At 42.6% G+C, this 72,089-nt stretch overlaps 1 protein-coding gene across 2 annotated transcripts; it reads left to right on the forward strand.

Moving 5' to 3' along the window:
• Positions 1-22,599: 22,599 nt before the first annotated feature.
• On the forward strand, positions 22,600-53,973 carry bnip2 (BCL2 interacting protein 2). Of its 2 annotated transcripts, XM_060914872.1 has the most exons (11): positions 22,600-23,508; positions 32,263-32,358; positions 34,858-34,931; positions 35,900-36,082; positions 40,514-40,696; positions 43,616-43,718; positions 43,890-44,021; positions 44,503-44,589; positions 44,686-44,784; positions 48,253-48,288; positions 52,369-53,973. In XM_060914872.1, exons 1-11 carry the CDS (start codon positions 23,183-23,185, stop codon positions 52,415-52,417), a joined length of 1,368 nt encoding a protein of 455 aa, XP_060770855.1. In that variant the 5' UTR covers positions 22,600-23,182; the 3' UTR covers positions 52,418-53,973. The 2 variants fall into 2 exon arrangements, with proteins under 2 accessions (XP_060770855.1, XP_060770857.1); XM_060914874.1 differs by lacking the exon at positions 48,253-48,288 and having other exon boundaries at positions 22,602-23,508.
• The last annotated feature ends 18,116 nt before the right edge of the window (positions 53,974-72,089 follow it).

Here is a 72,089-nt window from a genome sequence, read left to right on the forward strand (position 1 = left end):
TTTTGTTAGCAACATTACCGGAAAACAGGCGGCACGGTGGTGTAGTGGTTAGCGCTGTCGCCTCACAGCAAGAAGGTCCTGGGTTCGAGCCCTGGGGTCGGCAAGGGCCTTTCTGTGTGGAGTTTGCATGTTCTCCCCGTGTCCACGTGGGTTTCCTCCGGGTGCTCCGGTTTCCCCCACAGTCCAAAGACATGCAGGTTAGGTTAACTGGTGACTCTAAATTGACCGTAGGTGTGAATGGTTGTCTGTGTCTATGTGTCAGCCCTGTGATGACCTGGCGACTTGTCCAGGGTGTACCCCGCCTTTCGCCCGTAGTCAGCTGGGATAGGCTCCAGCTTGCCTGCGACCCTGTAGAAGGATAAAGCGGCTAGAGATAATGAGATGAGATGAGATTACCGGAAAACAGCTGGACCAATTTTCATGAAACTTTCAGGATAGATGGGCATTGGTCTCAAATAGAACCGCCAACATTTTGAGGGTCATCCGGTCAAGGTCAAAGTCACCAAAAAGGCTAATTTTTTTTGCGACATATTTCTTCATATCATCATATTTACTTCAAACCAATTCCAAAATGTTCATCTTTCAATTCTGCTTCCATTGATGCGCTACATGATGGGGTATCTCTCATAGTTTTTTTTTTTTAACTTTCATTTGTTTGTGTGTCTGTTAACAATCTAGCGTCTAGACAGTTGCATTGATTGACTTCAAGTTTTCAGGGAAGGTGGGCAATGGTCCGTAGATTACCTGATTAAATTTTGGGGTAATCAAGTCAAGCTGAAGATTAAGGTCACCGGAAAGGTCAACCTTTTGGTCAAAATAACATATTTTCCATTATAACTCAAAAAAGGTTGGTGATAGACATATGTTTACTATTATGAGCATATAGGAACTCCCATATGGCCTTTCATTTAGCACCATGATCTTTGAGCTTGAGTGACCTTGAAAGGTCAAACTCAAGGTCACAGATTTTCAGAGGGCAACTTGAAAACAGTTGATGGTAGACAGATCTCATCTCATCTCATTATCTCTAGCCGCTTTATCCTTCTACAGGGTCGCAGGCAAGCTGGAGCCTATCCCAGCTGACTACGGGCGAAAGGCGAGGTACACCCTGGACAAGTCGCCACACATAGACACAGACAACCATTCACACCTACGGTCAATTTAGAGTCACCAGTTAACCTAACCTGCATGTCTTTGGACTGTGGGGGAAACCAGAGCACCCGGAGGAAACCCACGCGGACACGGGGAGAACATGCAAACTCCACACAGAAAGGCCCTCGCCGGCCACGGGACTCGAACCCGGACCTTCTTGCTGTGAGGCGACAGCGCTAACCACTACACCACCGTGCCGCCCCCCCCCCATTATCAACATATAGGTATAAAATAAGTGCTGCCGGGCAAGGTCTGTTTTGCCTGGCAACACTTGTTGCTGCTGTTTTCTCTGAGTGCTACCAACTAAGTTTTGTTGTATAACTTATCTTAATGACATTTTTAATAGTGCATTTATTTGAGTAAGGTGAGGAACCCTCTGGTGAACACTACTAGCACACTTTATTAGCATGATGGTCATGGGAGATTGGTGAGTTTGTTTACTTTTGTTTTAGATTTTGAACTTTTTTCCTTTCCAACTTCATTACACAAACTTATGACACACTTTCCACTAGGAAACAAGATACAGAACTGAGTCTCAAACATCCTGGCTTTGGTTTAAAACAAGCAGATTAGACAGACGAAGACACATGATGGAAACTTACTATGGATGATGGCTAAAATATACAATCCACCTCAAAATAAAGTATAACTTATTAGGGTTTATTAGCAAAGGTTTCTGCAAGCAACACTGCCACCTGCTGTACATCATTGTGCTTCATCTCTGAACGTTAAAATCCAGGTTTTGTCCCAATCTCCACACTTACCCAGGGAAGTGCGCTCATTAACTGATTCTGCGTGTTCTGTTCCTCCTGTGTCCATCTAGGACTTTCGGGAACGAAGCGTCCATACAACCTATTAAATTAGGTGACAGTCTGTTACCTCAGCCAGTGTCCATTAAAAACTTTAACAAGCCCTCATGCACCCGTGAATTCATGACCCTAAAGTTTCCATTAGTCTGCAGGATCCCAACCCTGTCCTGCATGTTTTAGAGTTTTTCCTGCTTCATCCACTTCAGCTCAGGCCTGGTAATTAGTTGACTAGTTAAATCAGGTGTGCTGGGAGCAGGGAAATCACTCAAATGTGCAGGTTCAGACTTTGTCTTGAGTGGGGTGCAGTCAAAATGTATACAGTGGGCATCTTTTACAATCATGCTTGCCAATGAAATATAAGCCTAATATTTGTATCACAGTGAAGAACCACTTCACTGTGGCTGCATGTTTTTATTTATTTAGAAATATATATATTTCTTTTGGGTGGCACGGTGGTGTATTGGCTAGCACTGTAGCCTCACAGTAAGAAGTTCCTGGGTTCAATCCTAGCAGCCAACGATGGTCTTTCTGTGTGGAGTTTGCATGTTCTCCCTGTGTCTGCGTGGGTTTCCTCCGGGTGCTCCGGTTTCCCCCACAGTCCAAAGACATGCAGGTTAGGTTAACTGGTGGCTCTAAATTGACCGTAGGTGTGAATGTGAGTGTGAATGGTTGTCTGTGTCTATGTGTCAGCCCTGCGATGGCTTGGTGACTTGTCCAGGGTGTACCCCGCCTTTCACCCGTAGTCAGCTGGGATAGGCTCCAGCTTGCCTGCGACCCTGTAGGACAGGATAAGCGGCTACAGATAATGGATGGATGGATAAGCAAATACTTAAGAACCTTTGATTGGATAATTACTGCAGTGATTAATGTCTTTCATACCCAACAATTCTTTTAACCCTAGCTGATGCAGTGAGTAGCTTCTCATTTCTTAAACAACCGTGTCAGAAGACGTATCCTATGCTCATGGAAAAGATATTACTGTGTTTCAGAAGGGTCAAATTATTGGCCTGCATCAAGCAAAGAAAACAACTAAGGAGATTGCTGCAATTACTGGAATTGGGTTAAGAACTGTCCAACGCATTATTAAAACCTGGAAGTTCAATAGTCAGCTGTCAACTTCATGGAAGAAATGTGGTTGGAAAAAAATCTTGACTGATCTTGGTCAGAGATCACTTAAATGCTTAGTGAAGTCTCATCTCATCTCATTATCTGTAGCCGCTTTATCCTTCTACAGGGTCGCAGGCAAGCTGGAGCCTATCCCAGCTGACTACGGGCGAAAGGCGGGGTACACCCTGGACAAGTCGCCAGGTCATCACAGGGCTGACACATAGACACAGACAACCATTCACACCTACGGTCAATTTAGAGTCACCAGTTAACCTAACCTGCATGTCTTTGGACTGTGGGGGAAACCGGAGCACCCGGAGGAAACCCACGCGGACACGGGGAGAACATGCAAACTCCACACAGAAAGGCCCTCGCCGGCCCCAGGGCTCGAACCCAGGACCTTCTTGCTGTGAGGCGACAGCGCTGACCACTACACCACCGTGCCGCCCCTGCTTAATGAAGTCAAATTGTAAAATAAATAAATAAATAAAAAATCGACAGTAGAACTCAAGGCTATGTTTAATAGTGAAAGTAAGAACATTTCTACATTCACAATGTGATGTGAACTTACAGGACTGGTACTAAATAGCTGTGTGGCCATAAAAATAAACACTTGTTAGTGAGGCTAATTGGAAGAAAAGGCTTCAATTTGTTGGGGAGCATCAAGATTGGACTCTGGAGCAATGGAAAAAGATCACGTGGTTTGATGAGTCCAGATATACCCTATTCCTGAGTGATGGGTGAGTCAGGGTAAGAAGAGAAGTGCATGAAGCGATGCACCCATCATGCATAGTGGCCACTGTACAAGCCTCTGGAGATAGGGCTATGATCTGGGGTTGCTTCAGTTGGTTAGGTCAAGGCTCAGCAACATTATGGGGCAATAAAATGAAGTCAGCTGACAACCTGAATGTACTGAATGACCAGGTTATGACATCAATGGATTTGTTCTTCCCTGATGGCGCAGTCATAAAATTAGGGCTCAAATAGTGAAAGAGTGGTTCAGGAAGCATGAGGAATCATTTTACACATGAATTGGCAACCACAGAGTTCCAACCTTAATGTCACTGAAAGTCTTTGGGACGTGCTGGAGAAGACTTTACATAGTGGTTGCCTCTCCTGTCATCAAGACATGATGTGAAAAATTAAGCAACTCTGGATGGAATTAAGGGTTGTGGCATTGCAAAGCTTTGTTGAAACAATGCTACATTTACTATGCGCTGTAATCAAAGCTAAAGATGGTCCAATTAAATATTAGAATGTATGACACTGTTTTGGCCTGGCAGTGTATTTGTTTGTTGACTTATGTTTTAGGACAAACTGAACAGGATGCAAGTGGACCCCTGCCTGGTCACCTGGATCTCCAGCTACCTCACTGACAGGCCGCAGTATGTCAGGCTGAAGGACATCACGTCTGACACTGTGATTAGCAGCACCGGAGCACCCCAGGGCACGGTGCTGGCCCCTCTTCTCTTCACCCTGTACACCGCGGACTTCTGCTACAACTCGGAGCTGTGTCACATTCAGAAGTTCGCCGATGACACAGACATCGTTGGGTGTATCAGTGATGACAGAGAGGAGGAGTATAGGAGCCTGGTGAGGGACGTTGCTGTGTGGTGCAACAGGAACCATCTGCAGCTCAACACATCGAAGACCAAGGAGCTGGTCATTGACTTTGGGAGGTCCAGACCAAGGTCACGACCAGTTCTGATCGAAGGAGTCGAGGTGGAGGCTGTGGATTCCTACAAGTACCTCGGGCTGTGGCTGGACAGCAAGCTGGACTGGACTTGCAACACCTATCACTTATACAGGAAGGGACAGAGCAGGCTATACTTCCTTAGGAGGCTGCGGTCCTTTAACATCTGCAGGAAACTCCTGTGGATGTTGTCACGCCCGGCTTTGCCTTGCTGAGAGTGCTCACTCCTTCCCCATATGTTGAACTTGAACTTGTCCGGGGTCCCTCCAGTCCAAAGGGGGAGCTGTCTGGTACTGCAACACCTGGTCTAGACAGCCGTGACAAGTTCAAATACATGGCTCTTCAGTGTTGGCGGTTTGGCTATCGGGGCTTTTGGTTTGGGTAACCCTTGCTTTGCGCCATGGAGGCCCTGCACGGGCCAACCAGCGCTTTATTATTTTCCTTTAAATGTTTCTTATTTCTTATTTCTTAATTATGTTTAAATAAAATATTATTTAACCCGAACAACGGTGTGGACTCCCCTTATGTTGTGCTTATTTTGAGCCAAGTAGGCACGACATATGGGGGCTCGTCCAAACCTTTGATAGTGAATTGGATTGTGGCAGTTTGGTAGTGTAAACTTCCTGTGTTTGTTTGTGGGGAGTTTCACATCATTTGAAAGGTTTGGGGTTAAATATTGTAGCTGTTTTGGTAAACTTCCTCATTTTGATAATACTTTTTGGAATATTGTTTTGGAAATTTGGAGCCTTTTGGCCTATTATTTTTGATTGTTTGGAGTGGCAGGTGTGTTTGTGCTTGTGCTGCGGGGTGGCAGATCGCGGAGCTGCATTTTCCCCAATTAGACCACGCTGCGTTGGGTTTAGGCTGCTGTGGCACTGAAGCCTGGGTGAGGGCACGGCCTGGGAAATCCAGCTGAATTGGCATCTGTCGGGATAGTACGGGTCCGATCAAGGGAGTAACTTTGATTTTGACACTGGTGGGGACACAAAAGTGATCCAAGGCAGAGCTTCTGAAAGGTGGTTTTTTTTTTTCCCCAATTGCAATCATAATTTCATGTCATGCAGATCTTATAGGCTAACAAGGTCAACTGTGGCCTAATGGTTAGGGAGTTGGTCTTTGGATCCCAGGGTTGCAGGCTCAAATCCCACCCTTACCTCTCCATCCATGGCTGAAGTGCCCTTGAGCAAGGCACCTAACCCAACATTGCTAGAATCTGATGGTTTATTACTTTTACACCCCACAATTCCTAATTTGTGTTTAAGCAGTCGTTCCGTCTCTTCCACAGAAATACATGAAAATAAGAATTAAAAACTTTAAGCATTTTTAGCATTAAATATTGTTTTTTTTTTATTCAGTATCTGTATTGTTTGACATTGGAGGGGTGGGGTGTCTCAAAATTCACTGACTGCCTTATTGAGACACTCATAAATAGGTGCTACTGGTGGCATTTTCTATTCTGTAATTAAGCTTAAATTTAGTTAAAATGATATTTGGATATATAATTTAGTGATTGCCTATTATAGCATGATTATGATTACATTAGTATTGCATTTGTAGTATACCCCCATTTTTTGTCTTTTTGTTGCCCCTCCATTTTCCATATTATGTCTTTTTGTTGCCTGTTTCTGTGTTCATAACGTGTGTTATGATTTTTACTGCAGATGTGCTTGTGACTTTTTATGTTCATGCTACAGTTACCAATATTCGTCTGTAGGTGGCAGTAAAGGACCATGGATTTGTTGTATCTGGCCTAGCCTAGTAGTAGTAGAAAGAGGTCTCTGTAAAATGGTGAATGCAGCAGACTCAGCGGCTGTCGCGCTGTTGATTCTGAAATGCAAGTCGCACATCTGCATGGCCATGCAGTAGCCTAGGGCGTAATTTTGGGTAGGGACGCTAGGGACGTGTCCCTACCAATATTCAGCTGCTACTGTGTAATCACGATCAATAAAACCGATGTCCTAACCTGAGCAATGATTATATGGCACACAAAGGGTTAAATGTATGACACTGCTAATAATCCCCCCTCTAACGTAGATATCATTCTCTGATTAGCTACCTGTTTCTCACTAACTTGCATGGTTGGCTATCCCAGCTGTCACTCCATCTGCTGTAAAAGCAGCACACTTCCCACAGCAGTCGTGACTACCCGCCCATCAACCCCCCGTATCTCACACGTACACACCTGACCTACCCCACGCACCCCCCACTCTCCGTCAGCCTACAAATTGAGCTGGACTTCGATGTCCATGCATGCTTGCCCTACGACTCGCATGCTGACTTGAGTATCATGGATGACGGCCCCCCTCCCAAGAAACGAGACATTCGTTCATTCTTCTTCAAAGTCAAGAATGTAAGTGCAGGGTTTCCATCGAGCTTTAAAAACTCAACAAAATCCTTTTGATGTATGGAAACGCTTCATAAAAGTATTGCTGCGGCTCCTTAGGCAGGTTTAGCAACGTGACAGGATGAGCTAGGCTACTGCATAGCTGCAGAGAAAAGGAATGCTGGAGCAATGTAACTTGGTGTTAGATAATATCCTCGATGAATGAATGTTAAATTTATAGACCTAATGGTTTTACAGAATGTAAGTAGTCAGATGTAGGCTACTGCATGGCCATGCAGATGTGCGACTTGCATTTCAGAATCAACAGCGTGACAGCCACTGAGTCTGCTGCGTTCACCGTTTTACAGAGACCTCTTTCTACTACTACTAGGCTAGGCTAGATATAACAAATCCATGGTCCTTTACTGCCACCTACAGACGAATATTGGTAACTGCAGCATGAACATGAAGTCACAAACACATCTGCAGTGAAAATCAAAACACACGTTATGAACACAGAAACAGGCAACAAAAAGACATAATATGGAAAATGGAGGGGCAACAAAAAGACAAAAAAATGGGGGGTATACTACAAATGCAATACTAATGTAATCATAATCATGCTATAATAGGCAATCACTAAATTATATATCCAAATATCATCTCATCTCATTATCTCTAGCCGCTTTATCCTTCTACAGGGTCGCAGGCAAGCTGGAGCCTATCCCAGCTGACTACGGGCGAAAGGCGGGGTACACCCTGGACAAGTCGCCAGGTCATCACAGGGCTGACACATAGACACAGACAACCATTCACACTCACATTCACACCTATGGTCAATTTAGAGTCACCAGTTAACCTAACCTGCATGTCTTTGGACTGTGGGGGAAACCAGAGCACCCGGAGGAAACCCACGCGGACACGGGGAGAACATGCAAACTCCACACAGAAAGGCCCTCGCCGGCCCCGGGGCTCGAACCCAGGACCTTCTTGCTGTGAGGCAACAGCGCTAACCACTACACCACCGTGCCGCCATCCAAATATCATTTTAACTAAATTTGAGCTTAATTACAGAATAGAAAATGCCACCAGTAGCACCTATTTATGAGTGTCTCAATAAGGCAGTCAGTGAATTGAGACCCCCCCCCCAATGTCAAACAATACAGATATTGAATTAAAAAAACAAACAAACAATATTTAATGCTAAAAATGCTTAAAGTTTTTAATTCTTATTTTCATGTATTTCTGTGGAAGAGACAGAACGACTGCTTAAACACAAATTAGGAATTGTCTCATCTCATCTCATCTCATCTCATTATCTGTAGCCGCTTTATCCTACAGGGTAGCAGGCAAGCTGGAGCCTATCCCAGCTGACTACGGGCGAAAGGCGGGGTACACCCTGGACAAGTCGCCAGGTCATCAATTAGGAATTGTGTGGTGTAAAAGTAATAAATCATCAGATTCTAGAAGATCATGTGATATTATGCATCCATGTTTTTGTGGGGAATAAATTATAGTCTATGTAATAATTTTGTCCTTTTTGGCTAGCCCTTTTTGCTGAGGCTACAACCTTACCATGAAACTCTACAGTCATTCTATCCCTAATCTGTTCATACAGTATGTCATGCATCAACATATTTTTGTAAGGTGACAGACAGCAGAGAGGCTGGAGGAGATGAAAGACAGTGCAGAGAATGTAGAGGTAGAGAGGCAGGAAGAGAAAGAGGAGCAAAGGCTGAAGGAGAGGATGGAGGAGGGGAATCCACAGCTGGAGGAGATAGAGGAGGAGATGGAGAAGCGGAAAGAGAGGTTGGAAATTCACAGGTGAGGTTAATGATGGATATGTCAGTCATGAGATTCAGCCCCACTGTGGCAAATGTTTGCTAGTGTGATGTTGATCTGAATAACAATGCTTCACCCATGTGGCTTTAAAATCAGAGCTTCATGTTTGAGTATCAGTAACCAACACATTTACATTTCATTTATGTGTACTTACATGTTACAGTTATATGTTCTTGATGTATGTTAATTGACAGCATGCTGCACTTCTGCAGCCCTTAACATCCTGCATGAGTAAAGCTGAGAACTCTGAAGTTGCCTCCTTGACTTTCATTACATGACATTACATTACATTTAGCTGATGCTTTTATCCAAAGCAACTCACTGTTACTATTTTGGTACAGGGTATTGGTTACAGTCCCTGGAGCAATGTTGGGTTAGGTGCCTTGCTCAAGGGCACTTCAGCCATGGATGGAGACGTAGGGAGAGGTAAGGGTGGGATTTGAACCTGCAACCCTGGAATCCAAAGACCAACTCCCTAACCATTAGGCCACGGCTAAGTTTTCAGGGCCTTACAGTGTTGTTCGACAGGTGTCAGCGACAAACTATTTGATTGCTACACCTGAACATAGGTGTGCTACACAATTGTCATGTGAACTTGCTTAAGCCATACTATGCGTCTGTGCATTCTGCTACTGCTAAGGGTGGGACTGAGTCTGTTGGTTTAGTGGTGTCTGCAGTTAGTAGGTCTCCTGAGGTGGGGGATGATATGAGAGGCCCTGATGACGCTGTATTACATGCCCGGTTGAATAATTCAGAGATGTTGGCTTAGTTGGATACTGTCCTGAGTCATATAGAAGTAAGACAAAGAGAACAGTTGAAAACATTAATTTTAGAGTTCTCTTGTTTGTTTTTAGATATTCCCACATGTACATCGTGGATTGAGCATGATATAGAGGTTGGTGACGCAGAGCCTGTTCGTCAGAGGTTCTACCGTGTTGGTCCAGACAAACGTAAAAGCTTGGATGAAAGTGTCCAGTATCTTCTTGACAATGGTCTTGCTGTTCTGTCATCTTCCAGTTGGTCTTCACCTTGTTTGTTGGTCAAAAAACTTGACCACACGTATAGGTTTTGTACGGATTACAGAAAAGTGAATGCTGTAACAAAGCCAGACTGTTATCTGTTGTCTCGTATAGAGGATTGTGTTGATCAGGTCGGTTCAGCTCGCTATGTGAGTAAATTTGATTTACTTAAAGGATACTATCAGGTACCTCTCACTCCTAGGGCACAGGAGATCTCTGCTTTTATCACGCCAAATGGTTTGTATTCTTACACGCGGATGCCATTTGGGCTGCGTAATGCCCCCTCCAGTTTCCAACGGCTCATGAATCAGGTCGTTGCGGGACTGGAGGGGTGTGCTGTGTATCTTGATGATGTGGTGTGTCATTCTGACACATGGGAAGACCATCTTGTGCCTGTTCGTTTGCTTTTTGAACGGTTTGCCGCTGCCAGTCTTACTGTAAACTTAGCAAAGTGTGAGTTTGCTCAGGCTACAGTGGTGTATCTTGGCAGGATAGTTGGTCAAGGTAAAGTGCGGCTGATAAGAGCCAAAGTCTTGGCCACTGACAAATTTCCATGTCCGGCAACGAAAAAAGAATTAATGCGTTTCTTAGGTATGATAGGATATTACAGAAGTTTCTGCTGTAATTTTTCATCTGTTGTTGCTCCTTTGACAAACTTGTTGAAAGGTTCATCTCAGTTTAATTGGACTCTTGATTGTCAGCAAGCATTTGAGAATGCCAAGTCCCTTTTGACTTCTGCCCCGGTCCTGTCTGCACCTAAGTTGGAGGAGCCGTTCCTGCTGCAGGTAGACGCTAGTCAAGTAGGATCAGGAGTGGTTCTCCTCCAAAAGGATGAGGATGGAGTAGACAGGCCGGTTTGCTATTTTTCTAGAAAATTTAATTGTCACCAGTTTAACTACTCCACCATAGTGAAGGAGGCCCTGGCTTTGGTATGGGTGCTCCAATATTTTGATGTCTATGTTGGTGGTGGGGTGCACCCTGTAGTCGTTTTCTCTGACCACAATCCCCTCACTTTTCTGTCCTCACTGCAGAATACTAACCAGCGCTTGATGCGCTGGGCTCTTTTTCTACAGTCTTACAACTTGTCCATAAGACATATCAAAGGATCTGACAATGTTATAGCTGATGCATTGTCTCGGGCCCCTGAGGATGGTTAAGGCATGTATGGTTTCTTCCCCTGTGTCATATTCTTTCTATTTCCTGTTTTTTCCATTCTTAAATTGCTGTCCAGGCGCCGGGATTTGCTGGATGGAAGGCAGGGATGGGGTGGGGATTTTTTTTTTTTTGGGGGGGGGGGGTGATTGTGGTCCATGTTGTTGAGTGTGTGGGGGTGTGGGTGTGTGTGGGGGGGTATTAAAACTGGTTAAAATAGTAAAAAAAAAAAAGAATTGTTTAAAATAATGTTAATGGTAAAGAACATGTATATATGGTGATAAGTAATGGTAAAAGAAAAGTTGAAAAAAAAGAATGGTAATTGTAATATGAAAAAAAAAATGGTTAAAAGAATGGGTTAGTTTTTGTGTTATTTGGTTTAGTTTTGGATTTTGATTTATTTAGTCAGAAGGTGAACAGAGTCCCTTATATGGGTCTCTGTCTTTTGGGGGGAGTGATGTCACGCCCGGCTTTGCCTTGCTGAGAGTGCTCACTCCTTCCCCATATATTGAACTTGAACTTGTCCGGGGTCCCTCCAGTCCAAATGGGGGAGCTGTCTGGTACTGCAACACCTGGTCTAGACAGCCGTGACAAGTTCAAATACATGGGTCTTCAGTATTGGCAGTCTGGGTATCGGGGCTTTTGGTTTGGGTAACTCTTGCTTTGCGCCATGGGGGCCCTGCATGGGCCAACCAGCGCTTTATTATTTTCCTTTAAATGTTTCTTATTTCTTATTTCTTAATTATGTTTAAATAAAATATTATTTAACCCGAACAATGGTGTGGGCTCCCTTTATGTTGTGCTTATTTTGAGCCAAGTAGGCACGACAATGTTCTATCAGTCTGTGGTCGCCAGTGTCCTGTTTTACACCGTGGGTGTGCGGGGGGGGGGGGGGGGGGGGGGGGGGGGCAGCACATCCAAGAAGGACACATCCAGGCTGGACAAACTGCTCTGGCGGGCCGGCTCTGTGGTTGGCATGAAGCTGGACTCTCTGGTGACGGTGGCAGAGAAGAGGTCTATGGACAAACTATTGAACATCATGGACTATGCCAGTCACCCTCTGCACACCGTCATCAGCAACCAGAGGAGCCTGTTCAGTGACAGAATGCTCCTTCCCAAGTGCAGGACGAACAGACTTAAAAACTCCTTTGCCCCTCACGCCATCAGACTGTACAACTCCTCTCTGGGTTGGGAGGAGGGGTAACAGGAGGACAGAGGACGGGAAGGAGCAGTAGCCTAGCCTAACAATAAGCAATACCGGACAATGTGCAATATAAAGTGCAATATCTCTCCTACCGCCCCCCCTTCTACCCCCCTTTCCCCCCCTTCTCTTCTCCATATCTTATTCTTTTTATATTTGTATATGTAAATACTTAATTTATTTTAATTTATCTAGAAGTTTTCTCTATTTCTTTTCTCTGTTTATCTGTAATGATGCTGCTGGAATCTTAATTTCCCTGAGGGAACCCGCCCAAAGGGATCAATAAAGTTTTATCTAATCTAATCTATGCACTCATTTATTTTGGAAATATAGAGCTAAGCCAGGATATCAAATTCAAATTGTGCCAGGGTCACACGTATTTTGACACTCCTAAAGGATATTACATTTTTTTTTTTAATTTAACATATTCTATTGAGGGGCGGCACAGTGGTGTAGTGGTTAGCGCTGTCGCCTCACAGCAAGAAGGTCCTGGGTTCGAGCCCCGGGGCCGGCGAGGGCCTTTCTGTGTGGAGTTTGCATGTTCTCCCCGTGTCCGCGTGGGTTTCCTCCGGGTGCTCCGGTTTCCCCCACAGTCCAAAGACATGCAGGTTAGGTTAACTGGTGACTCTAAATTGACCGTAGGTGTGAGTGTGAATGGTTGTCTGTGTCTATGTGTCAGCCCTGTGATGACCTGGCGACTTGTCCAGGGTGTACCCCGCCTTTCGCCCATAGTCAGCTGGGATAGGCTCCAGCTTGCCTGCGACCCTGTAGAAGGATAAAGCGGCTAGAGATAATGAGATGAGAATGAGATATTCTATTGAATATCTACCAATAACCTGGCTCTGTAATTAGAGTAGGGGATTTGTAGGAAAAAGAAGTGCTAACAAGAACTATTTAAGTGTATGCACTATTAGGTGATAAAATATTATATCCCCCCATTTCTTTTTGAAAGCTACTAACCAGATGACTATATCAGAGATCAAGGTGGGAGATAATCAAGATGAGAGCCACTGAAGGAGCCTGCCAGAGGTTTACTGCAGTAAGAGGAAAAGAAAAGTAATCAGGATTTAAAATATAAAGTTTAATTTAAAAAAAGGTGCCCTATCTATGCTATTTTAATTATTTTCAGTGGAACCATCATAAAGCTATTTTATGGTAATATTATCAATATGACAAGACTTGAATATGGAAAGACATGAGGCACCATAACACACCTCAGCAACCCCCTGAAACCAACTCTGTGACGCACTAATGGAGCTGGGATTGGCACCAGCACACCTGTAACCCACAATGGATAAATGGCATAGAAAATGAATACATTTACTAACTGACTCAAATCAACAAAAGTATATACCATACACTACCATTCAAAAGTTTGGGGTCACTTTGAAATTTCCTTATTTTTGAAAGAAAAGCACTGTTCTTTTCAATGAAGATCACTTTAAACTAATCAGAAATACACTCTATACATTGCTAATGTGGTAAATGACTATTCTAGCTGCAAATGTCTGGTTTTTGGTGCAATATCTACACAGGTGTATAGAGGCCCATTTCCAGCAACTCTCACTCCAGTGTTCTAATGGTACAATGTGTTTGCTCATTGCCTCAGAAGGCTAATGGATGATTAGAAAACCCTTGTACAATCATGTTAGCACAGCTGAAAACAGTTGAGCTCTTTAGAGAAGCTATAAAACTGACCTTCCTTTGAGCAGATTGAGTTTCTGGAGCATCACATTTGTGGGGTCGATTAAATGCTCAAAATGGCCAGAAAAATGTCTTGACTAGATTTTCTATTCATTTTACAACTTATGGTGGTAAATAAAAGTGTGACTTTTCATGGAAAACACAAAATTGTCTGGGTGACCCCAAACTTTTGAACAGTAGTGTAAACCATATGGTTTTGCAAGTTATCCACAGTGACTCCCAGAACTTTAGTTATGAGGGTATAGTGAAGTGGCATTGAACACAATCAACCTTGAATTCTAACCTATTTATCTTATATTTTCATCAAAAGTACAAAATAATTCTCAGTCAGGGGTTCTTAACCTAGGGTCCATTGGACCCCTAGGGGGTCCATGGATGGGTTTCAGGGGGTCCGTGAGGATCAGATAAAAATTAACATTTATATTCGCTATACCACCCTTGTCCCAATCAATGGTTTCCCATTGAAAAAAATAAAATAAAATGCATCCTGCCACTGCTTGAAAGAAAACGCACCCAGCCACTACTACCAATGCCGACCGCTAGGCGTCTCTTGACTTGCTGTTGGGCCCATGTTTACCATTTAAACATGTGTCATCATTCTCTGCAGGACCGCCATCTTGTGCCACTCCATAAGAGCAAGTAATAATTCTCATTTTCCACGGTTTATCATGGCTTGATTACCTTCTCATATACTGGTGAGGATTAATTGACTACTTGGCAGATATCTTTGGCCAAATGAATGAGGTAAATCTTTCAATTCAAGGCCATGAAGTCACCATTATGGATGCTGCTGAAAGAATGAAAGCTTTTCTGGCCAAGCTGCCACTGTGGAAGAGGAGGTTGGAGGCAGACAACTACACAAACTTTCCAATGTTAGAAGAAGTGCTTGAGCAGGATGGAAGTGAAAGCAACAATGCCCTGTCAGCTTCTCTGCAGGCAGAATTCTGCAGACATTTGGATACTCTGCAGAACTCTTTCAAAGGTTACTTTGGCTCGGGTAACCTTAAAGTTGAAACATGGATACGTAATCCTTTCCTAGCCGACATAGACTGTATCAGTGATGAAGACCTTGCCAAAGATGACCTCATTGACCTGAGGACAAAGGAAATGCTACAAAATGAATTCAACTCGAAGAGTCTTGGAGAATTCTGGTGTGCATTGACCCAAGCCTACCCTCATCTGGTAAAGCGAGCTATGAGTGCTCTGATTCCCTTTGCTACCACATACCTTTTGTGAATCAGGGTTTTCAGCACTTGTTTCTATCAAAACGAAAAGTCAAAATAGATTGGATGTCAAAGATGACATACCTGTCACCTTGTCAAAGACCACTCCACAGTTTCATATTCTTATTCAAGGCAAACAACAACAACCTTCTCATTGAAATAAAGTAGATAACGAGAGAGTAAATGTAGTAGTAGTACTAATACTTTGTGTATGTCATATGAGACAATAAAATCTCAAAAAAAAAGTACATTATATATATTGCATGCAAAGTTGTGTTTATGTGAATATTTCTGGGGAAGGGGGTCCATAGCTTTCATCAGATTCTTAAAGGGGTCCATGACTCAAAAAAGGTTAAGAACCACTGCTCTAAGTCCTCATACAACCCTAATTCCAAAAAAGTTGGGACACTGTGTAAAACATAAATAAAAACAAAATGTGAAGATTTGCAAGTCATGGAAACCCTATATCCATCCATTACCACTTATCCTATGCAGGGTCACAGGCAAGCTGGAGTCTATCTCAGCTGACTATGGGCGAGAGGCAGGGTACACCCTGGACAAGTCACCAGGTTATCGCAGAGCTGACACATAGAGACAAACAACCATTCACACCTCCAGTCAATTTAGCGCCACCAATTAGCCTAACCTGCATGTCTTTGAGCTGTGGGGGAAACTAGAGCAAACCCACGGAGAACACGCAAACTCCATGCAGAAAGGCCCCCATCAGCCACTGGGCTCGAACCATAACCTTCTTACTGTGAGGCAACAGTGCTAACCACTACACCACCATGCAACCCTATATTTCATTGAAAATATTACAAAGACAACATAGCAAATATTGAAACAGAGAAATTTTATTGTGTTTTGAAAAATATGTGCTCATTTTGAATTTGATGTCAGCAACACGATTCAGAACAGTTGGGATAGGAGCAACAAAAGACTGAAAAAGTTGTGTAATGCTAAAAAAAACTAATTTGGTTAATTGGCAACAGGTCAGTAACATGATTGGGTATAAAAATAGCATCCCAGAGAGGCTGAGTCCCTCAGAAGTAAGGATGGGGAGGGTGAAAGACTGCATGAGCAAACAGTGCAACAATTTAAGAATAATGTTCCTCAGTGTAAAATTGCAAAGAACTTAGGGATCACATCATCTATCGTACATAATATCATTAAAAGATTCAGAGAATCTGGAGAAATCTCTGTATGCAAGAGACAAGGCTGAAAACTGACACTGGATGCCTGTGATCTTCAGGCCCTCAGGCGACACTGCATTAAAAGCAGACACGTGTCTGTAGTGGAAATCACTGTATGGGCTCAGGAACACTTCAGAAAACCATCGTCTGTGAAAACAGTTCATTACTGCATCCACAAATGCAAGTTAAATCCAGATATAAACAATATCCAGAAACACTGCCACCTTCTCTGGCCCTGAGCTCTTCTATGATGGAATGAGGTCTCATCTCATTATCTCAAGCCGCTTTATCCTTCTACAGGGTCGCAGGCAAGCTGGAGCCTATCCCAGCTGACTATGGGCGAAAGGCAGGGTACACCCTGGACAAGTCGCCAGGTCATCACAGGGCTGACACATAGACACAGACAACCATTCACACTCACACCTACGGTCAATTTAGAGTCACCAGTTAACCTAACCTGCATGTCTTTGGACTGTGGGGGAAACCGGAGCAAACCCACGCGGACACAGGGAGAACATGCAAACTCCACACAGAAAGGCCCTCGCCGGCCCCGGGGCTTGAACCCAGGACCTTCTTGCTGTGAGGCGACAGTGCTAACCACTACACCACCGTGCCGCCCATGGAATGAGGTGAATTGGAAAATTGTCCCAAGGTCTGATGAATCAAAAAATATAAATTCGTTTAAGAAATCATGGACACCACATCCTCCAGGCTAAAGAGGAGAGGGACCATCCAGCTTGTTATCAGTGCACAGTTCAAAAGCCAGCATCTGTGATGGTATGAAGGTGCATTAGTGCACATGTCATGGGTAGCTTGTACATCTGGGAAGGTATCATTAATGCTGAATGATAAATACACGTTTCAGAGCAATAAGCTGCCATCCAGACAAACTCTTTTTCAGGGAAGGCCTTCCTTCTTTCAGCAAGACAATGCCAAACTGCTTTCTGCACATGTTAAAACTGCATGGCTCCATAGTAAAAGAGTCTGGGTGCTAAACTGGCCTGCCTGCAGTCCAGACTTGTCTCCCATTTAAAACATTTGGTGCATTATGAAGCACAAAATACGACAAAGGAGACCCCGAACTGTTGAGCAACTGAAATTGTATATCAGGCAAGAATGGGACAACATTTCTCTTTCAAAATTACAGCAACTGGTCTCCTCAGTTCCCAAATGTTTACAGAGTGTTGTTAAAAGTAGAGGTGATGCATCACAGTGGTAAACATGCGCCTGTCCCAACTTTTTTGAAACGGGTTGCTGACATCAAATTTAAAATAAACATATATTTAAAAAAAATAAAATAAATTAAATTTCTCAGTTTCAACATTTGATATGTAGTCTTTTTATTATTTTCAATGAAATATAAAGTTTCCATGATTTGGAAATCTTTGCATTCTGTTTTTATTTAGTTTACACAGCAGCCAAACTTTTTTGGAATTGGGGTTGTACATACAGTACAGTCAGTTCCAGATTTATTAGCATTCTTCATAAAGATGGATGGGGGGGGGGGAGGAAAATGTTTTTGTGGTCAGTTTACTCTAAGAACATTTAAAAAGAAAGTCCAAATCTATTATTAACAAAATCATGTGACAGTTATTTGCATTACTTTTAGTAGTTTTGCACATCCTCCCTTTGCCAGCACGACAACATTAGGTTTCATCTTCTAAAGCTTCTTTTACATTTTCACTGTGAGATTAAACTCATTAACCACAAATACGTTCTTCCAAAACCTGTTTACCAAACTCCCAGGGAGTATCACTCTTTCACTCCCCAAAATAGGAAAATTGGTAATTATTATATCCACATGCACTGGATATGAACACTCACATGCTCTGATTGGCTACTCTACTATTAGGCTATCAGCTCATATACTGTGAGTAGAGAAAAACAAAATGGCAGCATGTGTTGCTGAACCCACTGAGGATGAAATAAAAACTCTACTTGAAAACAAAACCCCCAAAAATACAAAAAAGTAACAAAATATGGAATTAAAGTATTTGATGGTAAGAACGTATCTTTTTTATTTTTCAAGAATTATTATTATATCGTTTTTCACAAATTGCTACTGTCATTTCGTCAGTTTGTTTACATTCTAAGCGGAAATGATTTTGTCAGACGGGGTCAGAACACTTCATCCAGTGACCATTTCGTCCGATAGTTGAGACATTTTGTCCAAAGCCTTTTTCATATGCACCATTAATTATTTTATATTTCAGGTATTCATTTGTTAGAAAAAGAAGAATTCTTAATAGAAAAAGAATAATTCTCAATAGAATTTGACCAAAGTGAAAACATTTTTGTAAAGCAAAGGCTCTAAGGTTTAATATGATCCAGACAGCTTCAAAAATGAATAACTCGGCCAACAGAGCTCACAACAAAGCCAAATTTTACAGGCACCTCCCTCTAAGTCTCCCCCTTCGAAAGAGCATGGTCTCAGGTCGGTAGAACTGTGCCTCAGCCTGGGATTCGTGAACGAAGCCCCCATGAGAGCGCTGCTCTGCGCCTAAAGATTTAATATGATCCAGCCGGCTTTAAAAATTAATAACTCGACTAGGGGAGCTCACAGCGAAGCCAAATTTTACAGGCACCTCCCTCTTCAAAAGAGCATGGTCTCAGGTCAGTAGGACCACATCTCGGCCTGGTATTTGCGAATGAAGCCCTCGCAAGAGCGCTGCTCCGTGCCTGAAGATTTAATATGATCCAGCCGGAAGCAGAGACATTCAAGCCAGCAGCCTGCAATGACAAAAGAGTTAACTCATCCCAGGGTCAGCAAGTGGCATGGGCCTACTGTATGTGGTTAGTACGTTCTTTAGTGTCGAAGCGCATGTACTATGGCACTCATTTGCTTTACAATAATGTGTTTTGCTTTGGTCAAATTCCATTGAGAATTCCTCCTTTTTTCCAACAAACAAATACCTGACATATAAAATAATTGATGGTGCGTATGAAAAAGGCTTTGGACAAAATGTCTTAACTATTGGACAAAAAGGCATTGGACGAAATGGCCTGTACTCTGTCAGACGTTTTGTATAAAGTTTTTAATTTATCGCATTTGCAAAAATATATAAATGAATGAATGAATGCTCTGTTTCTCAAAATCCAGTGAATGTGGAGAGAATAAAACAGTTATTCCACTCAATCTCAATACAACTCCATTTCGTGGAGTAATTGTTAAATAGAGAAGTGATATATAGTGAGACTGTATTGTTTGGTTGGGGCAGCATGGTGGTGTAATGGTTAACACTGTTGCCTCACAGCAAGAAGGTCCTGGGTTTGAGCCTAGCAGCTGGCAAGGGCCTTTCTGTGTGGAGTTTGCATGTTCTGTCTGTGTGGGTTTCCTCTGGGTGCTCTGGTTTCCCCCACATGCAGGTTAGGCTAATTCTTCTTTTGGCTGCTCCCGATTAGGGGTCGCCACAGCGGATCTTTCGTCTCCATTGCTCCCTGTCTTCCACATCCTTCTCTACCACTTTCATGTCCTCTCTCACCACATCCATGTATCTCCTCTTTGGCCTTCCTTGTTTTCGTGTGCCTGGCAGCTCCATCCTCAACATTCTCCTTCCAACATGCTCTGCATCTCTTCTCAGGATGTGCCCATACCATCTCAGTCTCATCTCTCTTAGCTTCATTCCCAAGCTCTTCACATGTGCTGTCCTTCTGATGTGCTCATTCCTTATCCTGTCCAACCTCGTCACTCCCATCGCAAACCTTAACATCCTTAACTCTGCCATCTCCAACTTTGCCTCCTGTCTCTTCATTAAGGGTACGGTCTCCAATCCATACACCACAGCTGGTCTCACTACTGTCTTACACATCTTACCTTTCACATTTGCTGGGACTTTCCGATCACAAATGACTTCCGAAATCCTTCTCCAACTGCTCCACCCTGCCTACACTCTCTTTCTCACCTCACTATCGCAGCCCCCATTTTCCTGCACAGTTGACCCCAGGTACTTGAATTCACCAACTTTCTTTACGTCTACTCCTTGCATCTTCACTACACTCTCATCTCCATTCTCACTGATGCACATGTGATAAAATAGCCATAAAAGATCCACCATCTCATTGCTTTTTACCCCAACATGTTCTGGCACCGGGCGGCACGGTGGTGTAGTGGTTAGCGCTGTCGCCTCACAGCAAGAAGGCCTGGGTTCGAGCCCCGTGGCCGGCGAGAGCCTTTCTGTGTGGAGTTTGCATGTTCTCCCCGTGTCCGTGTGGGTTTCCCCCAAAGACATGCAGGTTAGGCTAATGGCCCTTTTCCACTACCCTTTTTCAGCTCACTTCAGCTCGCTTCAGCCCGACACGGCTCGCGTTTCGACTACCAAAAACCAGCACGACTCAGCTCGTTTCAGCCCTGCTTAGCCCCTAAAACTTGCACCGTTTTGGAGTGGGGCTGAAGCGAGCCAAAGCAAGCCGAGTGAGGCTGGGGGCGTGAGCAGACACTCCCCTGTGCACTGATTGGTGAGGAGGCGTGTCATCACATGCCCACACACGCCCCGCGAGCGCGCTGGGATCTGTAAACACCGCAAACCCGGAAGGAGAAGAATTACGAATTGCGAGAATTTCTGAAGCCTTATGCGCCTCGCCTCATCTATACGCTCTTGCCAGTATCTGTTGGCGTTGTCGGTGACAACAAGCCACAGCACCAAGACCAGCAACACTAATGACTCCATGTCCTTCATGTTTATTGTTTACTATTCGGGTCGTGAGACTACCGCTTAAAAGCTCACTGATGTCACTGTTTGCGCTGCTTAACGACATCACCTGACGTCCACCCACTTTCGCTAACTCCACCCAATGTGTCCACCCACTTCCAGCCAGCACGGTTCAGCACGGTTGTAGTCGAAATGCAACTCCAACAGCCCCACTCAGCTCGACTCAGCCCAACTCAGCACGGCACGGCTCAGCCCGACTCAGCCGCGTTTGTAGTGGAAAAGCGGCATAACTGGTGACTCTAAATTGACCGTAGGTGTGAATGTGAGTGTGAATGGTTGTCTGTGTCTATCCCTGCATTCATGTGCTCTGGGAAGATGATATTTTCCAGTTGGGAAGTGGTATTTACCAGTGTGTTGTGTTCACATGCTTTTGTTGTGGTTGACAAATTAAAGATGGTGGACCAGATTCAAGTTAGCAATAGTTAGTTAGCTATCGTTAGCAATAGCGTCTGCTCTGGATAGGTAAAAACAAACCATAACAACGCATTTTTAAAGGAAACGGATTTCTAATGTATTATATTACACTTGTTAATGACGCAACATTGCATAGACACCAAAAACTACCCACTAGTACTAGTAAAAAAAAACTTTAGTAGCGTACAATGCTTAGCATTCAAGTGTCTTGTACCGCTCGCCGCCATGTTGAAAAGGTTAAAGTTCATCTCATCTCGGCAACTCGTGTATCAAAATTTTCTACGAGTTGCCCAGTGGAAAATACCACAAGAGGGGGCGTTCATGTGTGTTTTCCATGTCGGCGTTTGGTATTTACCATAATTCCCATAGCACATGAATGCAGCATCAGTGTCAGCCCTGTGATGACCTGGCGACTTGTCCAGGGTGTACCCCGCCTTTCGCCCGTAGTCAGCTGGGATAGGCTCCAGCTTGCCTGCGACCCTGTAGAACAGGATAAAGCGGCTACAGATAATGAGATGAGATGAGATGTTCTGGCACCCATAACAAACCCCACTTTGCAACCTATTTTCTCTATCCTATATAGACATAGGGTGGCACGGTGGTGTAGTGGTTAGCGCTGTCGCCCCACAGCAAGAAGGTCCTGGGTTCGAGCCCCGGGGCCGGCGAGGGCCTTTCTGCGCGGAGTTTGCATGTTCTCCCCGTGTCCGCGTGGGTTTCCTCCCGGTGCTCCGGTTTCCCCCACAGTCCAAAGACATGCAGGTTAGGTTAACTGGTGACTCTAAATTGAGCGTAGGTGTGAATGTGAGTGTGAATGGTTGTCTGTGTCTATGTGTCAGCCCTGTGATGACCTGGCGACTTGTCCAGGGTGTACCCCGCCTTTCACCCGTAGTCAGCTGGGATAGGCTCCAGCTTGCCTGCGACCCTGTAGAACAGGATAAAGCGGCTAGAGCTAATGAGATGAAATTTATTAAATCAGGCCGTGCTTCTGATGTCCCATGGGATGGATTGTTTGGTCAGCACAGAGACTTTTATTTTGGAATAAACGCTCTGCACACTTCTGTTGTGGCTTCTTGTAGTTTGGTTGTCGAGCTTCAGCTCATCAGTGTCAGTGCGGCTTTTAACCCGTCCAGCAGCGAATAAATGATGCCTTAAAGATAAGAAGCTATTTGTGGAATCTGTTTACTATTTTGACCGCATGGGTCTCGGAGAATTCGCTGTTCAGTGTGTTTTAACTGTCAGTAGTGAACTCGTCTGGCTGATTAGCTAAAGCGGCGTCAACATTCCTACTGCAGGAAGGAAGCGACGGGGAAGGAGCTCAACAAAGCCGGACACCGGGGGGTTTACTAAACAACTGCGTGGGGGTCGTATTATATGATACTTAAATATGTCGGTTGTTTATTCTGTGTAAGTAAATTGTAAATGTTTACTGTTTATATCAGTGTTATGGTTAGTTGTTTAGCTGGTAGGCCGAGCTGAAGAATTCTTTCCACACTGACTCTGATTAGCTCGGCTAGGCTAGGCTAGGCTAAGCTAGCTGGTCACACTGGATTGTTTTGGCCGGGGTGCTGGTGGAGCTTCCTGCACTTCTGCACCTCTTATTCACCGGCTGTTTATTTTTTAACTCGACCGTCCAGCTCGCTCATGGCTACAGATGCGACCGAGAGTGAAGGGAGCTTAAAACAGACTGACACAAATAACAGGGTCGTGAATAAAAGCAGTAGTGAATCAGACACACCCGGAATCAGTGCAACGCTGGAAAACAAGTCAAGTCGCGTCGCTGAACAAGGAAGTGATGAAAACGCAGTGAGTGCGGCTTGCACACCGACAGAGGCCATGACTTCTGTGGGTAATGGTGATCAACCTGTCTTATCCAGTCCGAGAAAAACAGGAGTGCAAGAAGAAAGTTCACAGAAAGAGCAAAGTCAGGAGTCGACACGGACCCACACTGCACTGGAGCATAACGGCAGGTGAGAGTCAGTCCTCTCCTCTCCTCTCCTCTCCTCTCCTCTCCTCACTACACCTTCACCCTGTCTGTACAGGGGGCATTGATAACATCTCATCTCATTATCTCTAGCCGCTTTATCCTGTTCTACAGGGTCGCAGGCAAGCTGGAGCCTATCCCAGCTGACTACGGGCGAAAGGCGGGGTACACCCTGGACAAGTCGCCAGGTCATCACAGGGCTGACACATAGACACACACAACCATTCACACTCACATTCACACCTACGGTCAATTTAGAGTCACCAGTTACCCTAACCTGCATGTCTTTGGACTGTGGGGGAAACCGGAGCACCCGGAGGAAACCCACGCGGACACGGGGAGAACATGCAAACTCCGCACAGAAAGGCCCTCACCGGCCCCGGGGCTCGAACCCGGACCTTCTTGCTGTGAGGCGACAGCGCTAACCACTACACCACCGTGCCACCCTATGTCTATATAGGATAGAGAAAATAGGTTGCAAAGTGGGGTTTGTTATGGGTGCCAGAACATGTTGGGGTAAAAGGCAATGAGATGGTGGGTCATTTATGGCTATTTTATCACATGTGCATCAGTGAGAATGGAGATGAGAGTGTAGTGAAGATGCAAGGAGACCACCTTCGAGCCCCGAACCCGGACCTTCTTGCTGTGAGGCAACAGTGCCAACCACTACACCACCGTGCCGCCTGCATTGATAACATGTTCGCTAGAAGTCCATCACAAACCCTGCACTGGGTCCGGGGGAACGCCATGGCTTCATGGTTAGAGAAGCAGCTTTGGGACCAAAAGGTTGCTGGTTCGATTCCCTGGACCAGCAGGAATGGCTGAAGTGCCCTTGAGCAAGGCACCTAATTGCTCTCCAGGCTGCTCTGGGTATGTCGTACAGTACATCACCCTGGATAAGAGCGTCTGCTAAATGTCATGTAATTTATGTTTTTACTTATGGAGGTCATCACAGTTGTCACTTTTGTGCATTCTCTCATACATGCCATGGGGTCTCAAAGTTGAAAGAAAGTACAACTTTATTCATCACACACTTGTGAAATTTCCTCTCTGCATTTAACCCATCTGAAGCAGTGAACACACACACATACCCAGAGTAGTGGGCAGCCATGCTAACAGCGCCCAGGGAGCAGTTGGGAGTTAGGTGCCTCGCTCAAGGGCACCTCAGCCCAAGGCCGTCCCATTATTAACCTAACCGCATGTCTTTGGAGTGTGGGGGAGACCCACGCAGACACTGGGAGAACATGCAAACTCCACACAGAAAGGCCCTCGCTGGCCGCTGGGTTCGAACCCAGAACCTTCTTGCTGTGATGCAACCGTGCTAACCACTAAAGCCCACCGTACACCTTCCCGATTCGCTTACGATTTTGTCGGGCCGATTAAATCACTCGCGAATCGTAAATGTGTGCGGAGGCACCTCGTAGCCGATTTCATCGGTTCTCGGTTCAGATCAAACTGGTCTTGATATTTTCGGACGCGATCTCGTATGCAACACAATTGGTAGTATGCGCGTCGTTACTACGTTCTCATCGGTTATGATAATTTTAAACAGCCAATTGGAGTGCCAGGATTGATCACACGTGGACTGCAGACCGGGAAGCACAACTTGTGTCACTTTGGGAAGCGTCCACCTGTCTTTATGACATTAGTTCACCTGATTACAGCAAATGGGAAAAGAGGAACGAGGCTATGGCTGTAATCGTGTCAGCTTTGAAAATGCCTGGTAAAGTATTATAGCATTGTCAGTGGTACAGAAATCGCTTGTCCGGAATCCTGGAACAAGCTGAATTTTAAGAATGACTGAACAAATTAAAATCAATTCTTATTATTGATTTGTCTAGTTGGGATTATTATCCCTTTTTGATTCTAATACTCAAAACTTAATACGTGTGTGTGTATATAAAAACACACACATCACCTGATATCTCGAAAATGTGACCATCTATTTGGGCTGAACGTGTACAATGTCTTGCAAATGCGTGCAGGGAATTTTGAACCAGTCAAATTGGGCCCGTATACTCGTAACCGATCGCCCGACACACGAAGCCCCGATGAAATTGGGAAGGTGTGCGCTGGGCTTAAATCACTTGGCACACATTTATTTCATGGACATTGTTTAACTGCGCACATTGTTTGCTTATTAGAGCTGTACAGCTTTCTGTTCATAGCTCGGTACATGAATAAGAAATGCATTTACAAAATTTACAATTGGCCTTCAGTTACTTTTTAGAGTACAACTTTGAAAGATACATTACATGGACATTTTTAGAGAAAAGATGTATCCTAAAGGTAACAAAGACAGTTACCATGCCAGGGGTAGAGGTCTGTCTTGCTTGCTCATGTCAACAGATGTACTAATTTTATACCCATTTTCTGAAAGTATGTGCTCCATGGACCCCTGGCAGTCCCTGGACCCCACAGTACCACTGCTCTAAACTTCCTTATGTTGCTGAACAGTGAAAAGTTTGGTTTCTTATTTATACCACAGTGAAACAGGAAGTTCTTGATGACCACTTGAGCCTCTCAACACGTAGGTGAACTTTTAAAACCAAAACCCAGTACGAGTTGTTTAAACAAGCCAAATTTATTAATGCTCTGTGCAACAATCAGCAGTAAGGATGGAAAAAAATAATACATTCTTTACAATCAAACTTTACATAGATACCTGCATATTTTTATGATGGAAAAATGAGCCTGAAAACATTAAACCTATAGATGTGCAGTATGACACTCTTGTTAGGAGCATGTAAATAATAGAGCAACAATATGAATAAACTCTAAAGCTTTTTATTTGGTGTTTACAAAATTTGAACGCATTTAACGAGGAGCAACAGGATAATTAAGCATTCTTGCATTGAAAAGATTCGAATGTCTGTTTAGTGACTTGCTCGTGTGACTAGTAAACACTAGTCTGGCTAACGCAACTTCAAAGCTCTGCGAGCATTGGTCTGGCAAAGATATTAAGCCCAACCGTTTCCCAAAGCGCGTGGTTGACCCGCCTCCCTGAAATGCCTCAGTTTGCTACTGGTCGAAGCCAGAAAAGGCTGTGACGAAGCTTAAACCAATCACATCACTCTTTCCTCTGACGTATGTGACGCGACGGAAACTGCTTGAGTAACAGGAAGAAGATAAATACCTCCAGGGCTGCTCTTTGCTCCGTTTTCAATGAGAACTTCCCGTTGAATGCTTTCAATACAGCATCTACTGCTGTGTCGAAGGCTTGCCGCTGCTCCATGTTCGTAATGTTTCTAGTGAATGAAGCGCTTCCGGCATAGATTCTGTAAACAATCTATGGCTTCCGGTCGCAGTTCTGCTACGTCACTGCCTTGAACACGCCTCTACCCAGGGCCGTTGGAGATGCTCAAAGTTGATTGGCTCCCGATTTTTCGGGAGCTTGGAAGAGCTGTAGATAGCTTGCCTGGCCAGACTAAGTTCGCAACAGGCCCCCGTGTTGCGTCACACTTAGGATGGGCGGGCCCAGGCTAAGTAAACACAGGTTCCCAACCCAGGTCCTGGAGTATACTGTGTCCTGCACATTTTAGTTCTTTTCCTAATGCATCTGATTCAAATAATCAGCTAAATACTACCCCTTCCTGAGTGAAAGTGGGTGTGTCAGAGCAGAGTACTCCAGGAAATGTGTGCTCTAGAAAGGTACCATGATCTGATATATTGTCAGTGTAATATAATGTATGTAAACAGTAATTTTCTAAAAGTATCAAGTGATCATACTGAGGAAAAACTAGGGTATAGAAACGCACAAGACAGTCAGTTTATTGCATTATGTCATCAGCAGCGTTATGCAAGCACACAGGTTCTTTACCACGCAAACTGTCAAACGTGTTTGCAGCTTTTTATGCATGTGCATATTTGTGATTCTGCAGTGCATTGTTAATTGAACTTCAGTAAAACTGACAGGCAGATTATGCATCCCTGACTTAAAACTTCAGCCTTTGCAGTGTTTGTTTGGTGACTTTTTTTTTTGTGTTTGAACGCCTGCTGAAATATTTTCCAGCTCCAAATGTTTATTTTTTGAGGACCAGCACAAGACGTACAGTTCAGTTCGTTGTTCATACCTTTTATAAACTTTATGGCGCACATACTGAAAAAAAAAAAATTAGTTGCCAAATAATGTTGTGCACAGCAGTTATGCTGAAAAGATGTTGATAAATGGTCTCTGGAGTCACCGTTCTGAGTCCTTATTTAACTGTTCCAGACCTCAAATGATCATCCATTTGTTTGTTTATCCTATTTTATTGGCTACCAGCTAATATGCTGATGAACAGGATTAACCAATGGGAATTCCCATTTCAGTTTGAAAATTACAGGCTGTCCAAAGCGTCAGGAACCAGTGGGAATATGTTGAGAAAATGTCAATTGCGTTGCGTGAAATCCTCAAAAACATGATGCAATGGCTTAGAAAATGCATAGGGAGTAAAAGTGAATATGTAGAGCATACACTACAAGAAATAAATACAAAATTAAGCGCACTCTTATTGGCTGACTTTCAGGCACCTTGTAGATACAGAGCATGGTGTAAGCCTGTGAAGTACAGGAGGAGAAAAATCAGTCCAGATCAGGTTTTATAAGATAAAATATGTCGCGAAGTATTACGATACGCATGCACGCATTACCGAGCCTTTCTACCCGTTGTCGTGACTTCCTGTTTCATGATCCTTGTGCCGGCGAATGGTGGTATAGTGGTTAGCACTGTCGCCTCACAGCAAGAAGGTCCGGGTTCGAGCCCCGTGGCCGGCGAGGGCCTTTCTGTGTGGAGTTTGCATGTTCTCCCCGTGTCCGCGTGGGTTTCCTCCGGGTGCTCTGGTTTCCCCCACAGTCCAAAGACATGCAGGTTAGGTTAACTGGTGACTCTAAATTGACCGTAGGTGTGAATGTGGGTGTGAATGGTTGTCTGTGTCTATGTGTCAGCCCTGTGATGACCTGGCGACTTGTCCAGGGTGTACCCCGCCTTTCGCCTGTAGTCAGCTGGGATAGGCTCCAGCTTGCCTGCGACCCTGTAGAACAGGATAAAGCAGCTACAGATAATGAGATGATCCTTGTGCCTGTTTCTTGTTCTTGTCCTCGCTTAGGCTTTGATGTCCTGTTTGCGCCTCAACCGACCCTTTTGCCTGTATTCTCATTTTTGATCTAGCATGTCATTTTGGATTGTTTGCCTGTGTATATATTGTCTCACTTTTATTAAACTGTATACTTCTGCACATACATCCGCCTCCCTCGTGTACGTAACTATTCCATACGACTTCAAACCAACGTGGAGTAGAGAAGAGTTGGAAAGACGACAGGATAAGGACTAGTCTGTCGCGCTGGTATTTACATTACTGTTGCCCAATTAAAACGTGGCAGATCAGGTGGCCGGTGGGTTTTCAAAATAATAAATGCATGCATGTATTTTTGTGATCAATACATATTATACTAAGCGTATTTCTCACATAATCCTCACTAAGGTTTCGGGCAGCACTACAAAATGACGTCCCCACTATATAGTGAGTAGGGAGCAATTTTGGACACGGAAAACTTCCGGCTTGATTTACATCAGCATTCGAAGGAGGGCGCGTGTCTTTTTTTTTTTTTTTTAAACTTCTGTTTATTGATTTTTCATATTAACACACACACACGTACATACACACACAACAGCAACACCAACAAACAAGCATTGTTGTCAACAATGAGCCGCTTTACGTCAAAATCATTACAATACTATAGTCTCATATAGGTAGCAGAAGTTAAGAGGAATGCCTGGATTCAACATAGTCTATAAAGGGTTGCCAAGTCCTATAAAAACGATCAGTAGAACCTCTGAGAGTATATTTCAGTTTTTCCAGTTTAAGATGTTGCATAATATCATTGATCAATACTGTATGAGAGGGAGGGCGTGTCTGTTTCCAGTTCAAGAGAATTAATCTGCGTGCTAAGAGAACTATGAACCTGGTTGCCATGGACGCAGACCCTTTTAGAGGACTGTCCTCACTCAGTACCCCAAATAGAGCCAATGCCGGATCTGGTTCAAGTGTGTGACCAAAAACATCAGATAAGGTTTTAAAAATGGAGACCCAAAAATCTGATAACTCTGGACACAGCCAAAACATGTGACCCAGTGTAGCTGGAAGGGCGCGCGTCTTTTGACAACGTTGGCAGATGTTGGTCACTTTGATTTCCGCTGTACGTTTTACTTCCATCCTACAAAGTCTTACGCATGTCCCAGCGAATCTTGTTTACAGCCATGGCTTTGACATATGGACTCAAACACTCATAAGTTGCTATAGCAGTGACAAAATAGCTGTCAGAAATGCATTCCTACATTTTATAAAATGAGAAATAGAATTTTGATAAATTTGCCTTCAGTTCCCCTTTAAAAGTCATGTCTTCTTAAAGATCTGCGAGGGATTCCACTGTGTGTGGGTGTGTGATGGTGAGCATGGATGGCATGGTAATTAGCTGTGTGAGACAGTGAGCCAGTGTTTGTATTCTTCCATCCTCACACCTGAGGCCACCTTTGATATGGATAAATGATTATTTGAATGCCTTTTTTGTTTTGCATGATGATTTCTTGAATATGTTTAATGATGTTTTGCAACAGTCTAACACATTAAAAGCAGACACGTTTACTGCGCTCACGGTTTGTACTTCTGGAAGGCATTTGATGTTTTGGACATCTAGATCATCTACAGTATCTCTACCTTCAAATGGGTTAAGATGAGATGTGGTAGGTGGCAGAAACAAATTCTTTTCAGAGTATTGTTCAAGTTGCGTGTGAATACAAAACACTGATATGGAAGTGTGGGGTGTGTGTGTGTGTGTGTCCCCCATCTCTTCTGTGTACAATTGTTTTCAGCATTCCTTTGTTTAGTTTGTTTTTGTCAAAATGATCTCTAGCCTTTGTATGTACTGTATGTATGGCAAACATGCATTAAATTAGGAAAATGAACACATTTTGCTTGAACAAACAGTATACACTAACAATTCCCTTCAGTCAGTGAATCTCATCTCATTATCTCTAGCCGCTTTATCCTTCTACAGGGTCGCAGGCAAGCTGGAGCCTATCCCAGCTGACTACGGGCGAAAGGCGGGGTACACCCTGGACAAGTCGCCAGGTCATCACAGGGCTGACACATAGACACAGACAACCATTCACACTCACATTCACACCTACGGTCAATTTAGAGTCACCAGTTAACCTAACCTGCATGTCTTTGGACTGTGGGGGAAACCGGAGCACCCGGAGGAAACCCACGCGGACACGGGGAGAACATGCAGACTCCACACAGAAAGGCCCTCGCCGGCCGCTGGGCTCGAACCTGGACCTTCTTGCTGTGAAGCGATAGCGCTAACCACTACACCACCGTGCCGCCTGTATACAATCAATTAAAGTGATAAAGGTTCTGACTGCAAAGTTGAATTCTGGGCAAAAATGTTCTGTTTCTATTGCTGTTGAAATTGAGACGTTTCGTGTTGATTTGAAGTTGAAATTGAGGAGTTGTGCTGCTGCTTACACCGTGTATCCTGTGTGTAAATGTTTTGCTGAAATAAAATGCGTCCCACATTTTACGATTTCTGAGATTGCCAGAACAAGTGAGCAACGATATCGCGTGACCACCAGTCGGCGTGGGCAAACATGGTGGACTCGGCTTTCCCACCAGTTAAAAGCCAGCAGAAAAGAAAAGGAAAATATGAAAGTGAACCAGCTAGAAAGCGCGTCAGAAAAGCGATGGAAACCAAAAGGCCATCTGGAAGAATTTTTATGAAGGGATAGACTGACCACTGGAATCGACTGAAGGATGAAATCTGAGTAGGAACTTGCAGCACTTGGCTTGGTGAGTCTGAGTATGGAGTTATACACCTAATGTTTTGATCTTAGAAACGATAATGCAAAAGCAGTAACTGAGAAGATGGTTGTCTTTTTTTTGTTTTGTTTCGCGGCTCTATTCACGAATGTCAGCCAAAAATTACATCCCTGCGACTCAGAACTCTCCAAAGTCGATGCAGAATCACAATGTTTTCTGTGTGTCGCCATCTTGGTGTGACCCAGTTCCATAATTGTGCCAATTGGTTAAAGCTCCTTGTGTTTAGCTATTTCCGTGGGCCCATATTGTTTGGCTCCAAGAGGTAGGAAAACAGTCCCAAAATGAAGGAACGTGACCCTCAGCACATTGTTTTTCTTGCAAGACATGGGAAAATGCTGTGCACAATTAAAAAAATAATAATTTTTGAAAACTTCAGATGACTTTGCAGTCAGTACCTTATTAATGAGTAGGTTCTCGTTCTCTTTTATGCAACAGGTTGTTTTTTGTTTGCCCCCCTCCGTACTATGGAAGTTATTCTTATTATTATACAAGTATTCTTTGGTAGGCCCCTTTATACTATACAGACTCCAAAGCTTGTATGTTAGCACTTGCTAGCATGTAGTTAAGCAATTTTTGGATGACAAACACTAATGCACTGTCTCTCTGTGTCTGAATTTCTTAAATCCAAAAACCTTGCTAAGAAACAGTAAACCTGCTCGACTCCAGAGATGGTTACAGTCATCCTGAACCATGATTCAGGTTGAGAAGCAGCAGTGAGTCACATTTGAGGCTCAGTAAGCCTAGTTTCCTTGTGCGTGAATTCCCTGCTAAACCACAGACACTGACGGCAACAAAAGCTCTGGTTCAAAGGTGGTAAGCTAAGATTGTTGCCTGTCGAAGCTAAGATTGTTGCCTAAGTGATTGTACCTTTTCTATTTTAGTTTTGAGCAACAGGAATCAGTCAGCACTACAGAGGCTCGCTTGCGAATGGAAGGAATGGAGTTCAAAGAGGAGTGGCAAGATGAGGACTTTCCCAGGTAATTAAGTACTAAATGTTGCATGAAGGTGTGTTTTAAAGGTTATTTAAATTTATTTTTCCAAGGACTGTCCAGTGAATTTTGTTCAGCGGTTTTAAAACTCATAGGCAATGGTTTTAATTTTATGCATGTTTGAAACTTTGTGTTAAAAACTCTGTAATTTTCTTTTGGTCCCAAGAATTATTGTTAATAAGTAATAATTAAAACAAGTTAGCGCAGATCGTGGCGAATTTCTGTTCGGCTATTTTCGTGACCACTTGACGCATGACCTCATTTAAGACAAACAAACTGCTTGAGTTGAGTCCACTTCCGTTTGCTTACGCTGCCGTTCGGCTTGAGTGCAGACGTGCGTTAAGGAATTTCCAAAGAAAAACCATGCCTTATTGTTGTGCAGTGAACTGTAACAATGGGACCGGTTTAGGAAGGAGTTTTTACCTTTTTCCGAGAGAGGAGAAGAGGCGGAGAGAGTGGGTTGGCTTTTTGCGGAAGAGGAGAAGAGGCGGCGCGAGAGGGTTGGCTTTTTGCGGAAGAGGAGAAGAGGCGGCGCGAGAGGGTTGGCTTTTTGCGGAAGAGGAGAAGAGGCGGCGCGAGAGGGTTGGCTTTTTGCGGAAGAGGCGGCGCGAGAGGGTTGGCTTTTTGCGGAAGAGGCGGCGCGAGAGGGTTGGCTTTTTGCGGAAAAGGCGGCGCGAGTGGATTGTGTACATGAAGCCAGAGGGTTGGGGTTTTTTCTGGAAGAGGAGACGAGGCAGAGAGAGTGGATTGTGCGCCTGAAACAAAATCAAGCAGTCAAAGAAGAAACAGACCAGCAACGCTCAAGCAAAAAGGAGAAGATTGGAGGTAAATATTTTTACTTTTGCTTGCAATTGACAAGTCAAGAATCCTGAGGGATCCTGTACAATCATTGTGGAAATGAGACAAAGGGATATTTCCTCGCTCAGAGGAGGCTATAAATAGTATAATGCTGTGGATGGCAGGCTAATGTGGCCTACCGGCGCACTGTCCAGTAATCGTTACCTATATCCACTAGGGAGGGCGGTTTAATTATTCTTCAAAAGGGCTCTTATTTAGTATTATGACACAAGTAGGAATTTATCATAATTACCAGGATAAATCGTTTGGGCGCGAGTCTTGTTGAGGTCCGGGGTCACCGCAATCAGAGTTGGCAGAGTCGCTGGCTGATTCCGAGGCCACGCAGTCAAACCAGTGAGCCACATTCACCGATTGCTTCGCAACGGCCATAGGTTCATACATATATGGTTTCACCTCTCGATATTTAATTTGGAGAGTTCCTACTTCAAAATCGCTATCGCTTTCAGACATTTTACACAACCTCTCACGACCAAAGTCTGTACACGTGTGCTCAGTTTGCAGGTAAACACAGAACTGCTCCCAGTCTGTTTGGCTTAAATGATGTCACGACGACGGTGCCCTGGCGGTGAAAGTGCGCGTAAGTGAGATGTAAACAAACCTTCGGAAATTGGGCAAAACAGTGTATTTTAACCGTTTTATTCAATTTTAGGGTGCAAATTAGACACTAAGAAGATTGAATTTGCTTTTTGGGTCGTTCTTCTAGACAATAAAGTTGATATTCTACATTTCACCTCCAACCATTGCCTATGACCTTTAGTGGCTGTTTCACTGTAGTTGAGGTTTCAGAAACTTCTGTTTGGCTTACCTACTGCACTACTATGTATTGATCTGCGTCCTCTCTATGTAGCCCTATACAGTACCAGTCAAAAGTTTGGACACACCTTCTAATTCAATGGTTTTTCTTTATTTTTACCTCCACCAAGGAGGTTATGTTTTCGGTAGCGTTGGTTTGTTTGTTTGTTGGTTTGTCTGTTAGCAACATTACGGAAAAAGTAATGAACGGATTGCTCTGAAATTTTTTCCAGAGGTGTGACTGGGCAAAAGTAACAATCCATTAAATTTTGGCGGTGATCCGGATCACCTTTGGGATCCCGGATTTTTTTAAAGAATTAATTTTTTCCCCATTGAAATGAATGGGCACGATATAAACACGTTCTATATCTTATTTCGTAGTTTTGATGTCTTCAGTATTGTTCTACAATGTAGAACAGCCTTTCTCAACTGGGGTGCCATCTGGCTTCGTTAGGGGTACCGTCAAAAAATTATATTTTCTAACATTGAAATAAATAAAATGAGTTAAAATTCGAAAAAATGATAGTTACATTAATGCAGATCATTGCTGCCTCATGCATCATCAAAATTTATCTCTCAGCCCCCTTTCCCATGTCACTGCCGGGGTCAGCGTGACTGCGTATATTTTATATGGGGGTGCCTTGAGAATTTGCATACTTCTGAAGGGTGCCGTGACTGAAAAAAGGTTGAGAAACGCTGATGTATAAAATGGTAAGAATAGAGAAAAACCTATGAATGAGTAGGGGTGTCCAAACTTTTGACTGGTACTGGATATTAAACACATTTTGTATCCCATTGGAAAGTTTACAAGTTTCGCTTTTTTCATTAAATTTGAAGACCACTACCTGAAGAAGGGGAGCTTCACCTTGATGAACATCTCTTTACCCACTCACCTGGAGAGGATGATTCTGGTATGGGTATACTGCCGTATATATTTATTTATTTTTATCTTTTAAACAGTGTGTTAACTTTATTTTTGGACAAATGCTTGTCTTAGGGATGGTGCAAAAATGACCTACCACAGACATAAATGTCAAAATTTTAAAATTTAAGAAACTCTAATGTGCAATTACTGTAGCATCTAAATTACCATTAATTGGACCAGTAAAGCACAAACCACTTTTAAACCATATAATGTAACTTGGATTATGTTAGTACTTCAGGTTGAATGCTGAGGGTAGGGTATCCCATTGAACATGGATACATACTGCTCTACTTTGCTAGGAGTGGATAATGGTCCATATTAGCAAGGAGTCTTCTGATTAACCTTATCTGAACAACAAAAAGCATAAGACAACAGGAAAGAACTAGGCAGTTTGTTTTGGTGGCTGGCATTTTTACTTAAGCTGTACTAGAGCAAGCGAGTCCAAAACACCAGTCATTTAAATGACCGAAGAAGCAAGCAAGTAAAGTATTTTTGTAATCCCACAAAATGTGATATTTCAAGTTAAATATTCATAAACGGATGTGCACACATACCAGGTAACAGTCTATAAATAAATATGCATGACCTGATACTTTCTGCTTTCTAAACTTAAACACTCTGTATTTCTCCATGAGTGTCATGGAAGTTGATCCAAGATACTAATGGCTTGAGCAACTGTAACAAAGCAAATAACTATGCTATGTATCGAATAATAGTCAAGTTAATGTGTATGTTTTTAATGGCATGTATTGGGTAACTCCTTGATAATTCACAAAACCTAGCAATGTGATCATTCCAATTCCTAAACCAAAATGTGCTGTGAATTGTGTATGGGAAATTGTTTTTGCACCACCCTAAACCAAGCATTTGACTAAAAGAACACACACCCTAAAAATATCCTTTTAAGGTTTAAGTATCTTTTATTGCTCATCCTCATTATAAACTATTCTCTAGCTCAGCAGTATGAATCGAACAATGGCAAGAACACAAAGAAGAGACTGTTGGCCCCAGAAATCAGTCTGAACCTTGATCGCAGTGAGGGCTCTGTGCTTTCTGATGAGCTGGATGAAAGCACAGAGTTCGACCTGGATGGCATGGACACCCCGTCGGACAACAGTAACGAATTTGAATGGGAAGGTAAGAATGGAGGATGAAACATTGGGTGATAGATTCTTGGGTGTGCTGTATATTTGGGATTCCCTTTTTTAAATCATGACTCCAGATAAAGAAAGAGTTCTGAATGCACTTGATTGACTCAAGCTAGCTGTAGGTATCGCTCTAGGCTTTTAGGCATTCTTGCACTACTCCTTAAGGCCTGCAATCTTTCTCAAGTGGTCTCTCATCAGGAAAGTGAGTCCAAGAAGCCCTTATATATTACCTCATGGTTAAATGGTGTTCTTGTTTTGTGTTTCCACTCTGCTGCCATCTTCTCACTGTCCTGGATGGATTGTTTCCTCCTAGTGGTTGGGAGTAGGCCTCTGGCCTGCCCTCTGTGGTAAGGTTACCTGGGTTGACTGTTCATGCCAAATCTATACCAAGTTGATTTTTCCACATTCCTCTTAATTGTTTATTCATTATTTTGATTTGTTTTACACATACCTGTTGAATGATTTGCGCACTGCCAGTGATTTCACAGTCCAGTCAATGGTCCATCGCTGATCTCCCCCCCCCCCCCCCCCCCCCATTTTATTATTGGAATGCATCACTATTGCATGACTCCAAATCAGTATCCGTGAATCACCCAGTAAATTGCAGTAACTATTAAGATTGCAAGTTCATAGTTACAGTTGGCTTATGATCTGTCTGGTGGGTTTGTTTTTTTTTTTTGGGGGGGAAGAGAAAAATATGGAAAATCCAATTTTATCTATCATTGCAGTCATCGACCTAATTTTAATTTAAGAATGTCAGTAGGTTCACACTAATTTCTCTGTTCCTTGAAGCAGAGGTTTACATTAGGAATTACAGCATTTCTTCTGAAGTGATATTCATGAAGTGATTTGAGTCCCTTTTGACTTGGGTGTTAAAAATGGCATTGGCTTAACTAGTGGTTTCTTTGAAGCTTTTATGATTTATCAAGTAGCAGATGTTTGAGCAAACTAAGTCTCAGGTGAATGCTGTAAGCGAATGGTGAGGCTTAAAGGTGGGGTATGAGATTTTTTTCAGGAGTATTTTTACCATATTGCTTGAAAAGCTCCTCACACCCATGTTGCAAGCAGTACAATAGAAAGTTTGACCCAAAAACGAAATATTTTAATCCAGTCTACAGTGTCAAATAAAGGAAAAACGTCATCCAATCCTATCGAGGTACCACCTCAAAATGATTGGATACTGACACGTCAAACAGACTGAAGCCCGCGAGCAGCCCATCCCTTCTCTCTGTGTGTGTGTGTGTGTGTGTGTGTGAGTGTGAGCGAGCAGCCCCTCCCCCAACCCGCGCGCTGAGCAGGGAGAGACAGAAATGCATAGAAAAAGGTCCCTCCAAACAACGGGGATTTACACGAAAACGGAAGGAGATAGTCACAAAATTATTTCACAGTGAGCGCCACAAGGCTTTCCTGAACACACTGATGTAATTTTTTTTGTCTGTAGTGTAAACAATGAGGTCACTAGAGTGAGTTAAAAATGAGTGACTTTTCTGCCAAGTTTACAATGGCAGTCTATGGGGCTGCGCGCCTGCCCTCTCCTCACTTTCAGGCTTCTCATTCAAAAACTGCAAGTCCTATCGTGTAGGTAGACACATTGTGTGAATCAGGACAAGTGTGGCTACTACTTTTGAGAAAATTGTGTGTGGAGTGAAAATTGGGGCTGAAAACACAGTTTAAATAAGAAAGTTTGAGCTATTTTTCCAAGCTCTCTACACTCTAACTTAACGAGACACGGGGGGTGGGAGCATGGCGAGGGCGGGCTTGTTTCTTTTCAAAATATGGCTTGCGGGAACCGTTATTCCAAAATCTCGTACCCTACCTTTAAAGCAAGTGTATAAATGGGTTTTCCCCCATAGTATATATTATAAATATGTATACAGGTGCTGGTCATATAATTAGAATATCATGAAAGTTTGTTTATTTCAGTAATTCCATTCAAAAAGTGAAACTTGTATATTATATTCATTCATTACACACAGACTGATATATTTCAAGTGTTTATTTCTTTTAATTTTGATGATTATAACTGACAACTAATGAAAACCCCAAATTCAGTATCTCAGAAAACTAGAATATTGTGAAACGGTTCAATATTGAAGACACCTGGTGCCACACTCTAAATCAAATCAAGTTTATTTGTATAGCGCTTTTAACAATAAACATTGTCGCAAAGCAGCTTTACAGAATTTGAACGACTTTTATCCCTAATCTATCCCCAATGAGCAAGCCTGTGGCGACGGTGGCAAGGAAAAACTCCCTCAGATGACATGAGGAAGAAACCTCGAGAGGAACCAGACTCAAAAGGGAACCCATCCTCATTTGGGCAACAACAGACAGCCTGACTATAATATTAACAGTTTTAACAGGTATAACCCTCAACTGTCCTCATGGGGCCGTCCTTCACAGGAGCGGTGCGATAAAACTCCGACCAGACACAGGGCACCAGGATGGATCAAGCAGGTCCGAGGGGCAGAAGAGGCCAGCATCTCAATCCCAGGATCAACATGTAACTCCGAGGGACAGATTGGGGGGGGAGAGAGAAAGAAAACACGTTGTTAGGTATGCCCTAAAAATGACAAGTATTAAATCTGTGTGGTAGGCTCGCAGAGACGAGAGTCTTTACATCACGCATAACACACAACAATGGCATGTTAATATGGTAAAATATATCATGACCTGCTCTGGCTGGATGCTTGATTGGGTGATGGGAGCACACTCCTCAGCAATGATGAGATGCAGATGGGACCCTTAGGGCTGGCCAAGACAATTCAGTTACATTTCACCGGGTCTGGTCAGCTCTAATCTAAACTCTAATCAGCTAATTAACTCAAAACCCCTGCAAAGGCCTTTAAATGGTCTCTCGGTCTCGTTCTGTAGGCGACACAGTCATGGGGAAGACTGCTGACTTGACAGTTGTCCAAAAGACGACCATTGACACCTTGCACAAGGAGGGCAAGACACAAAAGGTCATTGCTAAAGAGGCTGGCTCTTCACAAAGCTCTGTGTCCAAGCACATTAATAGAGAGGCGAAGGGAAGGAAAAGATGTGGTAGGAAAAAAGTGTACAAGCAATAGAGATAACTGCACCCTGGAGAGGATTGTGAAACAAAACCCATTCAAAAATGTGGGGGAGATTCACAAAGAGTGGACTGCAGCTGGAGTCAGTACTTCAAGAACCACCACGCACAGACGTATGCAAGACATGGGTTTCAGCTGTCGCATTCCTTGTGTCAAGCCACTCTTGAGCAAGAGACAGCGTCAGAAGCATCTCGCCTGGGCTAAAGACAAAAAGGACTGGACTGCTGCTGAGTGGTCCAAACTTATGTTCTCTGATGAAAGTAAATTTTGCATTTCCTTTGGAAATCAAGGTCCCAGAGTCTGGAGGAAGAGAGGAGAGGCACAGAATCCTCATTGCTTGAGGTCCAGTGTAAAGTTTCCACAGTCAGTGATGGTTTGGGGTGCCATGTCCTCTGCTGGTGTTGGTCCACTGTGTTTTCTGAGGTCCAAGGTCAACACAGCCGTCTATCAGGAAGTTTTAGAGCACTTCATGCTTCTTGTTGCTGACCAACTTTATGGAGATGCAGATTTCATTTTCCAACAGGACTTGGCACCTGCACACAGTGCCAAAGCTACCAGTACCTGGTTTAAGGACCATGGTATCCCTGTTCTTAATTGGCCAGCAAACTCGCCTGACCTTGACCCCATAGAAAATCTATGGGGTATTGTGAAGAGGAAGATGCTATACGCCAGACCCAACAATCCAGAAGAGCTGAAGGCCACTATCGGAGCAACCTGGGCTCTCATAACACCTGAGCAATGCCACAGACTGATCGACTCCATGCCACGCCGCATTGCTGCAGTAATTCAGGCAAAAGGAGCTCCAACTAAGTATTGAGTGCTGTACATGCTCATACTTCTCATGTTCATACTTTTCAGTTGGCCAACATTTCTAAAAATCCTTTTTTTTTGTATTGGTCTTAAGTAATATTCTAATTTTCTGAGATACTGAATTTGGGATTTTCATTAGTTGTCAGTTATAATCATCAAAATTAAAAGAAATAAACATTTGAAATATATGTCTGTATGTAATGAATGAATATAATGTACAAGTTTCACTTTTTGAATGGAATTACTGAAATAAATCAACTTTTTCATGATATTCTAATTATATGACCAGCACCTGCATTGTAATACAGTATGTATATTTACAATTTGAGTTTTCTCTTCTTCTGCTTGGCTTCCCAGCACAGCAGTCCTCAATGTGGGAGAAATTACAATTTGGCTTTAGGGTGTTCCTTCTTCTGTATGAAGAGCACAATAGCAGCAGTGGTATATGAAAATGTCATAACTACAGGAGAAACTAGCCAAAGGAGAAAAACAAATGCACAGATATTCGTCTCTGACTCTCTTATCCTGCCTTTCAGATGATCTCCCAAAACCCAAGAGCACGGACATGCTGCAAAAAGGTGTAGAATCAGTGAATGAATATTCAGCCTATGATGAGCGCGATGATGGCCGACACTGGAGGATCTTCCGTATTGGGGAGCAGGACCACCGGGTCGATATGAGGGCCATTGAGCCCTACAAAAGGGTCATCAGCCATGGAGGTCAGCAATAAAACCTGGTTGCAAAAATGGCAAATTAATGTGCAAAAATTACTGTGGGATAATTGATGTCAGTTATCTATTCAGTTATTAATTTTTATAGCCTGTCTGAACTTGCAAAGACACTCACTGAGCACTTTATTATGAACACTATACTAACACTGTGTAAGGCCTCCCTTTGCTCTCAGAGCAGCCTCAATTCTTCATGGCCTGGATTTCACAAAACGTTAAACATTCCTTTGAGATTCTGGTCCACGTTGACATGATTTGCATCGTGCAATTCCTGCAGATTTTTCAGGTGTACTTTTGCTGTGAATCTCCCGTTCTTCCCAAAAGTATTCCATTGGATTCAGAACCGGTGAGTGGGAAGGCCATTGGAGAGCCCTGAACTCAATGGCATGTTCATGAAACCAATTTGAGTCAGCTTTTGCTTTGACATGATGCATGTAAAGTGCGCCAGAAAAGCGATGGAAACCAAAAGGTTGTCTGCAAGAATTTTCATGAAGGGACAGATTGACTGCTGCAATCAATTGAAGCCATTTTCTTATGGCTGGAAACAGCCGTTAGAAAATGGGAACATTGTGGCTATGAAAGGATGCACATGGTCATCCACAATATTCAAATAGGCTGTGGCATTCAAGTGATTGATTAGTATTAATGAGCCCAAAGTGTGCCAAAAAAACATTCTCCACACAATTACAACACCTACACCAGCCTTGACTGTTAACAAAAGGCAGGTTAGGTCCATGGATTCATGCTGTTGGTGCCAAATTCTGACCCTACCATCTGTGTGCCTCAGCAGAAATTGAGATTCATCAAACCAGGCTCCCCAAACTGTCCAGTTTTGGTAGTGGTGGTTGAAAGTTTGTGAACCCTTTAGAATTTTCTATATTTCTGCATAAATATGACCTACAACATCAGATTTTCACGCAAGTCCTAAAAGTAGATAAAGAGAATCCAGTTAAACAAATGAGACAAATATTATACTTGGTCATTTATTTATTGAGGAAAATGATCCAATATTACATATCTGTAAGTGGCAAAAGTATGTGAACCTTTGCTTTCAGTATCTGGTGTGACCCCCTTGTACAGCAATAACTGCAACTAAACGTTTCCAGTAACTGTTGATCAGTCCTGCACACCGGCTTGGAGGAATTTTAGCCCATTCCTCCGTACAGAACAGCTTCAACTCTGGGATGTTGGTGGGTTTCCTCACATGAACTGCTCACTTCAGGTCCTTCGACAACATTTAGTTTGGATTAAAGTCAGGACTTTGACTTGGCCATTCCAAAATATTAACTTTATTCTTCTTTTTAACCATTCTTTGGCAGAATGACTTGTGTGCTTAGGGTCGTTGTCTTGCTGCATGACCCACCTTCTCTTGAGATTCAGTTCATGGACAGATATCCTGACATTTTCCTTTAGAATTCGTTGGTATAATTCAGAATTCATTGTTCCATTGTTTTCCTTTCTCCAAACATAATGCTTCTCATTTTAAAGCAAAAAGTTCTGTTTTGGTCTAATATAGCCTTCTGGCTTGTCCACATGATCTTTAGCAAACTGCAGACGAGCAGCAATGTTCTTTTTGGAGAGCAGTGGCTTTCTCCTTGCAACCCTGCCATGCACACCATTGTTGTTCAGTGTTCTCCTGATGGTGGACTCATGAACATTAGCCGATGTGAGAGAGGGGTTTGGTTGCTTAGAAGTTACCCTGGGGTCCTTTGTGACCTCGCCGACTATTACACACCTTGCTCTTGGAGTGATCTTTGTTGGTCAACCACTCCTGGGGGGGGGTAACAATGGTCTTGAATTTCCTCCATTTGTACACAATCTGTCTGATTGTGGATTGGTGGAGTCCAAACTCTTTAGAGATGGTTTTGTAACCTTTTCCAGCCTGATGAGCATCAACAACACTTTTTCTGAGGTCCTCAGAAATCTCCTTTGTTGGTGCCATGATACACTTCCACAAACGTGTTGTGAAGATCAGACTTTGATAGATCCCTGTTCTTTAAATAAAACAGGGTGCCCACTCACACCTGATTGTCATCCCATTGATTGAAAACACCTGACTCTAATTTCACCTTCAAATTAACTGCTAATCCTAGATGTCCACATACTTTCGCCACTCAGATATGTAATATTGGATCATTTTCCTCAATAAATAAATGACCAAGTATAATAAATTTTCTCTCATTTGTTTAACTGGGTTCTCTTTATCTACTTTTAGGACTTGTGTGAAAATCTGATGATGTTTTAGGTCATATTTATGCAGAAATATAGAAAATTCTAAAGGTTTCATAAACTTTCAAGCACCATTGTAAGTCTGTGCCCACTATAACCTCAACTTTTTGTTCTTGGCTGACAGAGGTGGAACCAGACATGGTCTTCTGTTGTCGTGGTTCATCTGCCACAATGTTTGACATGTTGTGCATCCTGAGATGCTTTTCTGCTCACTACAGTTGTACAGAGTGGTTATCTGAGTTACTGTAGCCTTTCTGTCAGCTCAAACCAATCTGGCAATTCTTCGTTGACCTCTGTCATCAACAAGGCATTTCCATCCGCAGAACTGCCGCTCACTGGATGTTCTCTACTTTATTGCACCATTCTTCATAAACTGTGGAGACTATTGTGCATGAAAATCCCAGGAGATCAGAAGTTATAGAAACACTTAAACTAGTCCATCTTGCACCAGCAATCATGCCACGGTTAAAAGCACTGAGATCACTTTTTTTTTCTCCTCATTCTGATAGTTGATGCGAGTTCAGTTAAAATTGTGCAGCTATTAGTCATGAACCAAGGGAATGTATTGAATTGAGTGAAACTGCACTAGTTGGATTATATTGCTGTAATGTGCTATTGATAATTTATTCTGTGGTAAAGATTGTTTGCAGCTATGCTCAGATGTTCCTTCCACTTTTATAGGTTACTATGGAGATGGGCTGAATGCCATTATCGTCTTTGCGGTTTGCTTCATGCCTGAGAGCAGTCAACCAAACTATAGATACATCATGGACAATCTTTTCAAGTGGGTTTACTCCTAGTTTTTGCTAAATCATTTGACATCTGAAGGTAGCTTGCTTTCACATGTTTTTTGCTTTATCAGTATATATGAAGCGTTCTGGTAGCAAAGATATTTTCATAACGCCAAATATTGAACTGCCAGGAATTCAAAAAATATTGATCCTTTTGGAAACAGGTATGTAATAGGAACTCTGGAGCTGCTGGTTGCTGAGAACTACATGATCGTGTACCTGAATGGTGCCACCTCACGCCGTAAGATGCCCAGTGTGGGCTGGCTGAGGAAATGCTATCAACAGATAGACCGGAGGTAAGTTCTACTAATTCATGCCGTCTGGGGATTGATGTGCAACACTTCCACAATTCAGGGGTATTTTACTCTAAGTGCACACGTATGATGCTGGCTGTTCAGCTCTCGTGCTCGCTCGTTCTCTCGCGCCCTCTCTCTCTGGTTACTGGCTCCTCTCTAAAAATACGTAAGAAACGTGTGCACACACATTGCCGGTAATCCAACACAATCGAGACCCCTCACATGTTACCTGCTGGTTCTACCTTGACCGTGCCCTCTGCTAACAACATATTTTAAAAGGTTTTAAAAATGTAAAAAAGTTTTCAGTTTATAAATGAATGTCTTGGCGATGTGTAGCAAAGAGATTCATTGTGTGTACGATCCGCATAGACTTTCATACCTCAAATGGTTGTCGTCACAATTTCCACAATATTTTAAATGTGTACATTTTCTATTACGTTTTATATTCTTTTATTGAGATTTGCCATATTCATGCTTACAGATTAAGGAAGAATCTTAAGTCTTTGATTATTGTCCATCCTTCTTGGTTCATTCGCACGCTCCTGACCATCACAAAACCTTTTATAAGGTCAGTCCTAATTCTTTGCATGTCAGTGTATCAGATTACTTAATACAAAACATGATTTACCTAATCATTCTTTTCATTTGTCTGTGACTTTTTCAGCTCCAAATTTAGCCAAAAAATAAAGTATGTGTATAGTCTGGCAGACCTCGCTGAGCTTGTGCCAATGGAATATGTGTCAATACCAGAATGCATCAAGCAGTAAGTGAATTTCATGAGCTGTTTTCTTTTTTGCAATTAATTTACTAATTCTTGTCATTAGAGGGACATTGAAATGCATTTGAATATAACCTGGATGCCTGGACAATTCTTGTGCATATGCTCACACATGGCAAGACCTTCCTACAAAGTAAAAAAGTTCTTGTATGATGTAGTATTTGCTATAAATACCATTTGGCAAAAAGTTTCCAGTGAAAGATTTGACAATTTCCTACGAGATTGATGCTGGTTCTGAATGACCACATGTCCTAAGGAACCTACCTTCCCCTAGGAGTGTCTGATGGTAACAATGTAGAACCTAGAGAAGGTGCAAAGGTAGCAGCAGCACAGACTCTCTTGACTGGCATCCTTCTCAGTAATAAACATGAGGAGCATACATTTCTCATAGAGTGGCATGTCCAGCTCATAGATTACCCTTAGTTTTAGCTGGTTGGTGTGGTGTTCTCGCACTGGTGTGCTTCTATAGCACCACATTATTCTCAGTTAGCAAAGGATCTCTTTCCAAGGGTCCCAAGAAGAACCTTTCCATGCGATAGGCCACAATTCTCTAGCACTATCAAGCTCGTGCCGTTCTGGCTGAGATAAGGATGTGTCTGCCTGTGGTGTTTGTAATTTAGCCATACACTCGAGCCACTTTTGGAAGATCCCATTTTCCAACAGGCACATGGGAACGTACCTCAGGATTAAGGGAAGGCCACAATTCTTGTGTATTCAACAAGTACCACACAGAGCAGCCTTACTGGATTCATTCTGCAAGTGTGATGTCTGCCACATGTTGGAATGACAGGGTGACTAGCATTCTCAATGACTATAGCTTTACTGAGTGTTTGAGGCCAAGGACTGTAATGTATGCATATGGATGGTCTGAAACCCAGTTGGAGGCACATAGAGCCAGTTATCCAAGTACGGGAGTATCTGCTGCATCTGTCCTTCAGAGACAACAGGGCCCTCTGCATATATCTTAAGAATGCTTGCGAAGCTAGGGAGAGGACAAAAGGGAGACCTTGAATTGGAATGTTTGTCCTTGAAATGGTGTAACTAGCTCTAAAGGTTATAGTCAGGGTAGGGAACGTGTGAACCAGAGACTGCTTCATTAAGGTGGTTAAAGCTGAGACCATGTGTACAGTTTGTTCATCCTCAGATTCCAGGGGAGTGATGTGGAGGCTGGGGAAGGAAATATCAAGAGGGGAAAAATGGCCAGCCCTGATGTGTGGGTTTTTAAAATTTTTTATTTTATATCAATGTGGCTAACGTAGTAGGCTAGCTATGAGCAGAAAATTTTGAGCAGAGATGCTGAAAAAGGACTCTGCCCCAGTGAGAAGAATGAGAGCAGATGCAGAGACCCTATTCCAGACCCACTGTTTTTTGTATTAGCGGTCTGACTGATTCAGCAGGTTAAACAGTCAGCAACAGTACAGTAAGTCAAATTTCTGAGTGGATAGTGTCTCCATCCTTGACTCTTGTATGCTGCATAAATGGGTGATGTCACAGCAGGAACTGGTTTTAAGGCCGAGGCCTTTTACAGCTATAGGCCAAAGTTATATAAATAAAAATTTATAGTGAAAGTAAAAAATACCGTTACCGACTTGCTCAACTAAGACTGATTTGACTTCGTTGATTGTGGGTTGAATCTCATTAAAACAGGATAGGTGTTATAACTTATGCAACATGCATGTACATGCATGCATTTTCGCTGATAAAACGTAAAAGGCGAATTAAATAATCGGATGAACTGAGACAATCACATTTCTGAAGCAAATTAAATAATCTTATACCGGTAACTTAAACACACAATACAAGTTACATGTATTAATCTAAATGCAGGTAAACAACAAGTGTTTTATATCCAAATGAGAGTTGCAACTTACCCATCTGTGTTCTCACTTCTTGAAGGCCGATCTTGTGGCTGATTTGTTTTTGAAACAATCTGACTTTCAGTTGTTCGTTCAGTTCTCCGTTCATTTGCTTCTTCCACGTAAGGGTGAGCTATTGCTGCTGAGGCCAGTATATCCAGTGGAGAAATCAGATGGCTGGTCCACTCATTCTCCATTTTCTCCATATTGAGTACTCCGCCATTACTGCTCAGCTCAGGCAATTACTAAAACCCAGGACGGGACGTCACCGGTTTTAGCAACAATCGCAGGGAGGTCACTACCCAAGCGATAATGCACATCCAGTTCCATCCCAGGTTTTACCAACAACCCTCGGCTCACACTCCGGGAAAACTGGTACAACTGAACTTGCTTTCCTTTTTTAAAAAATAAAATGAATAAATACTTTCCTTTTCTTGTAGTTTTCTTTTCCTTTAATTGTTGGTACTGCACCCTCTTTCAGTACGGACTTATAGCCAACGCTTTTCGACAGATCAGAGGTCTCGTACGAGTCTTCAGTAAAATGTGCAGAGCAGAGGAGAGACCACTTCGTAGGCGCCCAATGGTGCATGTGAACTACTCGCAAAACGCGTCCAAATCTTTGCAGTTTGAACATTCTTGGGCCAAGAATGCAACATAAATCCACCTTCTGTGGTGTTGCTGCACCAGCCAGCAACACATCTACGTGGCATGGCGATAAATTAGCTCAAAATGGAGGATCGGAGTTGCAGTCAGCTCGGCGTTTTAGTATAGCGGAAATGGCGATGAGACCGATAGCCTTCCTGCTGTGACGTTACAGACGTCAAGGTCATTCACTCAGACCGCTACCTATATGAATAATTTTAATCATAAAAATTACTATATTAGATTTGTTAATGCTTAAAACTATTCCTGTGCCATTCTTGAGGTCTCAAGGCGTTTATAAACAAGTGAGGCCATGGTTCTGCATATCTCCTTTAAGATTTGGTAGATGGGCAAGGGCTTCTTTCACATTTCAGAGAAAGATGAAAATAAGGAGCAATAAAGAAGTACAAAAGCTATGAACTTGGAGATCATTAGTCCAACATCAGCGTTTGTGATGCTCATGAATGATAGAGCTCATATTTGTTGAGCTCAAGAATTTTGGATTACACGATCAGGTAAACCCAGTTGCCCTATCCAAGTCCAACATTGGTTATGTCAGTTTTATGAAGAATGATGATATCTTTCCATATATGGCCATATAATTCTCAACAAAGTATAGGAGTGAAAATCCTTGCATATACCATAACCTTAGGCATGAATACAGTGGGCAGAATTCTTCCTCTGTGGTGTGATAAATACAGCAACCATTTGTTTATGGCTTTTTCATGTAGGAAAAATTAACCAAAGGCATTTTACTCATTAAATGTCTTCCATCACTGTGGAATTCCTTAATAATTTTTACAACTCTATAACTTAACAAGAATTCTGTTTGCATCCAAGAGCTGAAAGCACGTCTCTTGACAGTAGAGTGTATGATTGTTTGCTGTTGGCTGTTTTTTTTAAACCTTCAAAAGCTCTCTTGTACCTTAACCCTTCTCCCTGCCCTTCTTCTAAGGTTTGATGAAGAAAAAAATAGGAAAACGCGTAAAAGGTACCTGCATAATTCACCCTAGGGTGTTTGCCAGGCCTCCATAGCAATTGCCTGCATTGCACAAACTAACCCTTACTGTTCTGAGGAACATTTATTAAAAATAACCACGCATATGTTTGTTGCTGGATCAAAAAACTGTTGTCACGTCACTGCATGTTTGTTTGGATGATTCACTGATTTTAAGGAATGCTGCTTCTAATAGTAATACTAATATTATTTTTTTTTTAAGCTGAACTATTGATAGATTCTCATTTAAATTCACTGACTGATGGAAACCAGTGTCACAGAATTCCTTAGAGGGCCTTTTATGTTTACATTGTGGATCGTTTAGGAAAGCATTTTTTGTTTCATATCAGTCAAAAGTTTGGACACCTCCTAATTCGATGATTTTTTTTTTCTTTTTTTATTAAGACACTTCATGTCAAAGTAATGATGGATGTCGTTTCTCTTTACTTGGTTGAGTGGTTCTTGACACAATATGGATTACTACAGTTGTGGAATAGGGCTATTTTATTATTTTTACTGCTTGATCTCAAACACATTAAGAAGGCAAGAAATTGAACTAATTAATTTTTGACATGGCACATCTGTTCACTGAAAAACATTCCAGGTGATTTACCTCATAAAGCTGGTTAAGATAATGCCAACAGTGTACAAAGTGCCATCAAGGTAAACAGTGGCTACTTTGAAAAATATCTAAAATATGAAACTTTTTTTTTTTTCCCTTTTTAACAACACTTTTATTTACAGCATAACATATGGAACGTGTATTGAATTATTTCATAGTTTTTATGTGTTCTATTATTCTACACTGTAGAAAATGGTCAAAATACAGAAGGGGAAAAAAAAAGAACATAAGTAGGTGTGTCCAGACCTTTGACTGGTTGTGTGCGAGGGTAAATTGCAGTACAAATTTATGATGAGTCAAGTCAGTGAAATTAAAAAAAAAATTATTTATCAGGCTGGTAAGGTAATCTGTTTTTCCTAGCTGTAATTGTGTTTAGACAGCAGAGGGTGCAATAATGTGCAATAGAATGCACGTGACTTCACTGTAGGTGGAAGTAACACAACTTTAATGCCACAAAAAGAAAATGCACAAAGCAGATCTAAAATGGGAAGGAGCTGTTGTGTGATTGACTGCACAAATAGGTTTAACAAGAAATCAGAGTGCTCTCTATACACTGCTGAAGGCTAAAGAAAAGAGAAGCAAAGGGAGGTAGTGCAAATGTTCATAAATTTACTAAGAAAAGGCCAGTTATGAATCTTTTTTTTTAATAAAAGGAATATTTTAGTTAATAGGCTATTATAGTAGGCGGCACGGTGGTGTAGTGGTTAGCGCTGTCGCCTCACAGCAAGGTCTGGGTTCAAGCCCCGTGGCTGGCGAGGGTCTTTCTGTGTGGAGTTTGCATGTTCTCCCCGTGTCCGCGTGGGTTTCCTCCAGGTGCTCCGGTTTCCCCCACAGTCCAAAGACATGCAGGTTAGGTTAACTGGTGACTCTAATGCCGCTTTTCCACTACAAACGCGGCTGAGCCGTGCCGTGCCGAGTCGAGCTGAGTCGGGCTGAGCGGGGCTGTTGGAGTTGCATTTCGACTACAACCGCGCTGAACCGTGCTGGCTGGAAGTGGGTGGACACATTGGGTGGAGTTAGCGAAAGTGGGTGGACGTCATGTGATGTCGTTAAGCAGCGCAAACAGTGACATCAGTGACAGTGGCGGAACAAGTCAGAGCTGGGCCGGGGGCGGGGCAAATGACCGGGCCCTTTATTAAAGCTTATCATGACATAATTTTAGGCTACAAAATGTCCGCAACTGCGGTGTTTACCAATTTCAACACGACCGGGTGCAACTATGTTATTTAGTACATCAAGTCCTTCAAACGAACATGTAACTCAGAAACAAAAAACATTAGGATACTGTACATGGCTCATAATAAAACATCAATAGCCTATACTGCGCGCATTATTTGAAGGGCATACGAATGAGCGCTCAGAGGTTGCAACGGTGACAGGAAGAGTCAGAAATAAAAGGAGGGCGGTGCAAACCTCACTGAATGCACTGTGTTTACCAATTTCAACACTACGGGGTGCAACTATGTTATTTTGTACATTAAGTCCTTCAAACGAACATGTAACTCAGAAACAAAAAAAAACATTAGGCGACATACTGTACATGGCTCATAATAAAACATCAATAGCCTACTGCGCGCATTATTTGAAGGGCATACGACGAGCCTTGCGCTCCGCGAACTCGTCCACGATGCTCTGTATGTCACTGATTCAGTGATCTTTTCAGCGGTAGTCTCACGACCCGAATAGTAAACAATAAACATGGAGGACATGGAGTCGTTAGTGTTGCTGGTCTTGGTGCTGTGGCTTGTTGTCACCGACAACGCCAACAGATACTGGCAAGAGCGTATAGATGAGGCGAGGCGCATAAGGCTTCAGAAATTCTCGTAATTCGTAATTCTTCTTCTTCCGGGTTTGCGGTGTTTACAGATCCCAGCGCGCTCGCGGGGCGTGTGTGGGCGTGTGAGGACACTCCTCCTCACCAATCAGTGCACAGGGGAGTGTCTGCTCACGCCCCCAGCCTCAGTCGGCTCGCTTTGGCTCGCTTCAGCCCCACTCCAAAACGGTGCGAGTTTTAGGGGCTAAGCGGGGCTGAAGCGAGCTGAGTCGTGCTGGTTTTTGGTAGTCGAAACGCGAGCCGTGTCGGGCTGAAGCGAGCTGAAAAAGGGTAGTGGAAAAGGGCCATAAATTGACCGTAGGTGTGAATGTGAGTGTGAATGGTTGTCTATGTGTCAGCCCTGTGATGACCTGGCGACTTGTCCAGGGTGTACCCCGCCTTTTGCCCGTAGTCAGCTGGGATAGGCTCCAGCTTGCCTGCAACCCTGTAGAACAGGATAAAGCGGCTAGAGATAATGAGATGAGGCTGCTATAGATTACTTTAGCCTTTACAAATATGGGCAAAATTTTTGGATATTAAGAAAATGAAACAAAATTTCACAAAAGGAATATTTAAGTTGATGAATAGGAAAATACTTTTTTTTTTAAAATAAATTCTTTTGGGGAAATACATGGGAAAATATCAATATCGTGAATTGGGTAAATACATGCTGTGTATATATAAATCTAAAATCGACTTGCCCTTTTTTTATTTTTTCTGAACAAAAGATACAGATTTGGATGCTGACCTCATTTCTGCAATGTAAAATGTAGACTGAATGGTATGTACAGCTTCAAACATTGTTTTAAAGGGGACGGATTGCAGGACTTTAGTCACAAATGGTGCCTGTTGGTTTTCTGTCACGAGGTATTTTTCTGAATTGCACACTTCACGGCTGTTTGCATGTCTTGCATCTTATCAGCTCTACCCAGCCCTGTGCAGCCAGCTATAGATGGGTAGTTTGTGCAGATCTTCCAGTTCAATTTGTATTGCAGCAAGTTGTCCTTTTGGATAACCTGAATTTTTTTAATTTATTTTTTTTAAAGCTGAATTGAAGTGCAGTAGGGTTAACCGCAGTCCTGCAAAAAGCATTGAAATCCTGTTCTAAGCTCATGATTTAATAAGAATATTCTGTCTGAGCAGGTCCAGTTAATGTAATGAATAGACCCTTTTCATGTGCTTTGAGTGAGACATGTGACAGTCAACAGACTGATTTTGATTTATAACATACTCTGTAGCTTCAAACTAAGAAACTCACTCTTAAAATTTGGTCTAATTGCTGATGTTAATCAGAATCTGACTTTAATTTAAATTAGTCAAGTGCTTCAGTAAACAATGCTGTGCATGTGAAAAGGGTCCCTGTAACCTATTGATTTTAACACTTTTTTTTTTTCCTTTGCTTGTTTGTACCAAGGCACTTCAACTTTAAACAAACTACCACCCTGTGATCAAAAACTAACATTTCACTGTTATCTGGCTTTGTCTGTCTTTTTATTGTATTTAGAAACTATAAATGCTATAATGTTAAAATACAATGAATCTGGCTGCTGTAACTGTTGATGTCTGCTCACTTTCAAACACACACCTCATTCAAACTGCTTCCCTGCTCACATTGTACTTTCACCCTTTTCTCCTCCAGGGTTGACCAAGAAATGCATAACAAACGGGAGATGGGAGGCACAGAGTGACATTTGAAGAGGAAATGAGCAGTTGAGGAAAATGAGGTTGAGGGGTTTTTTTTGTTTGGTTTTTTGGGTCTCTCTCTCTCAGCTGGAAAAAAAAAAAAAAAAGCTTGTTCCTTCCAAGACTCTGTTGTCTGTTACACGGAGGGACATTTTATTGTATTAGTGTGCCAAACACGAGTTGAAATCTCAATGCTGTGCTTTAAGTATTTTTATAATCGTACAGATATAAATTTGGAGTCAGTTGTCATTCTTGTCAATTCCTGTTGCTTCTCCCTGATGTTCAAGACATCTGGTTTTCAAGCTAGGTGATGCATGTTCTATATTACATTTAAAATATTTATATTCAAATGGTGATCAAGGAGAAAAGATTAATATATATATATTTTTTTGCTTTGGACAGTCCTTTATGGTGTTACGTTGACTTGCTGAAATCTTCCATTAAACCGTTTTTGTTTATTGGTGGAAACCATATAGAAGTTGTATGAGGAAAGTGCTGTTCTCTCCCTGTTTGCCTCTTAGGAATGATCCCGAAGAAACGGATCACTTCATAAGTTTACTATTATGGTCACAGATTGTGTTGTTCTCTGTAGCATACGTTTGGGATGGGTGTTTCTTGTCTTATGTTTTTGCAACTAAAACTTCCACTATACAAAAAATGTCTTCCTTTTTGACAGTATGACTAAATACCAGTAGTTACTTTAGTACAGTGTATATAATGCAGGTCTTGGAGTTTATTCCATTTTAAATATTTTTACCATTTTAATATGTTAAGACTCATGACCAGATTTCACCAAGTCGTGATTCATTCAGCTTATTTAAAACAATGTACACATGATGTCACAGTTTTGGCAGTTTTCTCTAATGTTAACTGTAACTGTTTTTGAAATTCTCCTGTTTTGTTTTTAAAGAGCCAGTAAACAAGATAATTAAATAAAGGGGTTTTTTTTTTTTGCTTTTTTTTTGGTGAACTGATGATCAATTTATTATTTACAAGCAGTTTGCAGAGAAAACTTACAATGACGTCATCTTAAACCTGGCTGATGTTTTAACAATTTTGGCATTAAATATTTAAAGTAATCGCCCCTTCAATTTTAGGTCAGTTCATGTGTTTAGAATTGCCCCAGCTGTTTTCTTAAGTTCATGAATTTTGTAATGAAAATGGCAATATTAAGTCATTCTCTCACTGCATGCAAGTATGAATCCCCCCCGTGATCTTTGGTCTGCCTGCTTCTGTCGCATGACCTCGAATATTACAATTTTTTGACTAGATTTTTGTCTTTGTACAAGTTCCTTCTCTGTGCCTAACACTAACTGTAGCTAATTATCATTTGTCATCAGTCAAAGCCTTGTCTTAATTTCTTCATGATTTTATTGAAATGTTCTTTACAATGTTGCTGCTTCATTGCACTACTGAAGCAGCAGGTGATAAATGCACATTGGATTGTTCTCTGTTAAACAGATCAGGCCAATGAATGTACCACCTGTTTGCTGATTATCCTGATATTCTGTTGTGTGTTTTGAAAACGCAATAATACCAATAAACATTTACATTATGCTCATTTTGGTGTTTACCTAAAAGCCAGCGCTTTCATTATGCAAGGGTACATATCCACAATTTTAACAACTCCTGTTCACACCAGACAGGAATATTCATCTCTCATCTCATTATCTCTAGCTGCTTTATCCTGTTCTACAGGGTCGCAGGCAAGCTGGAGCCTATCCCAGCTGACTACAGGCGAAAGGCAGGGTACACCCTGGACAAGTCGCCAGGTCATCACAGGGCTGACACATAGACACAGACAACCATTCACACCTACGGTCAATTTAGAGTCACCAGTTAACCTAACCTGCATGTCTTTGGACTGTGGGGGAAACCGGGGCACCCGGAGGAAACCCACGCGGACACGGGGAGAACATGCAAACTCCACACAGAAAGGCCCTCGCCGGCCACGGGGCTCGAACCCGGACCTTCTTGCTGTGAGGCGACAGCGCTAACCACTACACCACCGTGCCGCCCGACAGGGATAGTTTTTGGATTAACATTCTGAAGATTTCTATGCTGTTATTTATAATTTGATAAATGGTTTAAAATGTTTAATGATTTAGGACATATATGTATGGTTTTATCTAGTAAGAGAATGTATTCGTGTTCAAGAGTAGTACTGTAATAGCAAACCTGTCAACATGAAGGGTTTTTAAGTGGCGTTTGAACCTACAAACTATGCCTTTTTGCTTTCTTAACTAAACTGAACACACACAATTTGCCCACCAGAGAAGCCAATTTATTTACCAGTCATGTGATCAGTGTGGCTTTGATCACACAGGCACAAAACTTAACTTTTTTACTTATCTTCTCACCTGTGAACATCAAGTGCCAATTACTTTTTTTTTTCTACTGCTTTTGCCATTACTTGCCTCTCTGACCCCCCCCCCCCCCCCAAAAAAAAAAAAAAATCATTTTGTGTATATACACAGGTATTTCCTGTTGCACAGAGTACCTGAGCCTCACAACAAGCATTTCAATGTACAACTTTCTCTGATGCTTTGTGCACATAAACTTAAACCTTTGTGTCCAACAGGGTTTGATAGTAGCTTGGTCATGTTTGAACATTAAATGAAATGAATGAATGAATGAATTTATTTATTTCGGACATGTATAAAAATGTATGTAACTATTTGTACATACAAAAGAAAGAAAATGAAAAAAGTGAAAAAAAAGAATAAATAAAATAAAGAGCTAAGACATTACAATACACCGCACATTGTTCGAAAAAGGAGTGGGAAGAAGTACAATACTTTTTATTTCCCACCCCTTTTTAACTACCCCGAAATCCAAACTACATTAATACACCTATAAAAATATATACCATATATACACTTCATGATTATCCATATAAATATATAATTACAAAAATAAATATATACTACATACCATATCCATATATATACATACACACATTATATATATATATATATACATATACATATATATATATACATATATATATATATATATATATACACACACACATATATACACATATACAACCATACACATATACATACATACACACATACACTTCATAAATATCTATATAAATATTTAGTTACAAAATTAAATATATACTTCATTCCATATATACACTTCATAAATATCTATATAAATATATAATTACAAAAATATATATATACTTTATACCATATATACACTTCATAAATATCTATATAAATATATAATTACAAAAATAAATATCTACTACATACCTCTCCCTGTAAATATGAAGATATCTATCCCCATAAATAAATATATACCATATACTAAGTTCTAATATAACAATCAACCCTATTCTATTTATCCCTCATCATCCTCCATTAACATACTTCCTCTTCAATATACTTGTTTAAAAATATTTTTTTTGTACCTTTTTTTAAACAGATTTATATTTGCACTTTGTTTTATTTCTGTCTCCAGTCTGTTCCATAAAGTCACCTCACAGCTCGATACGCACATGCTTTTCATATTTGTTCGAACCTTTGTTTTTTTAAAGTTTAGGTCTCCCCTTAGATTATATCCCCCCTCTCTCTCACTAAACATTCCTTGTATATTTTTCGGCAATAGATTATTTCTTGCTTTGTACATTATTTGTGCTGTTCTGAATTTGACCAGATCCATAAATTTCAACATGTGTGATTTTATGAATAGTGAGTTTGTGTGATCTCTGTATCCTGTTTTGTTTATTGTCCTTATTGCTCTTTTCTGTATTGTACATATCGGCTGCAGAGTGGTTTTGTAGGTGTTTCCCCAGACTTCGACACAATAAGTCAGATATGGCAAAAATAATGAGTAATATAGAGTATGCAAAGATTTACAATCAAGAATATATTTTGTTTTCCACAGAATTGCCGAGCACTTTGCCAGTTTTGCTCGTACATATCCTACATGAGGTTTCCAGCAGACTTTAGGATCCAAAATCACACCAAGAAATTTAATTTCCTGTACCATTTCTATCTTAGTATTGTCTATTATCAATTCTACATTACAATCTATTTTGTGTCTCCCAAACAACATAATCTTTGTTTTGCTTAGATTTAATGATTTTATTTTTGTCAAACCATAGTTTTAGTTTATTTATTTCAGTTGTGATTATCTCTAAAGTCTGCTGCAAATTCTCACCGGAACAAAAAATATTGGTGTCATCTGCAAACAAAACAAATTTCAGTACTTGCGAAATTGTACATATATCATTGATATATATTATGAATAATTTCGGACCTAATATTGACCCCTGTGGTACCCCGCATGTAATGTTCATGAAATCAGATTTATGGTCACCTATCTGCACAAACTGTTGCCTGTTTCTTAGATAGCTTGACAGCCAGCTCCACCCAACTCCCCTAACACCACACTTTTCTAGTTTACTTAATAATATACTATGATCAATAGTATCAAATGCTTTTTTTAGGTCCACAAATACTCCAATTGCTATTTTTTTATTGTCTATACATTTTGTGATTTCCTCCATTAGTGCCATCGATGTTGATCTGTCCGTTCTGAATCCATATTGACTGTCTGTAAGGAGGTTGTGTTTTTCAATGAATTTGTCCAATCTATCTGAAAAAAGTTTTTCGAGTATTTTGGAGAATTGGGGGAGTAAAGAAACAGGCCTGTAGTTTGTGAAATGGTGTCTATCTCCATTTTAACAATGGTATCACTTTTGCAATTTTCATTTTGTCTGGAAATGTACCTGATTGAAAAGATAAATTGCAGATGTGGGTGAGTGGTTTCACAATTCCCTCAATAACTGTCTTTACTGTTAACATGTCTATATCATTCCAGTCTGCAGAAGTTTTGTTTTTACATTTTCTTACAATTTGGATAATTTCTTCCTCATCAGTTGCAGTTAGAAAAATTGTACTTGGATTTCTGTCCCCCATATCTTCTATGTCCCCACATTGTGTTGTCTCGGGTTCCTTTATTTTTGCCGCTAAATCTGGTCCCACATTTACAAAGAATTGATTAAAACCATTCACCACATCGTCCATATTATTTATGGTCTTATATTTTCAGTGTAATACTCCGGGTAATTTGTAGTTTTGGATCCATTTCTCACAATACCATTTAGTACAGTCCATATACCTTTAATATTGTTTTTATTTTTTCTCCACTAATTTATTATAGGGCGGCACGGTGGTGTAGTGGTTAGCGCTGTCGCCTCACAGCAAGAAGGTCCTGGGTTCGAGCCCCGGGGCCAGCGAGGGCCTTTCTGTGCGGAGTTTGCATGTTCTCCCCGTGTCCGCGTGGGTTTCCTCCGGGTGCTCCGGTTTCCCCCACAGTCCAAAGACATGCAGGTTAGGTTAACTGGTGACTCTAAATTGACCGTAGGTGTGAATGTGAGTGTGAATGGTTGTCTGTGTCTATGTGTCAGCCCTGTGATGACCTGGCGACTTGTCCAGGGTGTACCCCGCCTTTCGCCCGTAGTCAGCTGGGATAGGCTCCAGCTTGCCTGCGACCCTGTAGAAGGATAAAGCGGCTAGAGATAATGAGATGAGATGAATTTATTATAGTAGTCTTTCTTACATATCCTTATAATATTAGTTAATTTATTTTTATATTTTTTATATTTTTCCTCTGCCTCTATAGTTCGATGCTTTAAGAATTGTCTGTATAATATATTTTTCTTTTTGCAGGCATTTTGTAGCCCCTTGGTGACCCACAGACTATTTGTATATTTATGTATATTACTGTATTTCTTTATAGGACAATTTTTATTATATAGTTCATTGAATATTATTTAAAATTCCTCATATGCTTTATCAACATCTTTTTCTTTATAAACTACATTCCAGTCCTGTATTATTAAATCATTTTTTAGTGCAATCATGGTTTCTTCAGTTTTCACGCTTATATATTTATAATTTTTAGTATCCTTTTTCTTGCTATAATTACAGTAATATACATTAAAAATAGGTAGGTGGTCACTGATGTCTGTTAATAGTAGTCCACTCTCTGTATTATTTTCCAGGATATTAGTAAATATATTATCTATTAAAGTGGTGCTGTGAGAAGTGATCCTGCTTGGTCTGGTAATAGTTGGATACAGTCCCATACTGAACATTAAGTTAATGAACTCTTCTGTCATTTTGTGTTTCTTATGATTAAAGAGGTCAATGTTAAAATCACCACAGATGTACATGACCTTCTGTGTTGATTTTATAAACATACTTTCCATCCAATCTATAAAAACTTCTATGCTTGATCCAGGAGATCTGTATATACAGCTCACCATTATATTTTTCATTTTTTCACAACATATTTCTATTGTAATACACTCCATCCAATCATCAACAGCTACTGTCATTTTATTATTAATTTTATATTCCAAACTATTATCAACATATATTGCCACTCCCCCTCCTCTTTTGTTCTTTCTATTGATATAATTTAATTCATACCCGTTCAGCTCAAAATCTACTCCCATCTCATCGTTGATCCAAGTTTCTGATATGGCTATTATATTGAATGGAGTATTGAACTGACTGAGATATTCCTTCATTTTATGGAAATTGGCATACAGACTTCGGGTATTGAAATGAATAATTGATATCTTATTTCCATCTCTGATCTTTGCATTGTATTGATATTCAGTGTAATACCGGCAGCTGATATTGATGTTGCTGAAAAGATTATTTTCCGGATCAATATTATTTTCCATATCTTGTATTTTGTGCTCAGTATAATGGAAAGTGTCCAGTTCTTGTGTCCAGTGTCCAAACCTTGTGTCATGATTATAAATTGCTTTGATTGGCTCCCTCAGAATTTGTCCAGTTCCCCAATATCTCGGATGACCAAGATCTTGGCCTCTTCTGTAGATCCCTTCAGCTTGATGAATATCTTGCAGTTTTTTGTCTAAGTGTTTTGGATTTTCCCCTGTTTCCTCAGGAGTCTCGCCTTTTTTGCAATGTCTGCATTTTTTTTTGGTTAAGTGCTCATTTAAAAACACATCTGAGCCTTTCAGTTTCTTCCCTTGTTTTAACAGTTGCATCTTATGCTTTCTGTTGGCAAATCTCATTATTACAGCCGGTTTGCCTGTGTTGCTTCTCCGTGGGAGAGGGTGACATGCTTCGATGTTAGTGCTTTTTACCTCAATCCCCTTGGAGTGCAGGAATGCTAACACCTGTTTCTCCACAGAGTTATCATCCTCCTCATTCAGTTCCTCTCCATCTCTTCTCGCCACTGCTCCAGCATATGAGCGGGGTTGAATTTGCAGTCCGGTCACAATGATGTCATTTATCCAGGTGTACTGCTCCAGCTCCTCCACTCGGTTCTCGAGAATGGCGATCCTCTTTTCCTTCTCCTTGTTCTGCAGCCTCAGAGCTTTGACCTCTTCTACCAGGTCCAGGATGGTCTTCTGCTGCATCCTGACAGCAGAAATTTCTTCACCCAGAAAGTCGAGGGATTTTTTAATATCGTCTATCTCCTCGACCGTAGGAGCTTTCTTCGGGGGCATTGCGTTGGTTGTTGTTACGCGGCCCGTTCCTGCGCTACCTCTCGGCCTGCTCCCGCGCAGCCTCTCGGCCCGCTCTCGCGCAGCTTCACTCCCGCGCAACCTTTTGATACAACAAAAAGAAAATCAGGCATATGACTGGACCAAAAAAGGGCAAGAAAATGTACAAAGTACAGAGCATGGCGTGGCAATGATAACACCCCTTACCCAGTGCCTCCACCCTAGCTTGAAGAGACGGGAAAGATGTTCTACCTAGAAATTGTCGTGGAAACACTCTCAAGCAAAAATGATTCAAAGTCAAAGAAGTTGCAGAAAAGTTTAGACCTTTTATTACATCAATTAACAAAGGCCGAGTTCAGTTTGAAGAGTGAACTGGTTCTAAATCTCAAATCATCCATTTTTATAGTATTCCACCAATGCCAGACTTGCACTATATAAGGATACCTTTCAGCCTCTCTCTTCCAATATTTCCAAAGTGAACTACACTGTTCTTAATTCAAGGACAGATCTCCCTGATTATTCTTAATATTAAAACAAATCACCTGTGCTAAGTGACAAACATGTATCCAAACAAAGCTTGATTCTGGTTTAAAGGTCATAGGCAATGGTCAGAGGTGAAATGTAGAATATCAACTTTATTGTCTAGAAGAACGACCCAAAAAGCGAATTCAATCTTCTTAGTGTCTAATTTGCACCCTAAAATTGAATAAAATGGTTAAAATATACAGTTTTGTCCAATTTCTGAAGGTTTGTTTACATCTCATTTATGCGCACTTTCACCGCCAGGGTACCGTCTTCGTGACGTCATTTAAACCAAACAGACTGGGAGCAGCTCTGGGTTTACTTGTGAACCGAGCACACGTGTACGGACTTTGGTCGTGAGAGGTTGTGTAAAATGTCTGAAAGCGATAGCGATTTTGAAGTAGGAACTCTCCAAATTAAATATTGAGAGGTGAAACCATATATGTATGAACCTATGGCTGTCACAAAGCAATTGGTGAATGTGGCTCACTGGTTTGACCATGCGGCCTCGGAATCAGACAGCGACTCTGATCACGGTGACCCTGCACCTCAACAAGACTCGCGCCCAAACGATTTATCCTGGTAATTATGATAAATTCCTACTTTCATCATAATATTAAATAAGAGCCCTTTTGAATAATAATTAAACCGCCCTCCCTGGTGGATACAGGTAACGATTACTTGACAGTGCGCTGGTAGGCCACATTAGCCAGCCATCCGCGGCATTATACTATTTATAGCCTACTCTAAGTGAGGAAATATCCCTTTGTCTCATTTCCACAATGATTGTACAGGATCCCTCAGGATTCTTGACTTGTCAATTGCAAGCAAAAGTAAAAATGTTTACCTCCAATCTTCTCCTTTTTGCTTGAGTGTTGCTGGTCCGTTTCTTCTTTGACTGCTTGATTTTGTTTCACATGCACAATCCACTCTCTCCGGCTCGTCTCCTCTTCCGGAAAAAGCCAACCCTCTGGCTTCATGCACACAATCCACTCTTTCCGGCTCGTCTCCTCTTCTGGAAAAAAGCCAACCCTCTGGCTTCACGCACACAATACACTCTCTCCACCTCTTCTCCTCTTCCGGAAAAAAACAACCCTCTGGCTTCACGTGCACAATCCACTCTCTCCCACTCTCTGGCTTCACGCACACAATCCACACATTCTGCTTCTAAGGCATGGTTTTTCTTTGGAAATTCCTGAATGCACGTCTGCACTCAAGCCGAACAGCAATGTAAGTAAACGGAAGTGGACTCAACTCAAGCGGTTTGTTTGGCTTAAATGATGTCACGCGCCGAGTGGTCACGAAAATAGCCGAACAGAAATTCGCCATGATCCGTGCTAACTTTTATTTTAATTATTACTTATTAACAATACTTCTTGGCACCAGAAGAAAATTACAGAGGGTTTTTTAACATATAAAGTTTCAAATGTGCATAAAATTAAAACTGTTGCCTATGAGCTTTAAGCTTATTTCTAGTTCAACACATGCTTCAGGGTTCCATTAACAGTATAAAGCTTTGACCAATCTATCTGTAATAACTTTATTAATTCTTTACTGAAATCAGCATGGCTGGCTTTAAACCAAAATACAATCATCATAAACCACATTATTGCTTATGTGATTGCATCTCTTTGGCTGTCCATCGTTTCAATGATGACTAGTTGTTAGGTGATGCAGGAACACATGGGCTATGAGACCTGCCTTTGATTGGCATGGCCTCTGGCAACTGGGGCAGATGAAGTCTGAATTAGTTGCAATGGTATGCTGTCTCACATGAGCCCGGATGTAGTCTCTTCTTCTTTTCTCTTCCACTGCATTCTTTGCCTTCTTGATGGTGCAACGCCATTTTCCTCAGTTAAGGGCCTGCCTTTCCCAGGTGAAGTTATCCACTTCAGCACTCTTCATGTGTCTTTTGAGGACATCCTTGTATCTCAGTTTCTGACCTCCACATTTCCTCTTGCCAGTACTCAGTTCTCCATACAGGACTGCTTTGGGGAGTCGGTAGTCAGGCATTTGCCATACATGACCAGACTAGTGCAGTTGAGAGGCAGTAATAAGGGCTTCGACACTGACAGTCTCTGCTCTATTGAGCACTTCCACATCAGGCATCTTGTCCTGCCATTTGATGCCAAGAATCTGGTGCAGGTGTCTCAGCTGTATACTGGTCAGTTTCCGTATGTGGTGTCTGTACAGTGTCATGTACTCTGTGGAGTACAGCAATACTGGGAGTACTGCAGTATTGTACACCTTCACTTTTGTGGATCGGCTTATCTTGTGGCGAGACCAGAGTCTCTTTTGGAGGGCTCCAAAGGACTTGGTTGCAGCCTGCACCCTGCACTCAACTTCCAGATCTGAGGAGTTATTCTTCATGACTGAGTTGCCTAAGTAAGTGAAGGATTCACAGTTCTTCAAAGCTTCACCTTTCACAAGAATGTCACATGGATGTAGCTCATGCGCTAGGGCAGCCTGGACCAAGAACTCTGTTTTGGACACCCTGATCTTCAGCCCAAAGAGGGTTGCTGCTGCACTGAATCTGTCCACAGTTTCCTGAAGATCACCTTGATCAGTAGCCACCAGCGCAGAATCATCAGCATAGAGCAACTCACGAATGCAGATTTCTCTTTTTTTTTGTAGGCGCCTTCAGTCTTCCAAGGTTGAAGAGCTTGCCATCTGACCAAGTACTGATGTACACTCCTTTGTTGAGGTTGATGGACATGGTTTCTAACACTGCCCCAAGGTACAAGGTGAAGAGAGTGGGGGCAAGGACACACCCTTGCTTAACACCATGGTTAATTGAAAAAGCCTCACTTGTACCTCCTCCAATGGTGACTTGTCCTACCATGCAATTGTGGAACATCCTGATGATGTTCACAAGTCTCTCAGGACAACCATACAGATTCAACACTTTCCAGAGAGTCTGCCGGTCCACTGTATCAAAGGCCTTTGAGAAATCAATGAAGACCACATACAGGGGCTGACATTGCTCAATGGCCTTCTCCTGCAACTGTCTGGACCACCATGTTTTAGCACTTCGGCAGCAATGCCATCCTGGCCAGGTGCCTTGCCATTCCTTGTGCTCCGCATGGCTTTCTCAAGCTCATCCATTGTGATGGGTTCACAGAGTTCGTCCCTCATTGGTCTTCTATTCAGCCATTGACAGGCATTTGGATCTGCTGTCCCTTCCTGGTTGAGCAGCTTTTGGAAGTGCTCTTTCCATCTCCCTTGGATTTCATCCAGATTTTGTATGGAGTTTGGTGCCATCAGCAGTTTTAACTGGAGCCACAGCATTGCTCTTTGGTCCATACAAGTTTCTCAGCGCTTTGAAAAGCCCTTGAGAGTCATTTCTCTCTGCCATTTCTTGCAGCTCCTCTGCCTTCCTATACCACCAATCATCTTTCATAGCGCTTATCTCACGCTGCACTTTAGTCTTAATCTCCTTCAGGGCTGCTGTTCTTTCGGTGCCTTCTTTTAGGTGCAGGTTGAGCAGTTTCCGTTTCTCCTCCAGCAACTCTTGGATCCTGTCCTCATTCTCCAGGAACCAGTCAGGCGAATTTCTCTCTGGCTTGCCTACCACCTCAAAAGCAGCTGCGTACATGGTGTCTTTCAACCATTGCCATTTTCCTTCAATATCTTGTGGGGTAGAGGATTCCTCTTCCAGGGCTGATGTTGTTGCTGAGGATAACTTCGTCTGGACCGCTTCTTTTCTGAGCTTTTGCACATTGAGTTTCTTGACAGTGGTACTGCTTGGTGTTTTCCTTCTTGGTAGTGACAGCTTCAGCCTGAGATGAGAGCGAACCATGTAATGGTCTGTTGAGCACTCAGCTCCCCCCATCGCGTTGGTGGACAGAACTTCCAACAGGTTGCTCTTTCGAGTAACGACATAGTCAAGTAGATGCAGGTGCTGAGACCTGGGGTGCCTCCAAGTGAAATAGTTCTTATCAGGTTGTCTGAAGAATGTGTTTGTAACACACAGCTGCCACTCAGTGCAAAAGTTCACCATCAATTCACCATTTGAATTCATCTTCCCTTTTCCGAACTTTCCAATTGGGCCTTCATATAGTCCATAGTTTTTGCCCGCTCTAGCATTGAAATCCCCAAGAATCACAAGCTTGTCCTCTTGAGGAACCCTGTCAGCAACTCCACCTAACTCTTGATAGAAAGCCTCTTTCTCCTCATCGGAATACGTCATGGTTGGTGCATAGACATTGATCAGGGTCAGGTGTCGGTCATTGTCAAGCGGAGCATGCAGACTCATGATCCTCTCTGAATGGCCAGTGGGAAGTGACATCAGTTTCCCAACTATGCAGTTGGAGACCGCAAAAGCAACTCCAGCATCTCTCCTGCCATCAGACTTGCCAATCCAAAAGAAAGTGTACTCGTTCTCCTTGATCTGGCCTTGTGCCTCCAGTCTTTGTTTCTTGAAGCGCAGCAAAGTCGATCTTGTAGCATTCAAGTTCCTTGGCAATCATTGCAGTCCATCTCTCAGGCCTTGTCTCACAGTCAAGCATAGTGCAAACATTCCATGTTGCAACCATCAGTTTCACATTCTTCTTCTTTCTACCGCTGTGATGAAGACCCGCTGGCTGTGGTGAACCAGCCAGGTTGATCCCAGGCGAGCTTTGTTTACCCCACCTTTTCTCGGGGGTTTCCCTTCACTTGGGCAGGCAGTGCTCTCCCTGAACAGGGCTGCCTGGACACTCATATTGCTGCCTCAGTCAGCTGTTGCCTAGGATGTCTTCAGCAAGACTGCGACCATCTGATATGAGCCGCCAGTGTGTAGGGTTCCTGCTAGCAGCTTCCAGCCCCTCAAGCCTGCTGCCGTCACATTCATCCCATCGCCACTGGTCTTTCCTCCACCTCTCCTAACAATACGCCTTGCACAGTAGTTAAGATAGATGATGTCGTGCCCCCACCAGTCTATCTCTCTGGACCTCAAGATCTGTGGACAAGTGTGCAACAGACTGGCAGACAAAGAGGTTGGCCCGCAGTGGCTGCTCCCTAGCCAATTGATGCTATCCGTTGACTAGTTCTGGACCAGTTCCTCCACATACCACCAGGTGATGTGCTATTGTGCAAGCTTGGTTCCTCTGCCACAGCGCACCAAGAACGCCCTGCTGCCAGCGCTCCTTGGATGCAGTTTAATGTCATGCCCAGGACATTCACCAACTATGCTACACTTATAGAAGAGACACTATACCTCTCATGAGTATCACTTATGAAAATACATCCCCTCTTCTCTAAGATAGTACATCCCACTATGACAAAGACTCTGCCTTTCCATCACTTTGCTCTCTCCCACCAGCACACTCACTGTGCTTTTGCAGGAGATAAAGCACTGAGGCAAGTGGAAACAATTTATAAAGTGCTGGTCAAAGATGGTCATCTGTCAAGAGTTTCTGGCTGACAAATTTGCATTGCTAATAAACTGAATAAGGCATTAAAAGGCAAAGCTCAGACACACTCGACCTTAAAAGAGTGGTTTGTAATTTTGAGAGCTAAAAGCCATCTACAAGGCGAACGTGAATTGCAGTGAAATCCCTGATACTCTCACCTTTTCTCTACACTGACTCCAGTTCCTTTGTTGTTACTGTGCATGTCTTGTGAGCTTTTTAGGGACATGTAAACAGGACTGTAAAATCAAAAAGTATCTAGTGTATGGCAATATTGTAGATTACAGTTATTCTAATAATTCTTTGAACTTATATAATTTGTCCATTCCTTTTCTACACCACTTGTTCATTGTGAGTTGCAGGTGAGCTGGAGCCAGTCCCGGCTGACTTCTGGTGAGCGGTGGGGGTTCAACCTGGACAGGTCGCCAGTCTATCACAGGGGTAACACAGAGACAGACAGACAGACAGTCACTCACACTCACATAGTGTAGCCAGTTGACCTAATCTGTACATCTTTGCACTGTGAAAGGAAACTGAAGCACCTTGGAGGAAACCCACATAGGCACAGGGAGAACATGCAAACGCCACATAGAAGGGCCCTGGTTGAAACAGCGGCTTCAAAATCAGAGCCCTACTGCATCACTGTGTCACCCCCAACTTATAATTCTTACAAACAAAATACAAATTAGCAAACTGAACCATGAAGCTTCCAGACTGTATAAATACAAAGAGATATGTATAATAATGAGATAGACCTGAGTGCTCTAAGTTTAATGCATTTAATGGGGTAATTAATGCAAAAATAATCCTACAGCTCTCTGCACACCAACAGGCAAGACTACATGTGGGAACTCGTATATAAATTTGATCTACACTCCTCTGCTGCACACAAGCTGCTCGACACTGCCACATACTCTCTGGGCCACTGAGGTCAATCAAGTTCACTCTCAAAACAATATGTAACCTGGCCCCATGATTTAGGAGCACTTTTTACTACCAGGCACAGTCGGACACGCATAAATAACAAACCACAATAGCTTCACACCTGATATGAGGTGGAGTGATAAAAGTCTGAGCATGTTACCATGTACGCTTCCTGCAACGCACCGCACACCTCAAACTCAAATCAGTTTCCGAATCTAAATAGGACACTAATGATGATAAAGCAAACTATCAAGAAGTTGAACTACCAGTTAACATCATAAAATAAGCTAACAGCACTGAGGCCGATTAGATGAGCTTGGTCCTAATACTGTGACATTACAAACTAAGCTCCAATCAGGCACTGCAGTAAACACGACTTACAGGCATATGACAACAAAGAGAACAAAAAGCCCAGTTAAATCAACCTGGGCTAATGATTTGTTACCTAAAAACACTGACACATGCTGAGAAACCGAGTGTAAGTGTATTTTTGTGTGTGCTCCACAGTGGGCTAGCTGTTTTTGTCTTGCTTTGGAACCTTTGAAAGCGAAAATGACTGCTCACCTAAATCTCCCCCCTTTTTAAATAATGTTAATCTGTCCAAACCAAAGCGCAGTTGCTTCTAAAAGATCAGCAGTGTTGTCCACTTAATCTTTTCTACATGGGTTTCAAAAGATCACTAAAAGAACAGTCATACAAACAATGTCTTTCGGTATCACCGACATGCTCTCGTAGCTCCAGAACGATCCCTCTCCCCGTACCATGTCCTCTCCCCATTGCCAATAGGCCATTTGCAGGAATGGGTCACATGTCAATTTTCCCCATAGCAACAAGCCACTGACGTGCGGTCAGGGGCGGCAGGTGAGGCAGGGCCTCACCGGTCATCATCCAGCCATCATGAGATGTAATGAATGTAAATAATGATAACAATAAAGATTTGTCCAATCATCTGTGCTATATATGCCATTTCTGTATGATTCAAATAATTTCAATCATTTTTGCGATCAAAATCGCCGTATTTGCCTATTTCCTATTCAATTGCAGCGAATATGCAGCGACGTGAGGCAGCAGCAAGCCGTGCCTCACGTCAGATTGCGCAATCCCTTGTTAACTGGGTTGAGCGCGTGCCTTTTGCTTACTCTGTGTATGCTACCAACGTAATGCTGTATTAAAATGTTTTTATACATTGTAGACATGTGTATAATATGTCCTCACTTTCCTTATAATATGTAATGTTTTCTACGTATGTGTATCACTTATTTAGTGTTAACAATTTGACATAAAGCCGCACTGAAAAGACATGAGGTGAGGCAGGCAGTAGCTCTGCTGCAGCGCAGAGGGCGTACGTGAGCTCAGTTATTCTTGTTTGGTGGTCACGTAAAGTTTAATTTGGACTGTTGTTGGCTTGTTCCGATTGACTGCAACAATGGAGGATGTAATAGCTCAACTGAAATGTTTCTCAAAGGTGGACTTTCAAGGAAAACGGGACGTGATAAAGAATGGACGGCCAACGCCGGAGCTAAAGGAATTACTTCAAAGGACTGGGCAGAAGATAACCCGATCGTTTCAAAGTGAGTGGTACAACCGAAAAGATTGGCTGTGTGGCTGTGCTACAAGAAACCGCCTTTTCTGTTATCCCTGTCTCTTGTTCTCAACCAGTGACAATGTCTGGACTAACATGGGATTTTGTGACTTAAAAAACCTACCAAGAAGCCTCCTGAAACATGAATGCTCAGCTACTCACATTCAAAGCCAAATTGCTTTAAAAACTTTTGGGACTTCTCGAATAGATGTGGCTTTGAATGAACAGCACCGGCTAAACATTGGCATGCACAACGCTAAGGTGAAGGAAAACCGAGAGATCTTAAAATATCTCATTCATGCAACCTGCTTCTTAGCCAAACAGTAAAGGTAAGACCAGTGTTCGAATCCTGTGTGTTTGTGTGTGTATGTGTGTGTGAGAGAGAGCATCCGCCGTGATGCTGTGCCTTGCGATGGATGTATGTGGCACCGGCTGTGGTGCTGTGTGGCCTTTCTGTCTGTAGCACTGTGGTTCGTGTGTTTGTTCTGTGTATGGTACCCACTGTGTGGTCGGCTGTGGTGTTTTTTGGAGGTAGGCTACTGAACCGCCATTCATTTTTCATTCTTCCTTGGCCAAATATGTACCTTCAAATGTACCTTATGTAAAGAATGCTGCTATGAGATATGAAACTAATCGGTATTTGGCAAATATTTTGGTGCATATTTGAAAATCTGATTTTGAAAAAGTCAGTGCCTCACTAGCCACAAACCTCACCGCACGTCACTGCAACAAGCCCATGGTGGGCAAGCTAACTTGACATTCCTTGACAACCATAAGAGTTTGACTGGTGATGCGAAGCAATCCATTTCTATAATAGCTGTTTTTACCTTTTCTATTGTCTTTTTTTTAATCTGAATTTTCGTGTGTACTTGGAAAAAGTTTGTGGTTTTAACTGTCATAAGTTAAAGCGAATTATTGGCCGTAAAAGAGAGTTTTTTGGACTCAAGTTGGTCACCGCCGAAAGAAATTCACGTGCAAAATGGCGGATATATCTGTATTTATATATCTGTATTTATTTTCAAGAATCTTCACACATTAAGCCAATGATAAAGGTAGAAAATGAGAAATCATCTCATCTCATTATCTCTAGCCGCTTTATCTTGTTCTACAGGGTCGCAGGCAAGCTGGAGCCTATCCCAGCTGACTACGGGCGAAAGGTGGGGTACACCCTGGACAAGTCACCAGGTCATCACAGGGCTGACACATAGACACAGACAACCATTCACACCCACATTCACACCTACGGTCAATTTAGAGTCGCCAGTTAACCTAACCTGCATGTCTTTGGACTGTGGGGGAAACCGGAGCACCTGGAGGAAACCCACGTGGACATGGGGAGAACATACAAACTCCACACAGAAAGGCCCTCGTCGGCCACAGGGCTCGAACCCAGATCTTCTTGCTGTGAGGCGACAGCGCTAACTACTACACCACCGTGTCACCCATGAGAAATTATAAAAGTTATAAATAAACCTGAGAAATCCACCATTTCGCACGCGAATTTCTTCCGGCGGCGATCAACTTGAATCCAAAAAACTCTCTTTTACGGCCAATGATTCGCTTTAACTTACGACAGAAGTTAAAACCACAAACTTTTTCCAAGTACACACGAAAATTCAGGTCAAAAAAGACAATAGAAAAGGTAAAAACAGCTATTATAGAAATGGATTGCTTCGCATTGCCAGTCAAACTCTTATGGTTGTCAGGTTAGCCTGCCCAACACAGGCTTGTTGCTATGGGGAAAATTGACACGTGACCAGTTCCTGCAAATGGCCAAAAGCCCCATCCACCCTGGCTCCCTTCCCCGAGTCTGTCGTGATTACATCAGTGTACAACCCTGATTCCAAAAAAGTTGGGACAAAATACAAATTGTAAATAAAAATGGAATGCAATAATTTATAAATCTCAAAAACTGATATTGTATTCACAATAGAACATGGACAACATATCAAATGTCGAAAGTGAGACATTTTGAAATTTCATGCCAAATATTGTCTCGTCTCGTCTTCTTCTGCTTTATCTGGGACCGGGTCGCGGAGGCAGCAGTCTAAGCAGGGAAGCCCAAACTTCCCTTTCCCCAGACACCTCGGCCAGCTCCTCGGGAAGAACACCGAGGCGTTCCCAGGCCAGCCGAGAGACATAGTCCCTACAGCGTGTCCTGGGTCTTCCCCGGGGTCTCCTCCCGGGGGGACATGCCTGGAACACCTCCCCAGGGAGGCGTCCAGGAGGCATCCGAAAAAGATGCCCGAGCCACCTCAGCTGATTCCTCTCGATGTGGAGCAGCAGCGGCTCTACTCCGAGCTCCTCCCGAGTGACTGTGCTTCTCACCCTATCTCTAAGGGAGCGCCCAGCCACCCTGCGAAGGAAACTCATTTTGGCCGCTTGTATCCGTGATCTTGTCCTTTCGGTCATTACCCAAAGCTCATGACCATAGGTGAGAGTCGGAACGTAGATCAACCGGTAAATTGAGAGCTTCGCCTTTTGGCTCAGCTCCTTCTTCACCACAACGGACCGGTAAAGCGACCGCATCACTGCGGAGGCTGCACCGATCCGCCTGTCGATCTCACGCTCCATCCTTCCCTCACTCGTGAACAAGATCCCGAGATACTTAAACTCCTCCACTTGAGGCAGAACTTCTCCACCAACCTGGAGAGGGCAAGCCACCCTTTTCCGGTCGAGAACCATGGCCTCGGACTTGGAGGTGCTGATTCTCATCCCAGCCGCTTCACACTCGACTGCAAACCGCCCCAGTGCATGCTGAAGGTCCTGGTTTGAAGAAGCCAACAGGACAACATCATCTGCAAAAAGCAGAGATGAAATCCTGTGGTTCCCAAACAGGATTCCTTCTGGCCCCTGGCTGCGCCTAGAAATTCTGTCCATAAAAATTATGAACAGAACCGGTGACAAAGGGCAGCCCTGCCGGAGTCCAACATGCACTGGGAACAGGTCTGACTTACTGCCGGCAATGCGAACCAGACTCCTGCTCCGTTCGTACAGGGACAGCCCTTAGCAAAGAGCCCCGAACCCCATACTCCCGAAGCACCCCCCACAGAATACTACGGGGGACACGGTTGAATGCCTTCTCCAGATCCACAAAGCACATGTGGACTGGTTGGGCAAACTCCCATGAACCCTCGAGCACCCTATGAAGGGTATAGAGCTGGTCCAGTGTTCCGCGACCAGGACGAAAACCGCATTGTTCCTCCTGGATCCGAGGTTCGACTATTGGTCGAATTCTCCTCTCCAGTACCCTGGAGTAAACCTTCCCTGGGAGGCTGAGAAGTGTGATTCCCCTATAATTGGGGCACACTCTCCGGTCCCCTTTCTTAAAAAGAGGGACCACCACCCCAGTCTGCCACTCCAGAGGCACTGTCCCTGACCGCCACGCGATGTTGCAGAGGCGTGTCAACCAAGACAGCCCCACAACATCCAGAGACTTGAGATACTCAGGGCGGATCTCATCCACTCCCGGTGCCTTGCCACCGAGGAGCTTGCAAACCACCTCAGTGACTTCGGCTTGGGTAATGGACGAGTCCACCTCTGAGTCATCAGCCTCAGTCTCCTCAGTGGAAGACATGACGGTGGGATTGAGGAGATCCTCAAAGTATTCCTTCCACCGCCCGACAATGTCCCCAGTCGAGGTCAACAGCTCCCCACCCGCACTGTAAACAGTGTTGGCAGAGTACTGCTTCCCCCTCCTGAGGCGCCGGACGGTTTGCCAGAATTTCTTCGAGGCCGACCGATAGTCCTTC

This window comes from Neoarius graeffei, chromosome 2 (assembly GCF_027579695.1).
Source record: "Neoarius graeffei isolate fNeoGra1 chromosome 2, fNeoGra1.pri, whole genome shotgun sequence".
Taxonomy (NCBI): Eukaryota; Metazoa; Chordata; class Actinopteri; order Siluriformes; family Ariidae; genus Neoarius; species Neoarius graeffei.

Coding starts and splice junctions, on each gene's coding strand:
- bnip2 (XM_060914872.1), top strand. CDS start 23,183: ATGGCTACAGATGCGACCGAGAGTGAAGGGAGCTTAAAACAGACTGAC. Junction 32,359..34,857: donor CAAGATGAGGACTTTCCCAG/GTAATTAAGTAC, acceptor TTAAATTTGAAG/ACCACTACCTGAAGAAGGGG. Junction 48,289..52,368: donor AATAGGAAAACGCGTAAAAG/GTACCTGCATAA, acceptor TTTCTCCTCCAG/GGTTGACCAAGAAATGCATA.